The sequence below is a fragment of a genome, unplaced genomic scaffold (assembly GCF_019419815.1).
Source record: "Pyrus x bretschneideri cultivar Hongxiangsu unplaced genomic scaffold, Pyrus_bretschneideri_v1 Contig40, whole genome shotgun sequence".
NCBI classification, from domain to species: Eukaryota; Viridiplantae; Streptophyta; class Magnoliopsida; order Rosales; family Rosaceae; genus Pyrus; species Pyrus x bretschneideri.
Window position 1 is genome coordinate 3081844 of NW_025999724.1, and position 62223 is coordinate 3144066.

The 62223-nt window shown below is 35.1% G+C and overlaps 7 protein-coding genes and 1 pseudogene across 24 annotated transcripts; 5 read left to right on the plus strand and 3 right to left on the minus strand.

Annotated features, from left to right (window-relative positions):
* Positions 1–5544: 5544 nt before the first annotated feature.
* On the plus strand, positions 5545–7526 carry LOC125469186. Its single transcript, XM_048566252.1, has 3 exons — positions 5545–5932; positions 6742–6870; positions 7134–7526. The coding sequence occupies exons 1-3, from the start codon at positions 5603–5605 to the stop codon at positions 7311–7313; spliced, it is 639 nt and encodes a 212-aa protein (XP_048422209.1). The 5' UTR covers positions 5545–5602; the 3' UTR covers positions 7314–7526.
* LOC103957377 lies at positions 7402–9565 on the minus strand. Its single transcript, XM_009369537.3, has 8 exons — positions 9413–9565; positions 9230–9310; positions 8603–8859; positions 8408–8477; positions 8155–8234; positions 7949–8011; positions 7780–7856; positions 7402–7677 (listed from the first exon to the last, which is right to left on the minus strand). The coding sequence occupies exons 1-8, from the start codon at positions 9488–9490 to the stop codon at positions 7577–7579; spliced, it is 807 nt and encodes a 268-aa protein (XP_009367812.2). The 5' UTR covers positions 9491–9565; the 3' UTR covers positions 7402–7576.
* Positions 9566–13383: 3818 nt separating this feature from the next.
* LOC125469128 lies at positions 13384–15374 on the plus strand (annotated as a pseudogene).
* Positions 15375–15877: 503 nt separating this feature from the next.
* Positions 15878–20049, plus strand: LOC125469127 (origin of replication complex subunit 5-like). 2 transcript variants are annotated; one of them, XM_048566081.1, is made up of 5 exons: positions 15878–16118; positions 16716–17553; positions 17637–18050; positions 18516–18828; positions 18932–20049. In XM_048566081.1, the coding sequence occupies exons 2-5, from the start codon at positions 16718–16720 to the stop codon at positions 18977–18979; spliced, it is 1611 nt and encodes a 536-aa protein (XP_048422038.1). In that variant the 5' UTR covers positions 15878–16118; positions 16716–16717; the 3' UTR covers positions 18980–20049. The 2 variants fall into 2 exon arrangements, with proteins under 2 accessions (XP_048422038.1, XP_048422037.1); XM_048566080.1 differs by having other exon boundaries at positions 15879–16118; positions 16709–17553.
* Positions 20050–25683: 5634 nt separating this feature from the next.
* Positions 25684–28183, plus strand: LOC103957382 (cytochrome P450 86A8). The gene is given in 3 exon segments (XM_048565979.1): positions 25684–26964; positions 26966–27682; positions 27684–28183. Coding segments are annotated over 3 exon segments (1659 nt in total). The 5' UTR covers positions 25684–26334; the 3' UTR covers positions 27996–28183.
* A 1013-nt stretch (positions 28184–29196) lies between these two features.
* On the minus strand, positions 29197–35543 carry LOC103957416 (ascorbate transporter, chloroplastic). Its single transcript, XM_009369567.3, has 11 exons — positions 34507–35543; positions 32897–33489; positions 32472–32579; positions 32021–32176; positions 31386–31601; positions 30589–30804; positions 30238–30375; positions 30038–30139; positions 29907–29972; positions 29613–29697; positions 29197–29510 (listed from the first exon to the last, which is right to left on the minus strand). The coding sequence occupies exons 1-11, from the start codon at positions 34559–34561 to the stop codon at positions 29413–29415; spliced, it is 1833 nt and encodes a 610-aa protein (XP_009367842.1). The 5' UTR covers positions 34562–35543; the 3' UTR covers positions 29197–29412.
* Positions 35544–37564: 2021 nt separating this feature from the next.
* On the minus strand, positions 37565–44115 carry LOC103928656 (receptor-like protein EIX2). 15 transcript variants are annotated; one of them, XM_048566086.1, is made up of 7 exons: positions 41065–44115; positions 40037–40957; positions 39303–39400; positions 39150–39193; positions 38953–39034; positions 38698–38854; positions 37565–37898 (listed from the first exon to the last, which is right to left on the minus strand). In XM_048566086.1, exon 1 carries the CDS (start codon positions 43972–43974, stop codon positions 41077–41079), a length of 2898 nt encoding a protein of 965 aa, XP_048422043.1. In that variant the 5' UTR covers positions 43975–44115; the 3' UTR covers positions 37565–37898; positions 38698–38854; positions 38953–39034; positions 39150–39193; positions 39303–39400; positions 40037–40957; positions 41065–41076. The 15 variants fall into 15 exon arrangements, with proteins under 15 accessions (XP_048422043.1, XP_048422042.1, XP_048422050.1 ...); XM_048566085.1 differs by having other exon boundaries at positions 40033–40957; XM_048566093.1 differs by lacking the exon at positions 39303–39400 and having other exon boundaries at positions 38953–39029.
* Positions 44116–44824: 709 nt separating this feature from the next.
* LOC103957413 lies at positions 44825–59962 on the plus strand. 3 transcript variants are annotated; one of them, XM_048566100.1, is made up of 19 exons: positions 44825–44966; positions 45298–45312; positions 46021–46126; positions 46266–46356; positions 46991–47062; positions 47248–49410; positions 52593–52678; positions 53872–55153; positions 55761–56008; positions 56114–56189; positions 56477–56546; positions 57192–57314; positions 57435–57457; positions 57533–57648; positions 58294–58341; positions 58451–58509; positions 58880–58961; positions 59551–59579; positions 59744–59962. In XM_048566100.1, exon 6 carries the CDS (start codon positions 47993–47995, stop codon positions 49076–49078), a length of 1086 nt encoding a protein of 361 aa, XP_048422057.1. In that variant the 5' UTR covers positions 44825–44966; positions 45298–45312; positions 46021–46126; positions 46266–46356; positions 46991–47062; positions 47248–47992; the 3' UTR covers positions 49079–49410; positions 52593–52678; positions 53872–55153; positions 55761–56008; positions 56114–56189; positions 56477–56546; positions 57192–57314; positions 57435–57457; positions 57533–57648; positions 58294–58341; positions 58451–58509; positions 58880–58961; positions 59551–59579; positions 59744–59962. The 3 variants fall into 3 exon arrangements, with proteins under 3 accessions (XP_048422057.1, XP_048422056.1, XP_048422055.1); XM_048566099.1 differs by lacking the exons at positions 44825–44966; positions 45298–45312; positions 46021–46126; ... (13 more) ...; positions 59551–59579; positions 59744–59962 and adding exons at positions 49687–50913; positions 53232–53436; XM_048566098.1 differs by lacking the exons at positions 44825–44966; positions 45298–45312; positions 46021–46126; ... (13 more) ...; positions 59551–59579; positions 59744–59962 and adding an exon at positions 49687–50913 and having other exon boundaries at positions 52593–52747.
* The last annotated feature ends 2261 nt before the right edge of the window (positions 59963–62223 follow it).

A 62223-nucleotide genomic window follows, 5' to 3' on the forward strand; every position in this document is an offset into this window, starting at 1 on the left:
ATGAGTATTTATAGAAGGGTGGCCAGCCCTTAAGGTGGAGAATGGCCGACCATATATGGTGGTATTTGGAGAATAATTACAAGACATTATGTGAAATAATATCTTGCAATTAACATGACAATTATTCTAAATTAAATAGGAAGTTTGGGAGTTACCTTTTGAATACAATCAATAAGGGATTGATGATAAGTGATTAGAGGGATTTGAATAAAACCATTTTGATCATCTTAGACTCTTCTTTGATTAAGCCATTATTGTTCGTTGCATGCATGTGAGAATCCTGATGTGCCTCGAGGATAATTTTATTCTTTGACCCAAAAGTCCACGTGTCACCTCCATAATTTGTTTGATTATTTTTTGCTCCACAATATCGTGTGAAATACTAATTTAAAATTCATCCCAACTACTATCGTCAGAGAATATGCAGTAAAGGTATTTCGAATTGTTAATTCATTGTTAGAGATGGGCTTATAACCAATAGTTCATTATCTAATGGATTTTTTTCGTTCTAATACTCCATCCGAGAGCTATCAGTATTTATTTAAAGCTGTTCCTATCTAACGGAACGTTGTTAAATCAAATGACGAAGACATTGTTGAGAAAAAGATGGCTTTTCCCTGGATGGTGGTTCCTCTCGAATCTTTTTGTTTGGATAATTGAATATAAACGAGCGGGGAGGGATCCAAGTGTACAAATCATACGAGTAGAAGCAACCGTTCTTACAGTAATAAAAGAAGACAATACAAGTAAAATCCCAAGCTAACCTCCTTTTTCAATTGACCTATTCCCCTAAATTCAAGACAATCTCCGTCTTATTATTATAATTATAATTTTATTTTATTTTAATACAAACAATATTTATATTAAGGTAAATTGCTATTTGATTCTTCAATTTATCATCCTAATTGAAATTGACCTTTTAAATTAATTTTTTCATAAGTTAAGGACCTAAACGTTTGAAAAATAGCTAATTTATCCCATACTGTTAGACTCCATTCACACATCAAATTGAAGAACAAATTAGGTCTCGCTTGAAAGTTCTTTTAAATAACTGAAAGCGTTTTTAATGAAAATATTTTTAGATTAAATTCTTAGTAAAAATCAAGTAAATCCTGAAGCTCTTCTACAATAAACACATAACTAGCGCTTCTCAGTATGAAGCACTTCAAGTGCTTTTAAACTCAAAAACATTTTCTTTAAAAACGTTTTTCAGTTATTTTAAATATACTTCCAAATGAGCTTAATTTTTCCATCATTCATTCTTACATGCCACATAGGACAAACAATAAAAATAGAACACATGGACTAGGATAAATAAAAACTTGTGAACATAGAATCTGAATTACAAATGATTAAATATATCTTTACTAAAGTTAAATTAATTAAAGTATGGAATAACATTTTTAATTATAAAAAGGTTAAAAGAACAAAACAAAATCCTAATAATATGTTCGGCATTTTAACCAAAATGATCTCTAAGATTGATAATAATTCTTCCTTTTAGTCTCTGATACGAAAATCAATAAAAGTAGTTCCTGGTTTGTCCACCACAAATTATTTTTTGTCATTCGTAAAAAACTATCAATGTCCTCATTAAATGGAGGGATGGGTTCGATAAAAATACTTTTGAAAAGGTGATCACATAACGAGAATATTGATAAATTTTTTACGAAAATACCAAAATAATTTACGATGGATAAACTTAGAACCACTTTTATCAATTTTCATTGTCAAAAATCAAAGTGAGGAATTATATTAATCTCATAAACCATTTTAACTAAAAAACCTAACATATTCCCACCTGCAGTTACCCCCTCCTCCATCACCACCTCATCCTCTCTCTCATGTCCATGTCCAATTCCTTTGAACTCACTGGTGCAATCTGAGGTGGAGTGGAGAGGGTTCGTTCCCACCTGCAGCCACCTCCCGCCTCCCCTTCATCACCACCTCACTCCCTCTTTTTTTTCCCTCATGTCCATGTCCACTTCCTTTGAAGATGGCATTTTATTTTATTATAATTTTTGTTACAAATCGATTTAAAAAAAAAATTAATTTGTAATTCTTTTATCTACACGTGTCGTATTTTAATTGGTCACTTTAGTTGACATATTGACGTATTAACAACAAATTGGATAGAACTAACAGTAGGGAGTAAATCAATTGATTTACAAAAGTTCATGTTCTTAATTTACCAAAAAATAGTTCATGGAGTCAATCTCAACTAGGTGATAGTTTGGGAGGTCCAACGGCCTACAGTAAGAAGAAGGAGAAAATTTAAACTAGACATGCAATAGGTTGAAGAGAAAGACCTTATCTCCAATATAATCCCCTATTCACATATTTGCGTAATTTTGTAATATCCTAACTAACACAGATAATGTTGATGAGTTGTGACTTTTTGCTGCAAAATCCAAAGCAAAAAGTCTTTTTTATGAGTTTATTAGTACCCTAACTTGGATCAATTATTTTAAATTATGATTAAGACTTTGTTTGTTTAATTTTTTGAACAAATGATATTATTTACACTAAGGAAAATGAGGTGGACTTAGACTCACAATGGGTTAGCAATAATGTGATTCAAACTCACATTTAACGAGAATTGAATCTAAGACCTCTCACTTACAAGTGAAAAGAAATACCACTAGACCGTAGTACTAAGTGGCAAAACTTTGTTTTGTTGTATCTATAATTTGTTGAATCAATCTCCAAGATTCGTTCAGATTCTTATTTATAATGTATTAATAAGTAATGTAATTAATCAAGCTTGGTATTAAATAACAAAGTTGGCATATTTGTCGATTTGCTCTTTAAACTTGTATAGAGCTACTAATTTTCCCTTGAACTTTAATTTTAGCTAATTACCTCTTGAACTTTTATAATTAGCCAATTTCCACCTTAAACTTTAATTTTAGCCAATTACCCTTGAACTTTTATAAATAGTCAATTTCCCCCCTGACGCTAGATTTTAAAATTTTAATCCATTTTGATCATGGGACAACACATGACAATTGTATGGGGGTAAAAAGAATGTAAAATTGGATGGATGAGAATTGGATGAAAAATTTAAAATCCAACGCTAGGGGGGAGGAAATTGGCTATTTATAAAATTTTAGGGGATTAATCGGTTAAAGTTAAAGTTTAGGGAGAAAATTGGTTAATTATAAAAGTTCAAGGAGTAATTAGCTAAAATTAAATTTCAATGAAGAAATTAGCACCTCTATACAAGTTCAGGGAGCAAATCGACAAATACCTCTAACAAAGTTATGTCATTCTTGAGGAATTCGGATCCTCTTTGTGTGGATCCCAAGGATCTGTGAATCATGTTTATTCATCGTATATTGTGCAATCAATTTTCTTCATATACCGTTTGTATTCACTTTTAAATAATAAAATTTAAAATAATTTCTAGCTGCACGATGTATGATGGACAGACAAGATACACAGATTCTTGAGATTCTCACTAAGAGGATCCGGAGAGGATCCTTATTCACTCTAGGTGCCATGTCATTATCATTTCCGAAATTTTCAAACATGGAGAAATAATTTTGCTTATTTGGTGAATACTGTATGTGTTGATATGGCTGATTAGATAAGGCAATACTATTTCTTTTGACTTGCAAACCAACGCGTCAAGTATACGTATGCGATTAAAACGTAATAGTATTCACTCATGCACTTAATAATTATGAATCTAATTTTAGTTATGCGTTAGTATTTTTGAAAAGTACATTCATGTTGAAAATAAGAAAATGCATGATGTGGAAAGAGTTTTAGGACACTATTATCCGTATTATTATTTTCATAACATGTGCGTATTGCTATATAGTGAGATTTACAATATATGGGTGATTTTCACATTTATATTTTGAGAGAGATCTTACTCACAAACAAGTTCACTAATTTCACCAAGTTGATCAACAATGAGTTGAAAATGCATAGTGGCTTCATTAGCGACATAGGTATGAGAAAAGTGCGTATTAAGACAATCCCATAAAGTATGGGATGTAGCACAACCAACATTAAGATAAGTAAAGATTTGGATGTCATACTCATGAGATAGCTAATTACTAGCTTGTCGTTCAATTTTCTCCTCTCATGGCGTCGTCTTCTTCCTCCTCTCTTCCTAGACAAGCTGCGTTTTTTATTTTTTTTTTCTTTTTATTTTTATGGTTGGGACAAGAAGAGAAGGGAAGGGGGAGAAACTCTAGGACCTAAGAAAAAATCTAGACGAGTGATAATGTAGAATTATGACTCATTGTATTGTATTGATGTGTGAAAAAATATTACAATATATATAGGATTATACAATTGAAAATTATATTCCTATAATACATGCTACAATAACGAAAATGATGTGGATTAATTAAGTCTAATTTACCAATATATTTTATTTAATATGCCTTATTATTCTTTTAGGTTGTCATTGTCGACAACAACGCGATCAATATTCAAAGCATATAATCAGTTTTTAATTAAGGTTGATTATAGTTCTTATTGGTTTGAAACATTCAAACTATTAAAATATAATATAGTTTTGAACGAGAGTGCGAGAGGCACGATAACGATTCTTATTGAAAAATTTAATCCATATCACATGATGCACAATTAAATACATATTCATATAGGCCATGAAATTTATAAATCAAGACGTGCTCAATTATCAAATTTATTAAAAATTTCTAAGTACCTCATTATTTTGTTTGGATTGATCAGTTGACCCGATAAAAATGCCCACCTTACTTGAGTTGCGGGGAAGTGTGTGAGAGAAATGGATGAAGAAGGGTGGAGGGCGACGTGAGAAGAATAAATAAAAATTAAAAACTGAAAAATAAAATGTTTATCAAATGAGTCAGGATCAAAGTACAATTAGTGCGTGAATATAAGGTAATGGCATTCAACAACCATATTCAACACAAGGGTAGTCCAAAAATTTTAAAGATGTAAATTAGCGGCCTACTACTAATTTTTCAAAGAAAAAGTGTTTAGTGGTAATTTGAATGATGTAATTAACACATTTTCTGTTTATTTTAGAAGTTAATTTGCATTTTAAAAAAAATACTTTTAAGATGGTGTCCATCTTTTTTTTTTGGGTTCAATTTTAAAATGTTCATCAGTTCATGCTCTTTGATACATTTCCCCCCATAATATGCAAAAAGTTAAATTAAAAAAAAAATGAGTAACTTATTTTACATCATCAATTTGCATACAATTATAACCTCAAACAATATCTTTGAAAACATTTCAATTTTACACATTACTTGTTATTTCATTTCAATTTTATATATCATTATGAAATGTGTTCATTTCAATTTTATATATCCATTAAAAAATTGTTATTTTTTCGATATATGCCTATGTGGACGTCACGGTCACCGGTTGTACTATAAGTATGGCGTATGCTTACTATACACCTAAATATTTGTCATGTATCATTTCACTTAATTCTAATTTACTTTCACATTAAATATTACTTTTTCAATTAACCATTAAATAAAATAACGTAGGTGCCAAATAATTAGGTGTAACACGAGTAGACTTAGATGTGGTTAGCTGAAAATGCCCCCTTCTAAAGCCCTCTCCAATTCTTCGCTTCACACAAAGCATGGCAAACCTAACACCTCCAGTCCCCCTTCTCCTCGCCCTTCTCCTCCTCCTTATTCTGCCCTTCATCTTTTCCCCAAATGGCGTCCGGTTCGCCGAGGCGGGAAAGCGGAGAGTCCACATCACCGACGACCTGGACGACGTCGTCGACGATGAGGAGGACGACACCTGGAAAGAATGGGGCAAGAAAACGAAACCCTCTTCCGATTTCGGTCCGCCGCCCGATCTGTCGAAGATGGACATGCCGCAGATACAGGCGGAGATGATGAAACGGCAGACCGGGCCGGCTTTCGGGTTCGTGAAGCTCCGGATGGGCGAGAAGCGGACTCGGGTAATTCGAATTTGCTCTTCCATTTTGCTTTTTTATTCGTTTTTCAGCTGAATGCGAACTGGGTATGTGGATTTTTTATTGTTTGTTACTGGGTTTTGTCTTTGATCGAATAATTTTTACTTGGAACTTGAATCTGTTAATTTTACTGTAATAAGTAAGGTAAGTTTTTGAGCAAATGTTATCGATTCGGCATTTCAAATTTGAAGGGCACTGAGAAGTTCATTGAAAGTTTTGAATTGGATTTGGCGTGTGGGACTTTCTGTGAAATGCTTCTGAATTAGAATAGAATAGGGTGTCTGTGAAAGAATGTGGTCGAATGATGGAAATGGCGGCTCTTCAAGCACAGCTTTTTTTTTAAACAGATCGATGTTTGATCTGTGGGGATGGGGATTCAAACTCGGGTACAAGGGGCGGGGACACTACCCTGGCCAATTGGCGTAACCCTGTTTGCACAAGCACGCTATTTTTAACCTTTGGGACTAATAATGTGTGGAAAGTACTGATATTGCTGAACACTCCTGGATGCCATACGGAAATTTCGTGGATGGAGACATGAATTGGAGACCTGTTATATCTTTATATTTGTAGTTCTCGTTTCATTCTATATTTCGTACTAATCTCTATGTTGCAATACTATATAGCATAATTTGAAGTTGATCTAGTGGCTTCTAAGTAATAGAGATGACTTCATTTACATTTTCTTGTCAACTTTTGATGTTATTTAATTTTTTATGTGATTGAATGAGGGGTTTTTTTTTATAAGGCTTGAATGAATGGTAAATTTGATATGTGCTTCTCTCCCCTCCCAGGATACAGTGGCCGAGCTTGCTATGAAGTGGACTCAAGTTCTGAGGACCGGAGCAATTGAGGCAAGGTTCATGGGTGTTGATCTAAACACGATCATGTTCAACATGGAAAGAGGCCAAGACACAACAGAGGTACACTTTCCTCCCACGCTGGCTCTTTTTTTTTACTCCGGATAAAGAAGTATTAATTCCCTCGTGTCTGGCTGAAGAAATTGCTCTTAAGACGTCTTTAGTTTTTACGAATACTTTTCACAAAGAGAAAGGTTTGCATGCCTATTGTTGTTGATCATGAATTCGTTTGTTTGAATTATTGAGCTCATTATTGTGTGTCGCGAGCTTCTGCGTTCGTTTATTCTTAATATAGTTATATAATTTATTCTTTTCTCAATCTCTAGTTGAAGGAGTTTGCGTTGAAACAACCAGAGGCCTACGAGATAAAGATTGGCGATCAAGTGTTTCGAAGACCAGGTGATCCTCCTTTAGAGGAACTCGTTGAGAAGCTCCGGAATGAGAAAAAGAGAAAGGAGAGTGACAGTCCAACAGAGAGCAATATACATTTGAAAGAGGAATTGTAGTTTGTACCTGTAAGTTTTCTGACATGAAATATAATAACCCCTGTTGTAAATCCTTAGCAACCTCCACTCCTAATGATGTTGGAAAAGGTAACTGTAAACGAGCTTTGTTTCTCGGAATTCTGTTTTTATTTATGAATTTGTTGTATGAAACGTGACAACTTGCTCTGTTCAACTAGTTTAAATAGAGAAGATGCATACAAATTTCCGACTTAATAGTCTTAAGTCTCCAACCGAATAGGGAACAAGATTGGCATGAACAGAAGCTACTTCAATTTCTTACTGAATTCAGAAAGCTCGACGATCTGAATTCTGGGAATTGTAGCTGCTTCCTCCCTCTCTTTCTGTGTATTGTACCCCCAATTCCCTGATCGAATTAATCCCAAGTTAGCAACTGAAGCTCAGACGTGTTTATCTGTCAACGTTTGATAAGGCTCAAGGGAGAAGAGTAGAAACAGAGAAAGTTTACCTAGATACAAGTTCCAACCATCCAATTCAGGTTCTTTGATGACATTCTTTAGGGTTGCCAAACGATCTTCGACAAAGCTGGTCAATGTCAAGCGTTATTGATCTCGTTCACATAAACTCGGTTAGACCATGTATTATTATGCTAAATGTTAAGCAGAAAAGTATCTTACTGCAGTTTCAGCCCCTGATGTTCTGGTTTCTTTTGAATTTGCTTCAATACTTCTACCTTTGGACTGGAACACGAATTCAATACTTCATATAAGAGTAATCCATAGACATACATACGTAATTAAAGTTCTACATTACGGAAAGCAAACCATAAGCATTGGTTCCAAAATACGAAATACGGATTAACAATAACTTAATAGACACTAACCCACTTCCAAGACCAAATATCTTTTCAGGCGGTATCGTAACTCCTGCAAGTTCTCGCAGCAAAGCATCAGCGAATCGGCTCTGTCCAAACGAAGAAAGGGAAATAGAGGTAAGAGAATGACAAGGGTGAAAGTTAGAAACGCAGAAGTGTACTCTCCAAGTAGAAAATCTGCATAAACGCTCGTTTATTGTGTTCGGGAGAAAGAAAACCCGAAAGGTTCAGAAATAATTGATGCATGAGTAAGGGGTCACACCTGTTTTGTGGTGACTATGTATATGGTTGAGCTTGCAAATCTTAGAGCATCAGGAACACCTGGATATAATCTGCAATGAAGTTATCTCCTGCTCAGTTATGCATTGAACTCTCCCAGTGCCAACAAGTTTGAGAGAGACGGGAATTCTGCGAAATGTAAATCGATCAACAGTGAAATAGTCCGAAATTCGGGTACCTATTTGCACCAATCCAAGTTTTCAAGTCCTCGTCCATCCATTCATCCCTGACCTTCCCGAAAAGATGAATAAGCGCATCCCTTTCTTCGCCCCATTCTGCCATAATCACCGGCTTCAGTTCCGACCACTTGTCCAGTATCCCCTCCACCGTGAGCCCTTCCGCTACGGAGGACTTCCTTATAGAAGGTATCCTCATTTCCAGCAGCAACCTCACTAGTAGCAGGTTCTCATACCCAGTTTCCACCACAGGCCTCACCTGCCACACCATAAAATTCATTATACTCCTCCTTCAATCAAACAAATTTTAACGTTCTCTTGTCCGACAATCTACCATGTTGTTATCAGGGTGTGAATAACGAGCATAATTCTATGTTTGGTGTCCCGCAATCTAGCATGTTACGTTGCATTATTACCAAATGCGGGTTAATGTTTTCTTGTTCGACAGTCAAGCATGTTATGTTGTCAAACAGTCAACAATACCTAATGAACATACCGTAATTGTATTTAATCCACATGAACAACGTTCCGCTGTCCCACAATCTAGCATGTTACATTATCAGACCGTGAATTATGACTACACAGAAATGATTCTATGAAATTAGAATATGGGAATATGGAGGACTTACTATGTACATCTGCTCAAGAACCCAATCCTCCAAAGCTGAATCCACGCCGTTGAATAGAGTTGGCCATCTCACTTTAGCAGCCTACACATTTCATAACCACCATTCAAACAAATTAATCAAATTAATTAATTAAACATTTTTAAGCTTTTAAATAAATATAAATACAAAAACACAAATCATTACCTTCACAGCAGATTGGGAGCTCTCTCCGCAGCTATCACACAAAACTCCATCAAAATCCAGAGCGTATAAATCCCCCATCTCTCTCTCTCTCTCTCTCTCTCTCTCTCTCTCTCTCTCAGAGTCCCTGGTCTGAGTGGTTTCTTTTGTTTTTTAATCGACGGAGGACTTTAGGTAGCGGGCGATTATTCTCCTCCGCATCTTTTGGATGGATTTGATTGGGCTCAGCGGTTAGGCCTGCCACTATAGGCCCAACTAGATTGAAGCGTGACCGCCAGTGGTTGAGGACCCACTGCAAACGACATGTCGTCAAACTATGAAACGACAAGAGAAGGGTGGAGGTCGGGAGGTGTCACCACCACCGGGCAGTGGCTGACACCGCAATGATTACGTGGGAATTGGATCCTCTCCTGAGCACAAGCTTAAGAGCCTGCTGATCAGCACATGTGGATTGTTGAATTTTGATCCAATGATTACAATTATTATAATTTTAAAAGGAATCATCTGTTTGTAATCTTAAGATCAAAATCTAACGACTCACGTGCGTTGCCCAGGATACTCCTAAGCTTGTGCTTAGGAGAGGATTCAATTCCGAGAATGTGGGGACAGGCTCATCATACAACCCACTTAGATCATATGAAAAAGGGATAAACGAATTAGGAAAGCTATCAAGCCTATATCATTCATTTGCATCTTGACCCCACAAAGTTTGAGATTAGCTAAATATCTTTTTTTTTTTTTCAATATTTTAAGAGATCTTAAAATCAAATTTTCTCTTATTCGAAACAGATTCTTTTTGGATTTCTTCTATCAAGGTCACCAGATCAAGTGATCCAAGCCTTTTAAATTTCATCATACAACCCATTTGCTTTGACCCTTTAAAAGCTGTGATAAGTTTTTACCATTGAATAAAATTTAAAAAGTCCAAATTACTTGATCCAATAACTTGGTAGATCCGAATCTCTTTTCTTATTCTGCAGTTCAATATTACTTTTTGTGCGACATACGGTTTATGTGACTTCTAGTAAAGAAAATAATAATGTTTTTGGGATTGACAATTAACTGAAACACTATTAAAATATTGTTGCCGTCCAATTGACATGCACAATTTTGCAGCGTTCACATGTAAACATGTTTATTTGGACCATTCTGATAAACCTGAACAATTCTTTCCATGCATTTCTGCTCATAAACATTTTTTTTTAAACTATTTTTTTAAAAGCACGTGAAATAAACTTTAAAAGCACTTTTATGATTCAAAAGTATTTTTCACATTTCCTACCGAGTATTGATATGTAACTTTTTGTTTCGAATTTGTCAAATAACGTTCTTAATTTTTGTAAAATATTAGTAAATATTGTGAAATATATTTTTTTTGTTAAACAAAATTACTTTCATTAAAAAAATTAGTACAAGAAAGAGAGACCACACGGCTTCCCATAAACAAGATAAAGTAAAAAGCTCGAGTAAAATAAGAGTTATAATCCAAGATACAAAAAAAGATCCACACAAACAGATCCTTAAACTAGAAAAAACAAACAACAAAAACCTAATCTAAAATAGTATTGTAGACATCAAAATTTCGGTGAAATGAATGTTGACCAATAATTAAAATTTCAACGTTCACGTATCACATAAATTTTACATGTAGCGTGTGCCTCAACGAAAAATCAAAATAAATTGGAAAAGTCATCAAATATGACACGTGTCAATACCTGGCAGAAATGATTTATTTCATTTGATTATTTAAATCCAAAAATCAAGTTTTGGAATTCTATAAATAGGAGGCCAAAGGCATTCATTTTGAAAAGAAAAAGAAGAAAGGAAGGGAGAAGAAGGGAGAAGAAGGGAAAGGAAGGGGAAAGAAGAAAAGAAGGAAGGAAGAAAGAAAGAAGCCTTGAAACTCTAAAGCTCTCAAGCAAATCCCGAAGAATCAAGAAAGCACTTTTCGTTCATCGTTCATCATCCATCAACCTTCAAGATCAAGCCCCAACGCCCTTGAAGAACTTCCACCAACTCAAGATCAAGCCCCGACGGCCCCTTGAAGAAAGTGTTCATCGTTCATCATCCGTTCATCCTTCAAGATCAAGCCCCAACGCCCTTGAAGAACTTCCACCAACTCAAGATCAAGCCCCGACGGCCCCTTGAAGAAAGTGTTCATCGTTCATCATCCGTTCATCCTTCAAGATCAAGCCCCAACGCCCTTGAAGAACTTCCACCAACTCAAGATCAAGCCCCGACGGCCCTTGAAGAAAGTGTTCATCGCTCATCATCCGTTCATCCTAAGATCAAGCCCCAACGGCCCCTTTGGATCAACAACCTCAACAAATCCACACATTCGTTCATCCTTCAAGATTAAGCCCAGAAGCCCTTGAAGATCCGTTCATCCTAAGATCAAGCCACAACGGCCCCTTTGGATCAACAACCTCAACAAATCCACACATCCGTTCATCCTTCAAGATTAAGCCCAAAAGCCCTTGAAGATCCGTTCATCCATCAACCTTCAAGATCAAGCCCAACGCCCCTTGAAGATCCATTCATCAGCTGTGCATCCTTAGATCAAGCCCCGACGGCCCTTTGGATCAACAACTCATCCACAAACCCACACCCTACGAAGATAGAATCAGAGGACCAAATTACAAAGAGATTGTAACCCCAAAATCATTAATACAAAATATTATTTTGTACACGTATTCTTGTTGCTTGTTTCAGGAATTTCTCGTGTTTACAAGTATAAACCAAACTGACGTCACCACCACATCCTTAAAGAAAGGTAAAATATTTAATTGCATGTCCTAAATTTAGCTTTCAATTCAATACTTAATTTGATAGGAACATATCCAACATTAAATTGGATACTAAAATTTACATTGAAAAAATGGATATGATGAGTAAATTTCAGATGTAAATACCAAGACATGTGTGCAACGGATAAAATTTACGACAATAACGTCACTAAAGAAAACCAGGAAAACTGGCGTAACGCAGTAAAGTTCCTCGCTCTGCACGCACGCACGCAAACGCAAACCTTACCTGCTACAGCCGGTCAAGCGACGCGTCCAGTTTCATCTTTACCGCTACCGCCGGTTTCCTTCTTTATCTCCCTCTCTTTTATTCCTCCAGAAATCTCTGCCTATAAAAACCCCACCGCACTTCCCGAGACAGTTTTCAATCTCGAACCTTCGACCCCATCTTAACGTCGTCGTTTGGATCCCCCATCGGGAACCGCTTTACGCTTTTCTGTGAGTTCTTCGTATCGATATTAATTTGAATTTTTTTTTTTTTTGTTTCGGGGAATTATATCGTCCGATGATTGTTGTTTGTTTGCTCGTTTGTTGATCTGTACGCGTTTGATTAGGGTTGTGCTTGCTAGTTTTGATTGAACTGGCTCTTGTTTTGCTTTAATTTGACTTTTTGGATTATTTTTTTTTTTAATTTGTGTATTCAATAATTATCCACACGCAAATTGTTCTGTTTGCTTGTTTATGAATGAAGATTTTGATTAAGTTCTTGAGGACTTGTGATTAAGTATTCGATTATTAATCAATTTTCTGTTGGTGTTAATGTTTGTTAGGAATTTGAAAAAGAAATGTATTTCACTTTTGATATTGTTGTATTTGTCATTTGATATCCTCGATACGGGGTTTTGAATGCACATCGGAACTTTGTTTTGTGAATTACTATGTTCGTTTGAATTGTATCGGTAGGAATAAAAAAACATAATGTTTAGAGGCTGAAAGAGATTATGTATGAAGATTTTATTTTCATTCAATTCCCGTTGGTTCATTTTAGTTAATCATCGCATTCAAACGAAAGTTGCATTTTGTTGCATAAGTGTTTTGTGATCCGGAAGTTTTTGTGCTGTAACAAATCAGAATTGGATTAATTAGTATCTTGTTTTACTGAATTCTGATTGTTTTTTTTGGTTGGTTATTTTGTGTCTACTTGTGCCCTGTACATATGAAATAGGAAGCTTTAAGTCCTTTAAGATGGCAGATAATGAGGAGAGAGAGGAAAGCACTGTGCACGGTAAGCTGGCAGATAACGAGGAGGGGAGGAAAGTACTACTCGTGGGAATGGATGGGAAGTCGTACAACTTACAGCATCTACGTATGCTGCTGCTCCTGGTCCAGGAGGAATTGAGTTGAGCAATGAGGATCAGAGTGATACGTATGGTGAGCATGCTGAATCTTCTCGTGCTCTTTTCATGTCTGGTCACTTTGCTTTTCCACCCAGTCAGCATGAGAATTTGCCGTTGGAGTCTGATAGAAGCGAAATTCATAATGAACATTTGGACAGTGATGTCTTAGCTGAGATAGGTCGTGAAGAAGGAGGTAGGTCAAGTGGAAAGGAGGAAGAAACTTTGACTTTGGAAGGGTTGGATGTGCCAGATGAGTTTGCAGGAAAACAGTCTGTATATGATAAGGATAACATGCAATTGATTGGTGATACAGAGTTTGAAGAAGGTTTAATTTCGGCTCACAAGATCAGATTATAATTGATGCTGCTACATATCATTTTGACAGGTGAAACAGATCTTGGTGGCTTATCTCATTTTGGTGAGAGCCCCACTATTCCTGGACTCGAGGAACCATCAGAACAAGGTTTAGGTTTCTCTGAGGACATCAGTGCAATCCCCAAGGTCTGAGAAAGATGATAAACTTGATGTTTCTCGCCTGCCCTGTGGAGCTTGGTGGAAAAGAAGAGCTGCTTCCTTGTATTCTCATGCAAAAGAAGCAAATGCAGTTTGGTCTATTTTCGTAGCAGCAGCTGTGATGGGGCTTGTGTTACTTGGGCAGCGGTGGCAAAATGAAAGGTGGCTGGCTCTACAGCAAAAATGGCTATTGAGCGTCAACGATCAGGTCTGTTGATTTCCATTGTTTTCTCTTATGATTATGTTTCCATTTAACTATTTACTTTTTCTTTCCCTGGGCAAGGAATTGATAACCCATGTTTGTTGGTTTTTCTTTTTGGCCTGATCTTGCATTATGTCATAAATTTCATGGTGTAAGCATTTATGCAATTTAGAGATGTATGCTTTGAAAAGTGTTAAAAGTAGTTGATTCTGTTGATATTTTGCCTTCTCTCTTTTCTTTGTGCAAGATTCACCGTGATGTCTATACATTATTCAGTTAGTTCCTTATTCCTGATGTAATCTGCATGGTGTTACGATTTGTCTCCTAGTTGAGTAGAGAATCAGGTTATGGCTTTTAATTATATTTTAAAATTTGATACCAATTCTTTATCCAAAGATTAATTACATTGGAAACACCACTTTTCCCAATCTGATGACCTTACCATGAACTCACATCATGGTACGGATGATAAGTAGCTTGTTGTTAACCTATAATAGCGTGCACTGACATGCAAGGCAAATGTGCACTCTTAGAATCCTAAGATTTGAACATGTGATAAGTTGCTTATATGATTGAGTTTGCTTCTATCAAGACGAAAGTCTAGTTCGATGATACTGACGTTATGTTATCATATTGACAGAAAACAGGAAGGATGATTGGTCCCATATCCCGTCTTAAAGGCGTTATAGTGAGCAGCCACCGCCGAGGATCCTTTATCGGGAGCAGCTCCTCAAGCGAGGCTTAAGATGATGACGAAAAATACCACAGGAGGGGTGAAGAGAGAAGTGATGGAGTTGGAGATGCAGACGAGGGTTACATATTAGTTTGTTTTCGATGTGGTTGATGTATATTCCTTTTATGGATAGTGTTACTTGTCTACATGCTAAAAGTCTGATATCACCGTCGTATGATCGTTTTCGATCACCATGAAGTTGCCGCTGTACAGAGCTCTTACTTGTTACGATTTCTATGATTACGTTTTTTTGTGCTGTTGCTGGAGTTATGCTTGTGATTGTTGTGAAGATAGAAGTACATTTTGTTGAATTTCCAGAATTTGTGAACTGGAATACGGACTGAATTTTATCATGGTAAAGCTCAATTTGTACTCATTGCTATGCCTATTTCAAGATGCAATTCAATTAGTAAAAATAACCGATCCGGTCGGCACCTGTCTAGTTTTGATGATTTGACGGATTAGTTTGGATAAATTTTGTGTACGGTGTTTTAACATTGCAGTCGTTTATTCTTGTATCATTTAGTGTTATATGGTATTGATGAAATTTTTCATATGTAATTTTTGTTTAGGAAAAAAGTATTTGCACCATTTATTTCCTTTATGCATGCTCTTTTTATTTTTCTTTATTGATTATCATTTGATTGTTTCAATTTAAAACAAAAAATAAATAGTTGATTTCGTACGGAGGTTTGAAAAAAAAGATGGAAAAAAATCGAAGAACACCTCCAAACATTGTACTAGGCCTATCACAACTCAAAATACTCGATTGCATCGTTACGATGACGTTTTGTACTAATAAAACAAATAATTATTCTTTGTTTTATTCACATGTCTTTATTTATTTGATATGAAACGTCCCGCGACACTGTGTACCATGCCATAAAATTGCTCTCAATCACAATTTCTATGGTACTTTTATCTTACGGTGGACCTTCACACTCACACTCCAGTTAATTGGCGGGAAGATAGATTCCCGCGCTTTTATTCTCTCTTTTATCTCAACAACCTTGTTAGGGTTTCGATTCAAGTCAGATAACACTCTCGCGAAAACACAACCGCCACTCCTCCGCGTTTCTATCATCGTTCTGGCGGACTTGCCGGTGAGCTTTTCGATCAGGTAATCCTCAACCGCCGACTTACTCTTTAATTTCTAATTTGTATTGCCATACTTTTTCTCTTTCGTCCCCAAAAACTCAATTTCGTGAGGGTAATTTATTAATTTGGTAATTGTTTTTGGGGGGTTTGCTTCAAAATTTGACTAGGGAGTGTTTGGATAGTAAGTGATGATTTTATGATGTTGGGTATTGTAATACATTGATTTATTTTGCCCAAGTAATCGGCTTTTCTGGTTCTTTAACCGCTATACGATTGCAGATAAGTGGATTTAGGCTCCACTAAGTTTTTATAGGTGTATGCGAAAGTTTCGAGGAGATTGAGATAGACTGTTCATGGAGGGGGGCTATGTTGTTTTGAATTTTTATTTTTATGTTTTATGTTTATTTCCTTGATTTGTTTTGTTTGTTGTAAGTTTCTGTGTGCAACTTCCTTGCAAACTTGTGTTTGAAAGGCTGATTTCCTTTGAAGTTCGGCACTTCATTTTGCATCCACTATTTTCGTGTTGGTTTGCGGTGTGATTACTAAGCTATTTGTTGTCGACGTTGTCTACTAAAATTCTCTGTCTTTAATCTTGATGTTTATTTTGGCTAGAATTCAGACATGGGTAAAGAGGAAAGTCCGAAAACCACAAGGAGAACAACCAGATCCTCCGCTTTAGCTACCCCTTCAAAGAAGGTAGTTGAAGAAACTAAAGCAAGTAGTTCACACCCGCCAACTCTCAGTGACCTTGTGTTGGGTGAAGAAGGAGAATCCTTTAGTGCCGATGATCTTTTGTCTAGTTTTCCTGGGAGACGTAATCAAATATTGGAGCTTCTGCGCCTTCTGGGTCCACAGAACTCTCCCATGTTTCCTGTCTTTGTGTATGGAGGCACTTCTACCGGGAAAACCAGTATTGTTGTAGAGACATTTAGGCATCTTAAGCGCCCTTTAGTTTATTCAAGCTGCCTTACCTGTTATAATCCTCGAATCTTGTTCGAATCCGTTCTGAACCAACTATTTCTTCACCGAAAGAATGCAGCAAATGGTTATTCTAGTGCAAAGCGCTGTGAAAGCCCATCTGATTTTGTTAATTTTCTTCGCGATGCCTTGGTCAGCATTCTGGGTAATACTAAGGGAAACTCAGGGAAAGTAACCTCCAAAAGGTCAGGAAAGTCTAACGGAAATATGATCTACTTGGTCTTTGACAATTTGGAACGTCTTCGAGGATGGGATAAAGGTTCCACTATATTACCTTTACTATTTAATCTCTATGACATTTTGAAAATGCCTGAGGTCGGTCTTATCTTTATCAGCAGTGCCTCACCAGATACATATTACTCAAATATGGGCTATGTGGAACCTATCCCTCTATATCTTCCTGATTATACACAAGATGATCTGCAGAAAATCTTCATGAGAAACCAGGCGAACAAAAAGCTTTACTCCTCTTTTCTCAGGTACGAAATTAGTTGTTTTTCTTCTTTCTACTCGTCTTTTGCCTTTTGGTTTCTACTGATGGACGCTTTTTCTTCTTGGTTAGTGTTGTGCTAAGGCCCTTCTGTAGAATTACCAGACGGGTGGATGAGCTATCTTCTGTCTTTTCACCATTATTCACAAAATATTGTGAACCCATCACTGATCTGAATGTTGTTCCCAATAAAGAGACGAACCAAAGGCTGTACAATTTTTTTCGTCCCCATATTGCTCCTGCACTGAATGAGACATTTAAGGTTTCGTCGCAGCAATCCCCCGAAGTTGAAGTTAAGGAGAGAAAAGGGAAGGGGGGCACAAGGAAATCCAGAGATTTTGAAGTTGAAGAATTAGATTTCCATATGCCTACTTCCGCCAAATATCTTCTTATTGCAGCATTCCTTGCTTCAAGAAACCCAGCTACCCTTGATTCATCCCTGTTTGATTCTACAGGAGGTTCTAATAGTCGAAAACGAAAGAGGAAGTAAGTCTTTCAAGAATAATTCTTGCATTTACTGTAGTTTATACTCTATATAGGTTTAGTTGATTAACATCAGCGACACTGGTACAAATTTTAATTTTGTTTTTTATGCTATCATTAAAGTTAATACTGCTGTAATCTTTTCAATACAAGGTCTGACATTCCCAAATCCTGTAGAAAACTAAGCTAAAATATAAGTGTGTTCTTAAGCATGTAGCCACCTGCTTCCATTTTACCTTAGCCTAACCATAGTAACAAGGGATACTTTGAGTTTTTTTCGATATGTTGTGCAGAACAACATCTAGATAAAATTTCGGACATCTTTTTACTGCACTTATTCAGTGGAGGAAACCAAAATTTCTGCAACTTGCAGATCAACTATCTTTGCATCTATTGTTTTGGCATTTTGCAATGCAGCAGTTGTAAACACTGAATTCTTCTGAATAATGCTTCTTGATTGATGGTTAGGCTTTCGGACAAGTCAATGGAACAGAAGGAAACTGCAGAACAGGAATTGCTTTTGAATCCTGGATCATTCCCAATGGAAAGGTTATTAGCCATATTTCAGTGCATTACATCTGTAGGAGAAGGTCCTCTTGATGAGGAGGGACAAGAAGATGGTGGGTTAGGCATTCAAGATGGGAATGGCGGGCTCATGTCTGATGTTCTCTTACAACTGTCCAGTCTCTGCAGTGCTAATTTTATTGTCACTGGTGGAAGCTGCCCGCTGGAGGGCTCAACTCGATATCGATCGACAGTGAGTGAAGATATGGCTCTTAAGGTAACCTAACATTTCCCAAATTGAAATTATACCAAAATTTTATGTTGTAAGGTTAATAATTCTTTTGAAATTACATAACATCTTGTTTATATTTGGATTACAGGTAGCAAGGAGTATTAAGTTTCCTCTCTCAAAGTATATATACAGATGATCTGCTTTCAGGTGAGGTATCTGTGATACGGTTGCCAATTTATTCTCGAGGATGAAGCAACTTACCTGGTTTTCAACTATGTTACCCTCCTACTGTGTTGAATCATTGAACTCTCCAAATTCTTTAATCCTCATCTTTGTTGAGCAACGTGAAATGACTGGTATTGAGTGGATATACCGATTGTCGTGGTCTTTCTGACAGCTGGGATAGCACCATTGAACATAAGTTTCAGACAGTATCTTGGTGCCAAGTTTCTGCAGGATTGCCATCTAACAATTGTAGTAAACCACCTATCCGTGTTACATCCTAGTAAGTTGCAGGGCTTGGAAATATCGTTTCCTTATACAATGTCGATCGCAATTCTGGAATTGTTTTCCTATTTTTGTTTCCTTCTGCTAAATTTCAACGTAGTTGATTCTTCCATTAAGGTTTGGTCAGATGTAAGTGCTGTTTGAAGAGAAGGGCAGCAACATTCTCGGCCGGTGCTAAGCTTTAGCCTCACAATGTGATACATCATTCTAAACCTATTGCACGCTCCGAATCCAAATCAAAAGAGGAAGAAGAATAAGAGTTATGGCCCTGCAGAGGGAATTTTATATCACATTCACATAGGCTCTGCATTTCACAAAAAAAATGGTAAGAGAATTTCTCACAGCTGCAGAGGGAATTTGATATCACATTCATAGGACAGTGGATCAATAGGTCACAATTCCATCTTAAATGCAATTTTGAGCGGTGACGAGTTGATGATGCTATATATGTTGCTGTATAACCTTATCTGAGCCCATGAGTGATTGAAACGGTAGGAAGAAGGATAATGCTTGTGTCCTCTATGGGGACCAAGTCCCTCCACTTTTGTAACCTTATCGTCCGAACACCATGATCGGAACCATTCATTTTTTTTATCTTGATCTAATGATTATACATGCAAAAAAATATTCATTTTGGAGAGCCATTCATATGCATAAAAAACAGATGATTCAGAATAAGGATGATATTTGTGACTAAAATCGTTAATTGATTTAACTTGTATGAATGACTAAACTATCATGAAATTAAATGATTTTTTTTTACAAATATGATCATTAGATAATGAGAAAAACAATGAACCATTATGCTTATGATGTTCAAAGAATAAATATTCATTAATCGTAAGTGGCGGGCGAGTAAATCCTTTTAAAGGAAACACATGCATTATCCTAGAAGGAATTAGTATTCAGAACGTTGACTTGACTCTAGTATTTTGGGGTCCCCAAGGCCTTATTTCTCGTTTGGTCCAGCAGGGGAGGTGGATCAATGTATCATATTTGTTGGTCAACAATGCGTTGGATTGGTCCAGCATGGGAGGTGGATCAATGTATAATACTTGTTGGTCATCAATGCACAGTTGGATGTTTCAATGGCAGTGGAGATTTTAACTTGTGATATTTTTTAATATAAAAAAGAGAAGTATCATCAGAACGTTCAGAAAAAAATCTTGCTTCAAGTGGGTTTTGAATACTTGCTTAAGAACTACAAGAGTTGTGGCCAAAATTTTAACCACTAGCTAGAGTTTGGTATTATTTACACTCAAAATTAAAAGATCAACATAAAGCCGTATGGTCCACTTTTCGTCATCTCGTGATATAAAGCTAAATTATCTACAAAAGAATTTAAGTGGTTCATCTTAAAAATGGGCTACGCCCACTGCATTGATATGATATATATATATATATATATATATATATATATATATATATATATATATATATATAAGTGCTCTTCTACCAATTGGCTCGAGCGGTAGGAAAGTACTTTAGGTTTTGCGCTCGTCTTTTTTTGCTGGTAGACAATCCAGGACTATGAGTAGTCGATAATGGCGGTCGTCTTTTGTCATGGTGGGGTTTTGTCATCTAAATTCTCTGGGCTGGCTTGCAGGCCCATCTCGTTAAGCCCAACAACTATATAATATTTTAAAGGGTATAAAAGGATCATGTGTTAAGCTGACAACACTGGATCATTACCAATACACATTATCTTATTATTTAATTAGAGAATAACTTAAGTTCAAATTTCACGGACGATGTATCATTATCAACAAACGATCTTCGTTTTATTGGAGAAGACCTAAGTTCAAATTTTATGGACAATGATTAATAAAAAAAAAAACTCAACCAGAGATCATGCTTTGCAAGCCACCCGACCTACATGATGTTGTACCTAAATTTTCTTGTTTTGTTCAACTACTTAATTCTAGATCATTAGGAGCCAAAATCTGTATCTAAACAAATGGGGGAAGCATAGGCTTTTCTAGAGGAACGTCTCGATCAAAACCATTCACCCGAAAATTTCCTGTTATCGTGTAATTAAACCGTTTGGATTTCTATAACAAAATGGATGGTCATTAGTTCCACAAATTAAAGCTTTGTATTGATGTGGATGGATTTTGGACGAGGGAGATGATCAGTCTTTGAATAGTTTTATATTTTGATAAATACATTATGATTATTTTGATATTATTGCAACTCAAAACCTAGTTGCATGTAATGCTTTGCTCTTTTGAGGAAGTGCCTAAAAGAAGGCTGGTTTTCCCTTTTAAGTTTCATTGTTTCAATACCAAAGTTCTCTGTTTTCCTTTATTAGCATGATGAATGTGATAATATGATACCATCTCTTACCTATAGGGAGAAAAAACGAAAACAAAAATAGGTGAAATTAGTTTGATTTGGTTGGGTTTTTGCCCGTCTTTATTCCAAACTAATCCTAAGTTGTTCAGTGCGACATTAGGTTGACATGCTATAGGTTTTGACCTACTTACGTACAAATAGGTGAAATTGGTTTGGTTGGCTAGTTTGAGTAGAGTTTGACCGATTCTTTACCCATTCTTTCTCCAAACTAGTCTTAAGTTGTTCACTAGGAGTCATTATTTTACATAGAGAATTTAACATTCCTGCAAATTGATGAAATTGATTTGATTTGGCTAGTTTGAACAAATTAATTTACTTGGTTTTTACCCATCATTACTCCAAACTAGTCCTAATTAAGTTGTTCATTATGTACTTACCCAACCGACGATAATGTAAGCTCTTCACAACATAAGGGGTCAATGGGTTAATGCTATACATGTAAAGAATGTGAAGGGATGTGTTAATGTTGGTAGTGCATCTGTGCATGCATGCACCGTTTTGTGTAATTTGTGGATAAACTGTCGGTCAGAAAAAACATTATCCCCATGATTTTTCTCATGCAATGTGCACCATGAGGTGACCAGGAAAACCGCAGCATGTAATTTGAGCACAAACTGTCGGTGTCCATAAACTTTCGAATTACATGCAAATATATATTAAAAAATATCTAAAAAGTAAAAATAAATGTGTGAAGTGAGGCCATCCACTTTCATTTATTTTATACATTTGGGCGTTAATTATATAATCCATTAAAAATGAGTAATACTACACTTATTATCTTTTTGTACAATATCTCTAATAGAGATAAGGTCCGCCAACACATGTGAGTTTTATCTCTATTAGAGAGATGCTACAAATAATGATACAAATAAATGGTAAGAGTAACATTTTTTTTTTTAAATTTATCAAAAAAAGTCGTGTAAAGTAAGAAAGCAGAATATCTAACCAGTGCAATGTGATAAGTTTTACACGAAATGATTCGGCATGAATTTTAATTAGGTCTAATTGTCATTTACATGGAGCTTGAAAATCCCATGGCTTGCTAAAACGAATAATTAAAGAATTATGCAGTATCAAGTACAAATGATTTGATTTTAACATATTACAAAATTCTTTCTTTTCTTAAACAATTTTGTGTTTTATGCACTTTCTCCTAGAACAATTTTTGTTTAAATTCTTTTTTATTTTATTTTAATTGACTCACTGTGATATGACAATTAAAATACAAAAATTAACACTTATATCTCTTTCTCCTAATTCACTAAGTTCGGGGATCCAGGCCATTAAAATTTGATTAAACGGCTAAAGTTATTATAACTTTTAAAATGAACCCCTGATTTTAGCTATTGATTCAAATTTTAATGATTCGAATCTCCAGATTTTGTGGATTAGAAGAAAAAGATCTGAAAAGGATTCCTTTCCCTTGTATACGTAGTTTTGAGAGGATTGTTTTGTGCAAAACTATTCATTATATTAAAGGCATATTGAAAAAAGAAATGAATGACAACTTCCTTAACTATTTTTGAAAGAAGAAATGGATGACACGTATAGGCCTTGTTTGTTCAAGGTGATTGGATTTGGTAGAACTATTCACTCTATATATTGAAGACATTTTGAAGGAAAAAATGGATTATAGCTTCCTTAATTATTTTGTCCAAGTTAAAGGTTACCATGAAGAAATGGATGATAACTTCCTGAATTATTATTTTTCTTCATGAGTAACCTTCATCTTGAACAAAAAGAAATTGTCATTCATTTATTTCTTCAAAATACCTTTAATATAGTGAATAGTCATATCCAAATCATTCTAAAAAAAAACGAAGCCATATTCTTCAATATTTCAATTTATGGTTTACAAGTCAAACTAGTTGCTAGCTAGCTTTGCATGCGAATTGCGATTAATAATTCTCGGACGAGGAAAGCTAGCACAAATATGGCAGTTCTGGGAAATTGAGATGATCAATGGAGGTTATATATAATGCTTGTGTTCTCTTGATCATTGGAGAACCTATGATTATCGATTAACGAACATTCAAGGTATGAATGTAATAATAAGAACTGTTCATTCACTTTATTATCATTTAAATATATTATATCTGCAAAAATTCATTCTAGATATCATTTAGCCTTCCATATGTATCAAGCCAACCAACTTTTTATTTTTATTTTTTTATTGTTTTTATAACAAATAGCATCCTCATGATGAACTGTCTATAGATGAACGACTAAAATATCTCTAAATTAATTAATTATTATTATTATTTTTTTTTTTTTTTTTGCAGAAATCATCTTTAAGTGATGATGATAAAAAAAATAATTCTAATTATAAAATTTGTTCGTTACAAATTCATTATCCTATATATAATTCTAACCCATTTTAGTAGTGTATACTCAAAATACAATGTGCAACCTAGCTAATAAATAAGTGAAGCTTTATCAGAATTGCACATGATGAGATTAAATTTGATGACACTGTTCGACATGGTGCTTAGCCAAGCACACCTAAATGGTGGAATGGTTCCCAAAAAAAAAAAAAAAAAAATGGTTAGGCACACTCTCACAAGCCCATTTCATGATCACATGAATGGTGGTCTAACGTGAGGCTGGCTTAATCACACTCACATGTACAATCGGATAAGTCCGCAGAGTAATGTTTTCTTCACATTCACATATACAATCGGATAAGTTCGCAGAGTAATGTTTTTTTTGTCAGACTTCCGTTTTTAAAGTAGAAAGCCGCTTCTATATAAGTTCAATAAGTAATGTTTTCTTACTGGATTTGTGTTGCTTGACACGCGTGCGCGCATATATATATATATATATATGTATATGACAGATTCAAGTAAGAATCAACCTGATCAACTATCCATCTTATTCATAGTCGGATAACAGATGCATGATCTCATACATTCTCGGTCACAATACACATCTTATATATGTTTGATAAGAGAACGTTGTACCAAATTTGTAAACTTATTTCATTGCAATTTATGATAGGAATGTCAACCCTTATTGCTGCACAAGAGCACAACACAAAGCTTGCCAGGTTTCATATGCATCCTGATATATGATGAACTGCCAGAGTCTGCCCAAATGTGCAAAAATTGAGGTCTGCATTCAGGTGACCTAAATATATTGTATAAGGGTTTTGACTTTCTTCCTTCATGTTATAGATACAGAGAGAGGCACAGTTTTTTTATCGTTCATTGATTATACAGCATTGAAAGTGAGAGGGTCAAACCTGTGAGTGAAGAATCCCACAATATTGTTTTTACTACCATCCCTACTCTCTACTGCTCTAGGAGGGGGCTCTGCAGAATCTGAGAGGATAAAGATAAAGCTAGATAAGCAAAAAAGAGTCTCACAAGCAAAAACCAAGCAAAAAACAAAGAGAAGTTGGGGGATTACCCAACCCTAACCAAAAAGACCCACATGAAGAACCCTATTTTCCTCATTTAAGTTCAAGACTTGTAATATAATTAACTTTATTATAAGACTGGAAAGCCTAAATTAGGAGAAATTCTGTTGTAACCGGGTGATTAATATATGTCATGTGAGGATAGAGATACTTATGTAAAGATATGTTCCTAGTTATAGTGTACGCAAGAATCCGCTGAGTTAGGGTGACTCATTTTCAACCCACTATTGACCCATTTAAAACACCATTGGTGACTTAGTATAATCGACAGACACGATCAGTGTGCTTCTTTGTATTTGGTTCAAATTTTGTTTCTTTTTCTTTTGACAATTTTTATGCAATGAAAATGTAATAGTGAGTGGTATGAAAGATGAACGATTGTCTTTGGGTGACGGTGACTTTTTTTTCTTTGCAATATAATTACCATTGTTTGTTTTTGTTCTTGGTCTCTCCCCTCTTATGTTATATAGTTCCTCAACTAATCCCATTAAATTTTCCTCTTCATTCAATGCTCTTGAATTAAATCTCATCTTCCATTTCCAGTAAAATTAGGTGTGGAAGTGTGTGTGCTTCCTTGTGTGTGCATGAGGGAGAGAGAGAGAGAGAGAGAGAGAGAGAGAATTGCATCTTAATTTGCTAGAGCCACTGGTTTTCTAGAGAGGGAAAGAGAGGTTTTGAGCTAGCTAGCTCTAAAAAAGTTCAACGACCTCTGAAAACATTTATGGCGCTTTTGCTGTGCTGTGTAGCTTAATTTTTAGTGAGATAAAATACAGTGAGCAATGTCAAGGACCAGTCTGTCCTCAATAAATTGCTTACCTATAAATCTCTCTCTATAACTCTCAATTTTGTACAACACACCTCCACCTCCACCTCCATATCTTCTGCTTCCTCTCTCTCTCTACTTCTTCTCTACTTCCTCACCAAATCACCACCTTATTATAATCTTCATCAATCAATGTTATTATTCCTCTCTACCCATTTTTTAATTAGATCCATCAAACCTCGAAGTCCCCTCCTTTTCTCAATCAAATCCCTCAAACATTTCATATCCATCAAAATCCCTACCTGGGTTTTGCTCTAAGGTACGTTTTACAGTAGCTTCTTCCACTTCTTCACAATAATTCATACCAAGAAAGCAACTTTCCCGGAAAAGAAACATTCTCTCGGGAATATATTTTGGAGGAAAACAGGTTTTTGATCGTTCAGTGATTGAGTGCGGTTTTTGCATTGCTGTTTTTTTGGGTTTGGTTTACGTGGCAAACAAGTAAAATATGGAGATTGCGACGGCGTTGCTGGTTTTGACAGCGATCACGGCTTACCTCATTTGGTTAACCTTCATCTCACGGTCGCTGAAGGGTCCACGTGTCTGGGCGTTACTGGGTAGTCTCCCGGGGCTCATCGAAAACTCGGACCGGTTGCACGACTGGATCTACGACAACCTTCGCGCCTGCGGCGGCACGTACCAAACCTGCATCTGCGCCATCCCCTTCCTCGCCAAAAAGCAAGGCCTCGTGACCGTCACGTGCGACCCGAAGAATCTGGAGCACATACTCAAGACCCGGTTCGACAACTACCCCAAGGGCCCCACCTGGCAATCAGTGTTTCACGAGCTGTTGGGTGAGGGCATCTTCAACTCGGATGGCGACACGTGGCTGTTTCAGAGGAAGACGGCCGCACTTGAATTCACCACCAGGACGCTGCGCCAAGCCATGGCTCGGTGGGTCAGCCGAGCCATCAAGCTCAGGTTCTGCCCGATTCTCAAGTCGGCTGAGCTTCGAGCTGAGCCGGTTGATCTCCAAGACCTGTTACTTCGGCTCACTTTCGATAACATATGCGGTTTGGCTTTTGGGAAGGACCCGGAGACTTGCGCCCCGGGTTTTCCTGACAATGGCTTTGCCACAGGCCTTCGACCGAGCCACCGAAGCCTCACTGCAGAGGTTTATCCTGCCAGAGGTGTTGTGGAAGGTGAAAAAATGGCTTGGGCTTGGAATGGAAGTCACATTGAGCCGAAGCCTTGTGCATATTGAGGAGTATTTATCCGATGTGATTGCATCCCGTAAGCTCGAGTTGCTGAGTCAGCAAAAAGATGGGAACCCACACGATGATATGTTGTCAAGGTTCATGAAGAAAAAAGAGAACTACTCGGACACTTTTCTCCAACACGTGGCGCTCAATTTCATCCTAGCTGGACGCGACACGTCATCCGCCGCGCTGAGCTGGTTTTTTTGGTTGATCACTCTTAACCCAATAATTGAAGAGAAAATCCTGCACGAAATTTGCACTGTTCTGATCGAGACACGTGGCGATGATGTGGCAAGTTGGTTGGAGGAGCCATTGGAATTTGAGGAAATTGACCGATTGATATACCTCAAGGCAGCATTGTCCGAGAGCCTTAGGTTGTACCCTTCCGTACCCGAGGACTCGAAGCATGTGGTGTGCGACGACGTTTTGCCGGATGGCACATTTGTCCCCGCCGGATCATCGGTGACATACTCCATATACGCAACAGGGCGGATGAAATCGACGTGGGGAGACGATTGTCTAGAGTTTCGCCCGGAGAGGTGGCTATCTCCCGATGGTAAGAAGTTCATAATGCATGACTCAAATAAATTTGTGGCAGTTCAACGCCGGTCCAAGAATATGTCTAGGGAAGGACTTGGCTTACTTGCAAATGAAGTCAGTAACCGCGTCGGTTTTGCTCCGTCACCGTCTCACAGTGGTGCCGGGCCACAAGGTGGAGCAAAAGATGTCGTTAACGTTGTTCATGAAGTATGGACTCATGGTGAATGTGCACAAAAGGGAGCTGGGGGCAATTTTATCAAGCATTAAAAAGGAGATGACGACGGAGGGACAATTGCAAGGGGAAGAGCAAGAGTGTGTGGCCGTTGAATGTAACGGCGACGGTGGTGGAGCGGTGGTTGGGGTGGCTTAAGAAGTTTAATTTTTTGGGTGGTGCATTTTTGGAGTGGTGGAACCTATGAGAAATGAACGGGAGCATCTAGCTTTCCCTTGTAAGCAAAAAGCTTTGCAAATTTTTATTTCCATTCAATATTCTTTATGTCGATCTTGTTTGTTCAGATTTTATAAATTGCTTTTATCAAATTATTATCTTTTACTCAATTTGATTTTCTGCTTCTTGAATTATATATGATCTATGAAGATGTGAGTAAGACTAATTAGTCAGGATAATCTACTCGCTTTAAATCCAGTAAGTTAGAGTAGCTCAGAGTCACTTAGTTAAGAAAAAATTTATTTGATTAACCATTTGATCTTATGGCAAATTTTTGATACATGCATTATTATGTATAATCAACCGTTTAGGTAAATGTTATTTATTCTAACCGCTTGAGTTACAAGCACTAAGCCTTGAGCTTATGGTAATTATGGCAATTAAAAAGAGGGATAAGGTGAATAAAAACTGAACAATGCTTGGCTACTTAAGGATGAGTAAGAACTCATACTCAAAACTCTTTATGTTCGAATTACAGAGGTTTATACTTATGATCAGAACCTTTTATATTATAAATCACTCCATAAAGATAATTTCTACAAACAATAAATTAAAACTAAAGTTGTTTAGTCCATCTATTGTTGCAAATACATAGACGATTTGTAATACTTTTACCAATTCCGTTTATCTGTCTTTATATAGTTTAATGACTAAATGACCTTAATTTAATTGAGTTTTTTGCAAAGACGATATAAAATGATTTATAATATAAACAAATATGATATAAGCATAAAGTTCTCTAGATCAGCAACGGATAATTTTGTGTAAGAATTCCTAATCATTCTTTTGAGCAGCCAAGCATTATTCATAAAAAATTCTATGCAAGTTATAAGGGTGGGGTCTATTCTTATCTATAATCCAATGTAACTGGTTCTTATATTCCATCAACTTGAATGTAGCTGACGGATGGAAATGCCTGGCCCTCCTTACATTGCATAACAGAATGTCTACCAGCTCCATAAAAAAAGGCCTACATATGTTTCTTGTTCTTTCTTCTTCCGATTAATCTGTGAACTATAATTAGAAAAGAAATTAACGGCTAAACAAAATTCCGATCAGCGATTTATTCGGTGATGTGAGCAGCATTGCTGTTGCCTGTGAATCGAACTGCGGAGAAGTTCAGTAAGAAAGAACTCAGGTGGATGACATACTATTACCATTGTATGGGCAAAAGAATAAGGTTCACGGGGGTCTCAAGCCCACCCAGAAGGTGCCTCAGAGGTTGTTACAAAAACAACGATGGCGGTATTTAAAAACCTAGTTCGCTTAGCCGGATTTTCCCTTGTGACGCGTTTCTTCCATCTTGTCATAGTTCCGTTCCTCCTGTTCTTGCATTTCTCTAGTCGAGGATTTTCTCTCCAGTTGAAAACAAGTTCCAGATTAATGTGCCAATGATGTACAATACAACAGAGACCTTGAATACATCATCCCAAGAACCTGCAGAATAGAAGTTCAAGTGCTCAATACAAAACTGGAAACTGGAACTTGAGCGGAAAAAGCGTATTCAGAAAAGAGGTTGAGGGAAGCATTTGATTGTACCTCGTTGGAGTATGTACCCTGTTGCAGCTGTACCGAAAACACCAGCAAGAACTCCTGCTGTGTTTGAGAGTCCCAGCAATACTCCCTGTAATTGTATTTATAAGTTTGATTGTACAGGATTCAGACAATTTGATTACTTGTTTAAATCTTTGGTATGGGATTGAAAGCACAAAGAACATTGTTAATTTAATAGATCAAAAATTGATCACAAAAAGTTGTTCACACAAAATTCCAAGGTAGAGAAAATGCGTCAAGTAGCCATAGATTTTATAACTTTATAAGATAGCAACTCACAGCATAGCGAGGTCCAATGTCTTGGTGGTTGGAGTAGAGACCGGATTGTGAGAATGCATCAGATCCCTGTCAATAAGAAAGAACGCGTGAACAGATAATCCTAGGAGTAATACTTACCAACTAGTTTTTACCTGACTGCATGCCATGCATAGTACTGCCATTGCGGGTGTCTTGACACGGCTCAGCAGTGTAAGGGAAAAGGCTGGTCCCAGAAACCCAATTGATTGCATGATCTGCAATGAAGAACGGATTTGTGGATATCTTAAGAAACGCAAAACAGGGGAGCCGGCACCTGAACCACTTTTAATACTTCAAGAAGTTTAGTCCTTACCTTGCGAACTGTCGTTACAGAAAAACCTTTGGTGACAAGTGTATCTGCAATCCAGCCTCCTATATTTGCAAAAACAGCCATCGTCAACCATGGCAAGACACAGAGGAGCCCGGATTCAGTGAGGTTGAATTTCAGAACCTGTAGTATGTAAAAGGAATTTAGTGACTCAACAATTTATTGATAGGATTGAAATTTAATCTGCTTCTGGGTCAAAATTGTTGATTTGCATGCGGTTAGGTTTTGTGTGAGACATTACTTTATTTTCTGCATTGAAAGATTGCATGGATCTATTATCTTTTCCTATACATGTGAGTGCCCGTATGCTCAATTTTGGAGGAATCAATTCCGTACCTGATTGTAGTATGTAGGCATCCATGTCAATAGAATAAAGGTTCCCCAATTGTGGCAAAAGTGGCAGACTATAAGAGCCCAAACAGGTGTTTTTGATAATATTAGCTTCCAAGGAATGACCTTAACAGGCTCCTTAGATGTGTTTCCAGTTCCACCCATGATAAGTTCTTTTTCCTCTGCGCTAAGCTCTGGATCTTCTTTTGGTGTGCTATATGCCTAACGATACAACAATAAAGATGGTCTGGAGTTAACTTTAATGGATCAACATCAAAATGCAGCTCAAATCAGTTCATTCGTATATTTCATACATGTCATGTCTAATTCCGAGTATATTTTCATGGTATAAGGAGAAGATCACCAGTTAAGTACGACGAATGGGCATGAGAAACAGTTAGTGTAAATCATTTCATATTTCAAAAGACAAGTGACCTTAATAACAATAATTCTGTACACTTACACTTTTAAAAATGAAGATTCAGTACGACAGTTCATTCACACAATCCCGAAAATGAAAGGAAAAAAGTTGTCGCCCCAAGAAATCAAAGCAAGTCTATCCAACAAATTTTCGTCAAATACCATTGTGAGTCAAAGAATACATTAAACACTACAATTGCATATCACATCAAACTTTCCTTTCTAAATGAAAGCATTACTGGATATTGCACAGCTCAAACAAGAACATATTAACGGTCCGGAGATAGGATAATATTTATTTTTCTTTTGAAATAGTCTATCTTAAATCAAGAGTAGACAAGGTAATTCAAGTATTTCAAATGTTGAAGGAAGCAAGAACATACTTTATTCAGCCATAATGCCAACCAGATACTACCAAGAGAGCCAAATGAGTAAAACACAGACGGCCATTTGAACTTCTGGATTAGAATCGGAGAAACGGCCAACCCAGTGACAGAACCAAGGTACATGCCAGTATATACTAGTGAAAGTGCTCTGCTTCTCTCAGACACTGGAATCCACTTAGAGAGTATATTATTCATAGCAGGCATAGCGACACCCTGTGAAACGAACAAGGAATATCTGTTCAGCAATGATAACCCTTACTTGAATTACCAAGAGAAAAATCCTATTTCAGAAAGGAAGCTGAGATACAATTAAATATCAAATGAGAAAAAATTTAAATAATTATACATAAAACCTGAAAGAAAACTTCTGCGTGCTAAACTACAAAAGTGAAATGGGACAATTGGTGTCCAAATTAACTTGTCATACAAATAAAAGTCCCTCATTCTTTTACAAGTTTTAAGGGGTAATCATTTTAGGTTATTTATTTTACTCCTGTTTTGTTTCTTAAGCTGAATGATTTGTTCAAAGCCAATTTCTAAAGGAAAAGTAAGTGTCAAGCGCCAACTAATACAATGCAGAATCGGGGTAAAATAGGATTAGAGATCCAAAGCAAAGCACTAGAAAGACGAACCTCACCAATCCCCATGAAAGCACGCATGATAAGCAAAAAAGGGAGGCTGATTTTTGCTGCAATAGGTGTCAAAATTGTCGCTACTGACCACCAGATCACTCCAAAACCCAATACACGCTTTCCACCAATTTTATCTGCCAAAATGCCTCCAAGAATCTATATACAAGAGCAATCATAAAATTAATACGATCTTACAGGAGAACTGAGAGTAGAAATCGTAGCTTCTAAGCGCATCTGTATGGGAAAAAGAGATAGCATATATCATATATGTATCTTGAACAACAAATATATGCTGTTCTTAATAAAACAGTATCCTCTAGACCATAAAAGGACACAACCATGATTAGATGCCCACTAATGTGCTTAGGAGATTAAGAATGAAGGTGTGCTTAGGAGATTAAAGTTAGTTTATTTTTGAGTAATGCACATACATTAGTATACTTAGTCAAACCTGAGTAAGCAGGTAACCCCAGAAAAAGGAGGACTGAATCAAGCCAACTGTTGCACTATTCCAGTTGAATTCCTGTGACATGGGAAGTATTGCAATGCTCATGTTGACCTACAATATAAAAATTTTACACTGTTAGCTGATTGAGAAGTATCACATTAAAAACCCAATACATTAAAAACATATTTTCGAGTTGTGCAATGCTTATGTTTAACGATGATGTAACATCAAGGTTACTATGATATAGGAAATACTTTTATCTTGAAGAGAATTGCCTTGGTAGCTTGAGACATCTTGTAACTAATTATACAAGAGTATCTGTTGTCAGGAAAGAGGCTATATATGTATGTATATATAAGTGTGTCTATATATCTTGAACCTTACAAACAACATATATGCACAATGATGCAAAACAGAAAAATACTCACACGATCCATGTTGCACAATAGGAATGCTGTAAAACAAAGGAGTACAATCACCCAGCGCTTGGGAATCTCCCACCAAGAAGGTACTTTACGAACATTTCTGGCTGCCAAAACAGCTTCACCTGACCCCTCTATTGATGTGAGTGAGTCCACCTCTGATTCTGTAATGTCATTCTCCTCCGACTTGTAATAAGCACAGGTCCTGTTAACCTTAGCATGTTCATACTTATGATATTTCCCGTAATCAAGCTTATCCAGCTTTCTTGATTGGATACAACTTCTAAAAGAGTGATTCGAAGAAAGATAGCTTTTACATCTTCCTCTAAGTATTTGTTTAGTAATGGTGCTCTGAGACCTTATACCAGATTGCAAAGACATTAGATAAGGGTTATTGCCTTCATCACGCACCCTACCTGTTGCCTTCAGAACGTTTGTATCTGAAGAATCAATTGCACGCTGATAAGGGCTGTACGAATATCCAGATATAGAACCACTAGCCCTGGGAGTACATAAAGTTGGGTAAACTGTTTTCCCCTGATAATACAGACGCTCTCCCTTCTGATGCACAATGGCGTGGTTTGTTTGACGTACCTTTCCTGCCAATATCAAAGAGTCATAAAGTAACAATGTAACCGCCTCTGAAACATCAAAATTTCAACAGTATCAGCAATCCTAAATTGTCTCATTATCTATTTGTAGTCTCCTGGTATATAATTTGTCCAAATTTTGTTGAGCCAAATTAAGCAAGTCCTTAATGAACTTAGCAAGACAAAATTATTCCCAAATTTGCTCAGTGGTTGAGTGAAAAAGGTAGTTCTTGCTTAGTGCTTACGTGCACATATTCATACATACATGCACACATAAATGTACATATCCATGTCTGTGTGAAAACAAGAAACCCATCTAAATTTATTGGCGGAAAAATTTACATGCACCGAAAACCGCAAATTGTATTGAATTGTTGAATTCAATAGTAGAATTCAATTAAAGAATAATACTTGCGTTCCCTCATGGGGAATGCATTTCCCACCTTTTGCATATAATTATCATAATCATAACCATTCAAATTCTTTATCTTCATTTGAAGATCATCCCTATAAAAAATTTATTCAAATCGGAGATTGTTTAGTTATCAATATATTTGGATGACTAGATGTTCTTCGATTCGAATGATTGTCTATAGGGATGATCTTCAAATAAAGCTTAAGAAGTTAAACGGTTCTGATTATAAAATTCATATGGTGAATATAGGTTATTCGAAAGAAGTGGGTTATGTGCATTCCCCCATTGGGGGAACACAAGTATTATCCTCAATTAAATTACTACATTCCCATCAAAATTCATCACAAAAATCAATAATTTGCTACTGAAAATCTATCAACATATCCAAATTATCCACATAGAATGTAAGGCGGAAGAAGCAACATGCAACTAGATTAAGTAGTTCACCTCACAAAATTGGAAAATTCAAAAAATAAAACAATCAAATTCAACCGCATGCATGCAATAATTCCACTGCAAACAAGCAAGAATTCACAAAATGCAACCAAAAATAAAAATACTGAAAAAAATATATATATATAGAACAAGTTAGAAAAGCCAAGCTACTATACCTGAACCGATAAAAGAACCGAAATTCCGGTTCGATATCAAACCTCCGATCGCCATTGAATTTATCTCCAACAAAAAAGAAGCTATAATCTCAGTGGATCGAACAAAATTCTTACTCCATTTCAGAACCCAGAGAGTCGAACAACCAGAAAGCTTAGAGGCAGTGACTGTGCGGGACGAATCGATGCGACGCCGTTTTGGAGCTCTCTCTGTGTGCCTCGTTGCTTCTCCGTCGTTTTCACTCTCTCCCAACGCTCGAGAGGATAACCAGAGGCTTTTTTCTCATACAAACATTTTATGCAAGATTTTTTCTGATTTTTATTTTTATTTTTTATTATTTAAACAAGCGGGAAAATTGGGTGGGCGTTGTACTCGAAGGAAGATCGGTCGACAGGCTGACACGTGTCGCATCATTCTCGTGAAGGGAAGAGGACAAAGTTATCCAAATACCCCTCCATGCAAGTTGGATATCCAGTGGATTTAGATGGGTGAAAGGATAATTAGAGGGAACGAGTATGGGTATTTTTGAGAATGGGGTTAAAAAATCTGGGTCCTCAAGAACAACGGAGCAATGGCCACTCACGATTATGCATAATTTATACTTTCGTTATTTATTTGTTGTGTTTATTTTTGTTTAAATTTTCTGGCCTAGTAATTTAGCCGACGTGGAATATTCGTATACGTACCCTAAGGAATACGTTGAAAGAGGGGATGGTAAACGTCAGTTTTATTAGGCCTAATGTCAAATAGATCAAATTTTGTATATCAAATGCGTGGACGCTAATGATTTGATTACTATTTTAGTGTTAATTTTCTTTTGGTCCAACAATAGTTTTGTTAAATTAGCTACCAAAAGAGTTTGAATCAACATCATTATGTAAGGACTCAACACATTTCCACCACTGTGGTAAATAGCCTCTTGCTGCTTAAGTGTTAATTAACGTGTTTATTTTTTATTGGTAACAGATCGTTTGGTTTACGAACTTAATTTAAAAATTGGGTAAAGTACAAAAAACTACCTCAACTATTGATGTCACGACATTTTCATACCTCATCTTTTAAAATTGACAATGTCATACTTCATTTTTAGAATTTGGTCCAATGTTATACCTTCCGTTACTTGGCCGTTTACTTTTCAGTTAAATGCTGATGTGGCCGTTTACGTTTCAGTTAAATGCTGACGTGACTTGATTCGGAGTCCACTTTCTATTAAAAATCATTAAAATATTATTAAAAACTAAAAAAAATTATTTAATATTATTTAAATATTAAAATAATAATAAAAAGTAAAATAATTATAAAAAAAAAAACCATCAGTTCGTCCCTCCCTCCCCCTCCTCCCTCTCTTCTCCCCATCTTCATTTTCTTCCCCCCACCTACAAACCCAAAAAAAAAAAAAAAAAAATTTTGAAAACCCAACAACCCCCCCTGCGGAAGAACAAGAAGGAGAAGGAGGAGGAGGAGGAAGAAGAAGAAGAAGAGGGAAAAAAAAAAATCCCCCCCCCCCCCCCGGGCGGTCAGCGCGGAAGAAGAAGAAGGGAGAAGGAGAAGGAGGAAGAAGAAGAAGAGGAAGAAAAAAAAAAATTTGAAAACCCATCAACACCCCCCTGCGGAAGAAGAAGGAGAAGAAGGAAGAAGAAGAAGAAGAGGAAAAAAAGGAGGAAGAAAAAAAAAAATTTGAAAACCAATAACTCCTCTGCGGAGGAGGAAGAAGAAGAAGGAAGGAAAAAAAAAAATTTTGAAAACCCATCAAACCCCAAATCTAACACTCTCATCCATTCTCCACATCCTCTTCTGCACCCATCCTCCACCTTCTCTGCGCACCTATCTTCCCGCCGACAGGGTCTGGGGTTTTTTTTTTGGGTTGCAGGAGGGAGAAGAGTGTGGGTGTGGGTGTGGGGGAAACTGAGTGTCGGTGTGGGAGAAGACAAATTGGATTTTTTTTTTTTTGTTGGGATTTGCAGGTGGGGGAAGAAGATGAAGATGGGGAGAGGAGGGAGGAGGGAGGAGGGAGGAGGGAGGAGGGAGGAGGGAGGAGGGGGGAGGGGAGGGACGAAATGAAGGTTTTTTTTTTTTTTACTCTACTTTTTATTATTATTTTAATATTTAAAAATATTAAATAATTGTTTTTAGTTTTTAATAATTTTTTAATAGACAGTAGGTTTCGAATCAAGCCACGTCAGCACTTAACAGAAAAATTGACGGAAGTATGACATTGTCACAAATTGTAAGATACGGTATGATATTGTCAATTTTAAAAATGAGGTATGAAACTGTCGTGATCATAATAGTTGAGATAGTTTTTTGTACTTTACCCTTAAAAATTTGGTTAGCTTTACCTGTCTTATTAATGCAATACCCCCGAATAAAAGATCTAGTTAGTTGAAAAGAGATGAGTCTTTCATGCTCTTGAAAAACCAAGGAGAAAAGAAGAGATTTATGCAACTTTGAATAATTTGATTATGTACACGAAAATAGAGTTTACAAGTAGTTTAAAATTACAGGATATAAATATTTTTTTTTCTCAAAAGCGAGTCAGAGTAGTCACGTAACTCAATGTAACAGTAAAATGGATAAAAATTAATTGCAGCTAGTGCATTTTTATTACAATCGATCCTACAATAAAATGTGCGTTGGCCACTATTGAAATGTACAAGTTCTTAAATTTTCATGTAAAAAAAGTCATGGGTTCAGTTTCGAAATAAGTTAAAATACAATTAAGTACGAATCGAACTTCAGTAATAGGTTAAAAAATATGTTTAATTTTCATGTATTGAAATAAGTTTGTTATATGTTCAGTTAATTTTTGAAACAGATAATTAAAAAATTTAACAGTGTTAAGTCTTAGTTAAGTTGGAGGACACGTGTTGAAAAAGTATCAAGAAAACACATGAAGGAGACACATAGTTGGGGATAGCAGATTTGATTTGTCGACTTAGATTTAGTACGTTAATTTGATTTGATTCGTTGACTCTAATTTAGTTACCAACTAGTAAATTTTACCCGCACGTTGTTGCGGGAACGAAAACATAACTATAGATTATACTTTTAACATATAAATAACCAAAGACTAAGATAAACATTAAGAAGAAAATGGAGCAAAATTTTTACAGAGCTGTAACTCACAGAAAAAACATTGTCAAATGCCTTGTCATATGCAATAAAACAAATAACTCATCCTTAACACAGAAGATCAAATGTTTGTAAACTAATTTTACTAAAAAATAATCAATTACCTTTTCACCAACCAATGTACAATGTAAGCTTGTATGTTTATCGTCCATGCCTGGATACTTTGGTTTCCATATTCTACCCAAATGCACTTTAATTTTGACAACCTTTTTATATGCCACCAATTGGTCAAGTGGAGTTGGACCTTCGTCTTCTATTTAATCTATACAAACGAAATACAAATTTTGTAACCACACCATAATATCCATTTTTATCTATACTATAAATAGATAGAGAAACAATACAATAATGCTTTAACCAATTAGTGGCCAAGTGGCCATCTACTTTCGTCCAAATAGAAAAAGGCGACAAAAAAAAAAAAACAAATAGAAAGGCTAGAGCCTTTCGGTGCATATAATGATGCCTCTACCTTATTTTGGGGAAAGTAAAGGCTACTTTATTTTTTTAATTGTTTTGCAATTTGAAGTATGTTAATTAGCTGTAACACTTTATAATTAAAAATTGAAAATTGATGACTCATAAGCTAAACTAATTCATGACTGCATCCGAGGAAACAATGATAATAAGCTATCGCTAGTTTTATCTCAAACACTACACTAAATTTAAGCGCCATAATAATATAGTTAGCACCACAATAATATACCCAGAAAACAAAAATCACAAAAAAGGATCAATTGGGAGCTCAATTAACAGAAAATGAAAAAAAGGAAGAGTATTAGAGATAAGGAAGAGTGTTAGAGATTCACGATTCAGAATTTTGGAAGAGTGTAGACAAAGCATTTAAAATTTATTGAAATACAATGTGAATTTGGTGTACTTATAAAGAATGTAATGACTGACAGAACTATAAACATAATCAGAATTTTGGAAAGGAAATTATCAAATAGCCAAAATTAAGTCTGCAAATGGTGTACTACGCAAAAGATGAAAGCTTTACCAAATACCCAAAAGTTAAAAAACAAACACACAGGGAAAAAAAAAGAAGAAGAAGGTGAAAATACCTTTTATAAGATCTTGAGCTCCTCACACGCGTTCCACTTCATCTTCTTGATGGCATAGAAATCTCCATTAATGAAACCTTTATACACAGACCCTTTAATCAAGCTACTCTCTCTGAAACCATCTGTGGCCTCTCCCAACTTTTCAATCCCAAACACCCTGTACTTGTCCAAGCAATCCATTATAAATTGTCATAACAAAACATCGATTCCACGAAAAATTAAAAAATTCCTACTTTTAAACAGAACAATCCTCACCCACAGCTTCAAAGGTGTTTTGTAAACCTCTCAGCACATCTTTCCAAATTGGATTCCTCACCTCCATCCTCTGCTACCTAACCTGAGCAATCCATGTTATATATATATAAATAAGGAATTTTAAAATATTATAGCAGAAAATCAATTACATACAACTTTTCTTTAAACACTCTTTAAATGAAGAAAAGAAAACTAACCTCTTGTAGAAGTGATGAGAAGGAATGAAAAACCAAAACACCACCTGTTCAAAAATACAAAAATGAAAAATCAAAATGAAGAACAAAAAAGACAGCAATCTTCACAACTATGTGCAAAATAGCGAATTTGTGTTATCATCATACTATCCTCACCATTATCAGTATCACTACCACCTGCAATTCCTTGCTCGCCGATTTCAAATCACTCTAATTCTCATCCCATTTAACGGGTTTTGAATTGTTACTAACTTCTACAATTCTCAAATCACAAAATTCCAATAAGGGCATATGCCGAAACACCAAAAAAATCCATACAGAGATCATTTAAGGATTGACATACAAAAAAAATCCATAATTCAAACTTTAAAATGCAGAACAGACAAAGAAAACCCAAAGTTAATCATGGCCATTTTTCTTCTTTTAAATTCCGGACAAAAATCAAACCACAGATAATCAGAACAACCAAACCCAAAAATTTGCCAAAAAAAAAACCTGAACAACAATAAAATTAATTAGTCTAAACCTTAAACAGCAGCCATATCCCTTCCTCAACAATTTTTAAATTTTAATTAAAACACAAAAAATATTATAAAAAGGTTAAAGATAAATAATATAACCGTAGCCATATCCATTCCTCGACAATCTTTCAATTTTAGTTAAAACGCAAAAATTATTAAAAACAAACGCTTAAAGATAAGTTATATTCCTGATCCAGAAAGCGTTTGCAAACTCCCACAACAAACCCCTAAAATTGGAAGATATAGGTTTGCGGCAGCCAAAAACGAAATCAGACAAAAGATCCACATGCAAATCAGCAAAAAAAATAAAGAGAACACTTAGCAAGAATCGAATTTTACAACAACCAATTGAAAATTTTTCTTACCTACCAAAGCAGCCAAACCGTTGCGATTCCTCCGCGGAAAACAGCGGAAAAAAAACAGTCCAACCACCCTTCTAAACGATCGGATCGCGATGAAAACAGCGAGACACACAGAAACACAGACAAACACAAAGAGGGACGGAAAAGCAGAGAGAAGAAAAGAAGAGGAAAGAGAGAAATGAAAAGAGAGACGGAAAAGCAGACAGAAGAAAAGCAGAGAGAAGAAAAGAAGAGGAAAGAGAGAAATGAAAAGAGAGACGGAAAAGCAGAGAGAAGAAAAGAAGAGGAAAGAGAGAAATGAAAGATGCTTCAGCATCTTTCCTAGATAAGCTGATATCCACGCACGCGCAGCACGTATCATGAAGGGCAAAATGGATAATTTACTGCACAATCCCACCAAAACCGAAGAACCATGAAGAAAATGAGGGACGAAACCGGTAGGGAACTGTTAATGAACAGTTCTTTTTCACCGGCTTTTAGTATATATAGAATGTTAGTTATTTAGTTAAGTGGGTAAACACATGTCAGGTAGTTAGAGAAGATGTACATAAAGGAGACACTAAAACGGTTAATGTTAGTTATTTAGTTAAGTGAGTGAACATATGATGAGTAATTAAAGAAGACATAAAGGAGGCACTAAAAAGGCGGCTAGTACAAATCAAACTTCAATAATCTTTCCTTTTTTTCTTAGTACAATAGTCTCTCTCATTTTTTTTTAATACAAACAATACAATACAACACAATACAAATACAAATACAAATACAAATACAAATACAAATACAATACAAACAATAATAAAGGCCTAGCTCCATACTCCAAAAGGCACCCCTACAGAATATTAGCGCACAAATGATGCATGCATGGCAACTTTGACTGATGACGGGAAGCAGTTGGTAATTTCCTCGATCAGAAGATATCAGGAGCTACCTAAGAGATAAAAGTAAACAAGCGGCGGTAATTAAGTTTGATAACAAAATTACTACTCATATATGTGCGTGTGTACGTGTATCTGTGAGATGAAGATCGGTACGTACCTCGTAGTAAAATTACCGCGCGCTTGTCGTTTGAGATGGTTTGAGCATCCACCGTTGCCTGATCAAGGCAATCCTCACATAAAACCAGTCATCTAAAACATTTAAGAAGTTGATGTACGCGTATCTCCATGACCTGATGAATATCAAACTGCCACAAACTCCCCAAAATCCAGCAAAAAATCCAAGCCCCGCACATATGTAAAATCCCTTGCTTATAAGCTCATCCTTCTCTTCTTCTTTTCTCATCCCAATGTTCTGATCTGGATGATCTGTTTTTTCTGGAATACACGGCTTTTGAAGTGGAGGTCCACACAACTGAGGGTTTCCAGCATAAGTAGAGGGATCAAAGCTTTGGAGCTGAGTTCCAATGGGAATTTCGCCAAACAAGTTGTTGTATGACAAGTCCAAGACACCAAGGCGATCTATTCGAGAAAGGCTTGTCGGAATTCTTCCATCTAACTGGTTTCTTGACAAATCAAGGGCATCCAATGACTGCAACTTTCCAATGTCTGGAGTTATGTGACCTGTTAATCGTTTTCTCGATAGGTTTAAAGAAACCAATCCAACTAAATGACTGATTTCTTTTGGTATCTCCCCGATTAATCTGTTGCTTGAGAAATCAATTCTCTTCATAAGCCCCAAAGTGTTTCTGTATACTTGCATGCTTCCCTTCCATATGAAGGCCGCATCATCCTCATACTCATCTGAAATCTCGGGCGCCTCGTAATAATGTGTGATCTTCATATTTGGATTTCCTTTCTGAGCTAGAGTAGTCAAATTATTGAGGCACTTGGGTATACCTCCCGAGATGTTGTTCATAGAGAAATCCAAAATCTGAATGCGTGATAGACGACATAACTGTGATGGCATGCTTCCATTGAAATGATTAGATGAAAGCATTAGGATAATCAAATCCTGAAAACTAACTCCTAACCATTTTGGTATAGGTCCTGATAATGTATTATTTCCAAGATCAATAACTCTTAAACCTGTGCAGTTCTTCAAGGATGAAGGCAATTCTCCCAAAAACCTGTTGCTTCTTAACTTCAGCGTTTCCATCCGAAATAAGGAGCCTATTGTGGCAGGAATTTTCCCAGAAAGCGCATTGTAACTCAAATCGAGCATGACCAGATTGTCCAAATATGTCAAGAAATCTGGAAGTTGTCCATAGAGATTGTTACTTGAGAGATTAAGAAAGGTTAAACTTGTTGCGGTCGGTGCACGCAACCAAGTAATCGGCCCGGAAAAATTATTATTTGAGAGATCGAGGAATGACGCTTGTGATAGAAATGAGGGGATTGGACCTTCCAATTTGTTGGAACTCAAATGTAATTGAGGGGAATATGCAAACTCCAATGTCAAATTTGCAAGTATTGTTCCTCCAATTTGATTGTGTGAGAGATTCATGAAGGCCAAATTAGGAGACATTCCTCGCCAAAACCAACTTGGAAGGATATCGAAAATTCCAGCATTTGAAATATCAAGTCTAGAATAAAAGTTCTGAGTTTGAAGCCATTGTGGAAAATTTGGACCTACCTTGCAAGAACCTAGTATTATATAATCCAATTGGAAAGGAGGAATCCAATCCGAATGGAAGTTTAAAACTAGAGAGTTAAAGGACAAATCCAAATATTTCAATCTGGCAAGTCGTGAGAAATGGCTTTCGGAAATCACCCCTTCCAAATGATTCATACTAAGGTCGATACTCTCGAGCTTAGACATTTTCCCAATAGTTTCAGGAATTATTCCACTTATTTGATTGCCAGAGAGATCTAAATCTTTCAACGACAAAAACTTTATAAGATTACGAAATGGCCCGACAAGGTGATTGTAAGAGAGGTCCAGAAACTTTAATGAGTTTTGAGCGCATGCAGACATTAATATTTGAACCAACTGGGAAAATTGTCCACTCAGTCTGTTGTTCCTGAGGATCAACGATTGCAAACTGCATAACCTAGCAAAAGAATGCTGATTCCATCCTTCAATTTGGTTAAAAGAGAGATCAAGATAGGAAAGCGAGGTCATGTTTCCAACAACACCAGGAATTGGACCAGTTAAATTGTTGCCAATGAGGTCAAGATAAACAAGGCTTGTACTATAGGTTGACAACCATACGAATATCGAAGAAGATGTGAGACGGTTCAAACTGAAATCAGCATGAGCAAGATATTTAGAAGAATTTATGGTAAAGAGAGTGGAAGGCATTGGAGGAGAATGAAGAGAACAATCCCTTAATGAAAAGTCCCTTAGCTTAGGGAGCTTATTAATTGCTTCGAGCCAGTCATAAGTGTTATTGAGATTGTTGTAACTCAAATCCAAATGGGTTAATGAAGAAAGACGAGGGAGCCAAGAATTGAGATTTTGCACAACATTAGTAGCAAAGTGGTTGTAGGCAAGATTGAGTTGTAGCAAGTGTGAAAGGTTTCCAAGCTGACTTGGAATTCGACCACCAAAAGAAGCGTCAGAGAGATCGAGGTATCTTAAATTGGATAGGGAACCAATGAAATCTGGAATTTGGCTCCCATTGAAGTCAATTCCATAGAGGCTCAAATATTTCAAATGCTGCAACTCAATCAGTTTAGGGCTTATCGTCTTACCTTGCAAATCATATAGTAGAAGATCAAGTTTGATAACATGATCACCTTTGGTTTGGTTGCTGCAGAAAACTCCTTCCCATGTGCAACAATCAGGAGATCCCCAAGAAGTGAGTTGGTTGTATTGATCCACGAGGCCTTGTTTGAAAGCAAGGAGTGCTTCCCTTTCCCTCTCTATGCACCTCACCGCCACACCAGAAGCATCACCGTGGCCAAGTGCTACTCCTGAAGAAACTTTATTATCGAATCCAAGGGATAGAGAAGGGGTGAAATGTTGTAACGAAATTAGCACCGCAATCAAAGCATAAAAGTGCATCTTAATATTCAAATCAACGTAAAGGCGATTGAATAATCGAGAAGCAGCACAACTATTTGGGGTTTGTTAATGGAATGTAATATCGAAAAAGATGGGAGCACAATGAAGGTGCAAGTGTATATGGATGTCTGAGTACTTCACAAACAAGCTTGCATCGAATATATATATATACACAATTAGTTGAAGCAAATTATATTTACTAAAACCCAGTTGGTTTCTGGCACTGTTCAGCAATAGTGTTCGGACGGATCTGCCCCTGGCTTCTTTGCTTTCTTCCGTTTCTCTCCCTTGCTTCGTGGGTTGGAGAGACCCCTATTGTTATCCTTCTTTTCTTCGGGATTCTTTCACTCTTTGGCCACGTGTTGATCATCCTGAGTATCTTTTTTTTCCATTCTGACTCCCTCTTCTATTTTACTTTTTGTGTAACCATCCGGCTCTCTCTTCGATTCCAGCATTTTATTCTTACCTAATCCACACTGACAGCAATGGTACATGCCTTTCCATCAAAAAAAAATTAAAAAACCTTACCCCATCACATCTTGCAGCAATGATGCATGGTTTGCCACCAAAAAATAATTAAAAAACCTTACCCCATCACATCTCGCAGCAATGATGCATGGCTTGCCACCAAAAAATAATTAAAAAACCTTACCCCATCACATCTCGCAGCAATGATGCATGACTTGCCACCAAAATATAATTAAAAAAAACAAAAAACTGGAACATGTTTGCCTCTCTTCAATTGCATCTCTCCAAATCTCCTTCAGTTTCCAGTTGCTTTCCTTTTCTCAACCTTTGGTTTCCGATCTTCTCATCTTTCTCATTTTTCTCTGCCAAATCATCTGTGCAAATTTCTTGCGTTTAAAACCCTTGGGAAAAATAAATAGTTGTTGCATCCTCCGTTTAAAATCCCTGGGTTAGTACTGATTTTGTTGGTTTTTGGATTTTATCAGGGTGGATTTGTTACCTCCAAGGTCCACCTCTGGTTGCTGGTGAGTTTTTTTAACCTTTAAAGTATTGCTGTTTTAATTTTTATTTTTGTAGTTTTCCATGTTCAAGTGGGATTTTTGTATGAATTTTTTTTTCCTTCTAATTCTGGGTGTTTTCTTTATATCGTTAGATCTGATGTCTGGGTGTATGATTTGTTTGTGTTTTTCGTTTCAGAACACGATGCTCTATGTTTTTTGGAATTTAGTTTTTGTAGTTTTTGGTGTTTTGTTTATATCCTTGGAACTGTCGTTTGGTTGTATGATTTGCATCTCTTTTTTTGTTTCATGACAATTTGCTCTTTGTTTTTTGGGGCTTCTATGTGCAACTTCGAAGCCGTTTATGCTCAAGGTAAATAATTTCAGTTTTTTCCTTTTATAGCATTTTCTGCAACAAATTTTTTATTTTTTTTTAAATATTGTGAAGTTGTGTTTTCTATAGTGTGAAAGTCGAATATGTGAGAATTATAGATATATAGATATATATATATATATATATATATATATTAGATTTTGTTGTCTTTTGGGGTTGTATTCTGGAGCTTGCAAGCCATTTTTGGGTCAGGTATATAATTTATCTCTTTGATGTTAAATTTATTTTTTATTTGGGTTTTTTGATTGTTTGTGGTTCAATTTTTCCCTGAAAATTTAAAAAGAGAGGAATGGTCATGATTAATTTTTCTGTCTTGAATGTCAAATTATCAGTGTATAGATGCAAAAAATGATTTCAGTGTGTGTAGGCAAGATAAAATTTCTATGTCAAATGGTGAAGTATCACGACTTGGTTTCCAGTTTTAATGTTCTTTTTGTTGTTTTTAGGTCTTTTTGCTTTCCTATTTTTGAGTGAGTTATTTGTGATCATTTTGCATTTATCAAAATTAAATTAGGGGAAATTGGTCTCTGTGTTGTGCCAGATCTTTACAGATTACATTTGGCTTAGTTTTGTGGATTTCATTTGGTTTGTGTAGCTATTTTTTGCCTGATTTTTTCTTAATCTTATATGGTTGGGTTGTAAATTGTGGCTTTCCAGTATTTTTATTTTGTGGTCTTTAACTAATAGACAATTTGCTCTGAGGTAAAAGGAAAAGAAAGTCAAGTATACGAATGAGTCAGAAAGTAAGGTGTGACTATTTTGAAGTACCTGTGACACTACTGTTATATTTTGGGTACGTTTTCTATCCTTCTATTTTTTTCCAGTTTGGGGATGCACTGATAATTGTTGGATTAAAAATAGATTTCTGTTTTTTAGGAAGAAGTAAAATTTTCTAGGAAAGTTAAGACTTTTTGTTTGATTTTCTTCTGCAGCCATAAAATCTGTAACTAATTTCCAAGTATACAAGAAGGTTGCTGGGTTGAGTTCGGTTACACAAATAACACCGCAGTATACCATACAAAGGTTTTTTTCTTTCCTTTTGCCTCTTTTTTGGGATATTGGTTACAAAATCTGTTTTGAGTATAGGTGTGAAATTTACACTAGGGGTTAGTAAGTTAATTAGTTAATTTCATTCTCAATGTGCACAAATGTTGTTCCTGCATTAATTAATTCTCTTTGTATCGAAATTGAATAAATCTAATCCTCCTTCATAACCACTCATTCTACTAAGATATGCAATGCAAATATTTGCTATCTCCTGCCTGTATTTGATTTTAATTGTTAAAGTCAGTAATCAATTCTATTTGGATTTTTTGGTAGCGTAAGTACATCCGCGCTCATCTCTAATCTTGCAAACACAGTGCATCTGTCACATTGGTAAACTATGATATTCTTTGTTTTAATAATTAACTCAACTTTTGTTTTCCTAGAAACTACTACCGTTCACTTGGAGATATTAAATAAACACCAAAAAAAAAAAAAAAACAAACGAAAGGAAAACATGTACCCAGCCACCCCCAACTTTCAGTTATTTAATAATCTTAAACAGTCAACTGTGCACTATCATCATATATTACAATAGATAGTTCATGTGAACAAATAAGTGTTTATTTGTTTTGATGAGTTTTCTGATGATGTGTTTTTTTTTTTTTAACAGGATTTGAAAAATCTAGAGTATTTTGGATTTAAAGCTATTTGTTCTCACCTTCCAAGGCGCTTTGTCCTCAAGGTAACTTATTTAAAGTTCTGAAATTATTTATTAAAACTTTAACAATGCAGTTTTCTTTTGCATTTTGTTAAATTGAAATGAAACTCTTCTGACATGTCATTAATTTGTGTGATCTTTATTGTTTTTATATATATATCTTATATTTTTATTGATTTTTTTCATTCTTTTTTTAATCTGTTGTGCAGTTGTTTGTTTGTTTCCATCATGTCTGAAAAATGTACAAATGATGCTATAAAACGAAACAAAAGCGTTGGTGACAGTGAATCTAATACATTGGTTGACGATGGTCATCAGCGAAAAAGAATGTGTAGAGCGAGTTATATGCATAATTCTGAAGATGTTATTATGTCTGCAACTGACACATTTATTTGCAAATATTCATCAGTTGAATATCAATGTTCCTCCAGTACATCTTCTACTAACCACTGTGTGATTGAGCCTGTTAACGATGATGAAATGTTGGATATCATCCCGCTTGAAAAAGCCATGTACACCTCTGATAAAAAAGGGAAAAACGTTGTGAGTTTGTTCAACAATGTTGAAAACAGAATTCAAAAAATCGTAGATGCTGATAATTGTTGTCCAATGAAGAAGGGTCAGGCATTTTTCCAAAAAAATGAAATGGTATGTTTTGAATTTTTTGCAATAATTGTTTTCTTTAGGCTTGGTTTTAGGATTAAGTTACTTCCATATAGTGATTATATTTTTTTATATATGTTTTTTTTGTAGGGGTTGTGAAAGATTATATGGATTTGGGTGATAAAAGTTATAAATGCGTGTATTGCGGTGCATATTTTTGGTTAAAAGAGTCTCTTAAACAAAGCTGGACAAAAAATCAACCAATTTTCACTCTCTGTTGTCAACAAGGAAAAATTAAATTTTCAAGTCCAAAGCCAACACCATCTTTTTTAGATTCATTGCTTGATCCAAATGGAAGTCAAAAAAAGTTTATCATTTCGAGAAAATATTAGAGCTTACAACTCTATGTTTTCATTTACTTTAATGGGAGCAAAAGTTGATCACTCAATTAATGATGGATCAAGTCCTTACATTTTTAAAATTAGTGGTCAAGTTTGTCATTTGATGGGTTCTCTTTTACCTGTTGATAATGAGTCTCCAAAATTTGCTCAGTTATATGTTTATGATACATATAATGAAATACAGAATCGTCTTAGAGCTTTTGATTGTGATGGAACAAATAAAAAACTTGATTCAAAAATTGTGGAAAACTTGATTAAAATGTTTGATGAATCAAATGAGTTGGTCAAACTTTTTCGAACAGCAAGAGACAAATATGAAACTGATAGTCTGACCAATTTAAAACTTACGTTGCTAGGGAGACAACCAAATGATAGCAAGCAATATGATCAACCAACAAGTGATGACATAGGTGGTTTAATAGTTGGTGATATAGGTTTATCTAATTCTAATAGAGATATTATTGTAGATTGTAAAAGTGAAGGATTAAAGCGTGTTACAAAATTGAATCCAAAATTTATGGCTCTTCAGTATCCTATTCTTTTTCCATATGGTGAAGATGGGTATAGACCAGATTTAAAATGGAATGAAAATTATAACGGTCCAAAAACAAAGAGACAAAGAATACCTATGAGAGCTTATATAGCTTACCAGATTCAAGAAAGAGATCCATACTTAACTACACTGTTAAAAGGTGGTAGACTTTTTCAACAATATTTGGTAGATTCCTTTGCAACACTTGAAGAAGATAGGCTGGATTATATTAGACAAAATCAGAAAAATTTAAGAAGTGAAATTTACAAAGGAATTTATGATGCAATGTCAAGAGGTGACAATGATGCAAACAATTTAGGCAAAAAAATTGTGTTACCTGCTTCGTACACAGGAAGTCCTAGATATATGATTAATAATTATCAAGATGCTGTGGCTATTTGTAGAGAATATGGTCATCCTGATTTGTTCATAACGTTTACATGCAATGTAAAGTGGCCAGAAATCATAAGAGAATTTGAAAAAAAAACCAGGATACAAGCCTGAGGATAGGCCTGATATAATTTCTAGAATATTTAAAATGAAACTTGATGATATGCTCGATTTCATTAAATCTGGAAAGCCCTTTGGACAGGTTGAGGCAAGTAAGTTTCTTAAAACTTATTTTTTCCCTTATCTGAATTTTTTTTCCTTTTTTTTGCTTCATCAGGCTAACCCTTTTTTTTTTTTTTTTTTTGTTTCAATTATTTTTGGAAACAGATGTTTGTACAATTGAATTTCCCTTTTTTTTGCTTCATCAGGCTAACCCTTTTTTTTTTTTTTTTTGTTTCAATTATTTTTGGAAACAGATGTTTGTACAATTGAATTTCAAAAAAGAGGTTTGCCTCATTCTCATATGTTAATCTGGTTGAAATCGGATTTTAAATGTTATATGGCATCAGATATAGATTCAATTATTTATGCTGAATTACCAGACAAATTTGTCAATCCTCAGCTTTATGAAATTGTTAACCAATTTATGATTCATGGGCCATGTGGACATATTAATCAAAATTCTCCTTGCATGCGAGAAAATAAGTGTTCCAAAAACTTTCCTAAGCCATATAAAAATAACACAATTTTTGAAGACAATGGTTTTCCTGTTTATAGGCGTCGTGATGATGATACAAAATATGTGATAAAAAATGGAATCAAAATTGATAACGGTTTTGTGGTTCCTTATAACGGTGAATTACTTTTAAGATATAATGCACACATAAACGTTGAATCCTGCTGTCAATCAATGCTTATAAAATATTTGTTCAAATATGTAAATAAAGGTTCAGATAGAGCACGGTTAGTCATTCAACAAGATCCAAATGATGAAATATTAACGTATCTAAACTGTCGATACATATCACTTTATGAAGCTGTTTGGAGATTGTTCCAATATTCTATACATCATATGGAACCTTCTGTGGAACGATTACCGGTGCATTTACCATTAGAACAAAATATTGCTTTCAGTGGGGATCAATCAATCCGTTCAATTCTTAAACAAAATGCTTCTGACCATACAATGTTAACAAGTTGGTTTGAAATTAACAAAATTTATAACGAAGCACGCGCACTTACTTATGCACAAATTCCTTCAAAATTTTTATATGATACGAGGAAAAAAATTTGGAAACCAAGAAAACAAAAAGGTTCAATAGGTAGAATAGCATATGTGCATCCTGCATCTGGTGAATTATATTACTTGCGAATGCTTTTGAATTTGAAAAAAGGTGCATTAAGCTTTGATGATATAAGAACTGTTAATGGTATTATACATCCTTCATATCATGCTGCCTGTCAATCATTGGAATTATTAGGAGATGATAAAGAATGGATTGAGGCTTTATCAAGTGCTGTAAATGTTGCTTCTTCTCCTCAATTGAGACAATTATTTGTTACAATACTTTTGTTCTGCGATGTGGGAAATCCTCAAATTCTTTTTGATACTCATTGGCAAAACATGTATGATGACATTTTGTACAATTTGCGAAAAACTTTTGCAATTCCTGATATGATCATACCACAGGATGAATTAAAAAATTCTGTATTGTTTGAGTTAGAATTACTTTTTAATAATGCATCAAGTTCTTTGGCCAAATATCATTTACCAATGCCTGATGCAAAAAAAATGTTAGAAATTAAAAATAAACTTTTAAGAGAAGAATTAAATTATGATTGTGAAGAATTGTCAAAAAAACACACACTTTTAAAATCGCAACTTAATCAAGGTCAAAAACTTATTTATAATTCTGTTATAGATGCTGTAGACAAGAAAAAAGGTGGACTATTTTTTGTTTATGGTCATGGAGGCACTGGAAAAACTTTCTTATGGGATGCTATTATAAGTAAGTTTAGATCTGAGAGAAAAATTGTTTTAGCTATGGCATCATCAGGAATAGCTTCGTTGTTATTACCAGCTGGTAGAACAACACATTCCAGATTTAAAATACCCCTGGTCCTTACTGATTCTTCAATTTGTGCAATAAAAAAGAAAACTCACCTTGCTACATTAATCGAAAAAACGGATCTAATTATATGGGATGAAGCACCTATGAATCACAAACATTGTTTTGAAGCATTAGATAAATCTCTTTCTGACATTATGTCCCACTTAAATGGATTACAAAATAATATTCCTTTTGGTGGTAAAACTCTTTTATTAGGGGGTGACTTTCGCCAAATATTACCTGTTATACCTGGAGGAAGCAAAGAAGATATAATAAATGCTTCTTTGAATAGTTCTTATTTGTGGTTACATTTTAAAATTTTTTATTTAACAGAAAACATGAGATTATCAAAAAATGGATTAAGCATTGATGAAAAGAAAAAAATCAGTGATTTCGCAAATTGGATTTTACAAATAGGTGATGGAAAAATTGGTGAAAATAGTTCAGATGATAAAGACACATTTTTGATTCAAATACCTAAAGATTTGATAGTTCATTCTTTTGGAAATCCAATTTTATCAATTTTTTTAGCAACTTATCCCAATTTTGAAAATTCTTTTGAAAATTTTGCCTATTTGAGAGAACGTGCTATTATAACACCTCGAAACACAACTGTTACAGATATAAATAATTATATAATAGATTTGTTACCTGGAGAACAACATGTGTTTCTAAGCTATGATTCTTTGTGTTCTTCAAATGGAAATATTGAAAATTTGGAAACATTATATCCTGTTGAATTTTTGAATAAATTAGATTTCAATGGTTTACCTATACATAACCTAATTTTGAAGATAGGAATGCCAATTATGCTATTACGTAATTTAAATCAGTCTTTAGGTTTGTGTAATGGAACCAGATTAATTGTGACTCAATTATTTAGCAGAATTGTAGAGGCTAAAATACTTACTGGAAACAATATTGGTCACAAAGTATTCATTCCGAGAATCACTCTTACAGCAACAGAGAATAAGTGGCCTTTTATTTTTAAAAGACGTCAATTCCCAATTAGACCGTGTTTTGCAATGACTATTAATAAGAGCCAAGGGCAATCTTTGAAACAAGTTGATTTATATCTTCCAGAACCTGTTTTCACCCATGGACAATTATATGTAGCATTATCTAGAGTTACATCAAAAGAAGGTCTCAAAATTTTGATTCCAGATGGAGAAAATATTGCAAACAACTATACTGCAAACATAGTTTTTAAAGATGTCTTGCAAAATTTGTGATCAAATTATTTATTTAAGTGAGATGTATATAAATGCTTATATTTTTTATGCAACATGATTAAAGTAGCTGTATATTAACATTGGTGAACAAAAACAAAAATAAAAAAAAATATGAGAAACCAAGCCATTGTTCCAGTTTAAACTTTTCATCAGTATAAAATACCTTAGTAACGGAGACTAGATATTGCTCAATGCATTCTATCTTAATTTAGCATTTTTCTCCATTCGGAATTCAAACTTTTATCATCTATAATTTCTTTTGTTTCATTGTATCCTTTCTTTTGCATTTTTCACCTTTGAAGTAAAATGTCAAATCTTTGTTTCTATTTTTTTGCAAATCTGCAGGTTGCGACAAGTTTTTTTGTTAAATTTGGAGCCTGCTCATATGCTACCTCTTCAGATTATTGATAAAACAGTCACATTGAGCTTAGGTATGTTTACAACAACTATGTGTAATTTTCGATTCTTACTTTGTGTTTATTTGAAATAAGCCTTGCCAAGTTGGTTTTATCTGTTGTGTTTATGATGGTTCAAATAAATTGGTTTTCCATGTGAGTAATTTTTTTTTTCCTCAATTGTACATGTTTGAAACATAATCTGATACAGGTTGAGTTGTTGTTGTTGTTTCGCGTTTCGAATTCGTATTTGTGGTTGCTTTACATCTTAATCGTTGTTTAACAAAGGAAACTTCAGTTGTTGTGATTGGTGTATATAATTGTTTCAGATTTTAATCGTTTTTTAAAAAGACAAACTCAGTCTGCTTTCCACTTATTTTTTTTCCAGTTGTCTTCATTATTGGTTTCAATCAATGATGCGCAACAAAATAACTTTGGATTTTATTTGCGCCCTCCCTCCATCTTCGGAGGAGGGGCAAATTTCTTCAAGCCTTGATTTCATAGCGTTTTGTCTAAACATATAAATTCCGTTTTAAGTGTTTTATCCTAATGTATTTTACGATCCTTACTGCAAAACCTTGATAATCAGACTCTACTTTAATCTCCAATGTCAAAATTCGGATCAGTCTTGAAGAGCTTTGTGCATATACCCCTTTCAAGGTACAATGTTTACCGATTTCAAGTTTTTGATTTTCCTGTGAATTTAAATGGGTTTACAATTTTATTATTAATTTACTGAGGTTGGGCGATCATTTTGGCTTCTAGATTAGTTTAAACATTTTTTTTGTCTTTGTTTTTTGCTTTGTGTACTTATAGTTAGATTGAAGTGTTCTTTTCAATTTAAGATTTAATTGAAATGATCTAAAATGCTTTTACCCAATTATTTTGGGATTTCATTTAACAGTATTATACCTTTTTAGTTTTCATTTATACAAATAACGAACAAATGGTAACGATTGGAAGGCAGATGAGTGCACAACTGAGAGCAAGATTGAAAAAGAAGAAGTAAAATTCAGTTGAATCCTTAATGCACTCCTAAAGAACACATTGAGAAGTTTAAAGTATATGTTTTCTACCCAACTATAACAAAAAAATTGCATCTTTTTAATACTTATCGACTCTTGAAGCAGCACAATTTTCTCTATACAACTACTACAACAACCATTAACTATGCTACGTTACATTTCCCAATGTTCGCAACTAAATTAGATTACACAACCTTGGTGCAGGTATACCACAGACTCCATCAGTCTCCACAAAGGTTATGTTTCTTTTTCTTATTATACTCTCTAACCCACTAATATTATGATACAGTACCTTTTCTTGCTCATGCATAAAAAATAAAAATATAAACAAAAAAACCAGCTCAAAAAACTAATTTCTATTCATCTTCTTCGTTGTATGGTTAAGCTTACAGAAAACCTCTTATAGGTATCGTCTAAATCCTCAATCACAATACAACGATTTAATGGTATGCTTTCCTAATATTCTTTCTTGCTGAGTTTTCATTTAAATTCAATATTTACTAACCTTTCTCTTTAGGGGAATTGGCTACTACCAATGTATATACCGACTGTCTTCTTTTTACCTAATCTGAATACAAGCCTTATTCCTTGCTTGACCATTGATAACTTGAGTTGTACATATGTATAAAGTATATCTTCAATCAGAGTACCTGCATTTATACTTATATATGTCCAGCTTAAACCTTTCATTGGACAAACAACCGGTTAACCATGTGTTCACAATAGGTCAAAAGAAGAAAGTGATTGTGTATAAATAGGTAGCACCAATTCCTCTGAAGAGAAAAGATGGAAGTGATGATTGAACTAAAATACATCAACAAACTGTCTCTGTATTGCAAAGAGATACCAAATTAGATATATCTGATCCATCTTTTTACACATCATTTCACTTTTCAACATGTTTGATTTAATTCTGCCATTTGCACCAAAATACCTAAACAATGAGACCAAATTTTCAAGTCAAAAAAATTGTATGTGTCATATTTTTCCTTTTCTATTCCTTCACTTTTATACAGACTTTCATTTGAATACCATCATTTTCACAAGCCCTTATACACATTTGATTCAAACTTCATCATTCTTTACATATTTGTCTATATTATACTCACATTTTTGTAATCCCGCAGCAACGCGCGGGCCCTACTTCTAGTTATATATACTAAAACTCAGTTGAAGATAACTGTTCATCAATACTGATTTGACCGAAATGCCCCTCTTTTGATCACCATAGCCCGTTGTTTTTTGTATTAAAACAGTGAAATTACGTGTTTACCCCCGTTGTCCACCTGTCGATCATCGTGAAGGTTAGCTGAATTGGGTCTGCTTCGAAACAAACTCCACTTTTGCTTCCATTTCGTCTTCTCTCTCAGAAACATTACCCTCTCTCTCTCTCTCTCTCTCCCCCCTTCCCTCTCTTGCTGCGTTGCGATCCTCACACCACAATCTCATCCTTACAGATTCGTCCTCTTCGTCTCGATCCCGAACTGTAAGTCTCCTCTCTCTGCTCGCTCTTTCGCTCTCTTCTCTAACCCTAATTTCCTCCCTCCGATCATCATTCCGTTCAATTTCCCAGATCCCTAATTGTTTTTATCATTTATATAAAAATGGATTAAATTTTCGATTTTTCTTTTCAAATTAGTTTGTTTGGTTGATTCGTCCGTGGCTATAGCTGTCTGATTGATGTCCATTTGCATCGTTCCTTCTGTTGCATGTCAACGATTCCGATTAGGTGTTTAATTGTGTATTTTTCTGTAATTTGATGATTATTGTGTGTGTGTTTGTATTAATGTTTTTCAAATTTTGTGTTTTATTTTTTTTTTGTTGTAATTGGTACTGGATTTTGATCTGCTTTGCTTTGGATTCCGATCTGATTTGAGTTTTGGGGACTGATTTGAATTTTGAGTTTGTTAATGTAAAAATGGCGCCTCAAAGATTATTTTGGTCTTTCGTGCATACTGATTTTTTATTTCTATTAATTTTGGTTGTGTGATTAGTGATTTTTGTTCTTAATTTTACTAAAAATTTTGAGTTTTTCTTTTTGTTGTTTCTATGGTTTTTTGTTCTGCATATTTCAATTACTCTCTCTCTTGCAGCGGAACCACCGCGACCACTAGGGGCCACTGCCGCGTGAAATTATGGGCTTCAATCGTTTTCTAAAACCTTTTGTACTCATGGTAAGTTATTCTAGGTTTTATTCTATATTCAGATCATCCCCAATTTCGAAAGTTTAGGATATTGGTTTGTTTCCGTGTTGCATGTTTAACATTCTTCTGTGTGATGCTGAGTTGAGGCTTTACGAACTGGAATCGTTGAGGGTAGGCTTGAATTTGGCCAAATTTTGGTAAGAACCGTTAAAATCTAATCCTAATTTTCTATAAAATTCCCTGTATATTTATTATTTGTTTCCAACAGTAGGTAATCAGGAGTTTTATTTGGCCAAATTCAGAGCCGAAGAGTTTTTCAACATTAAGATTTAGATACCCGAGGTTGGTTGAAGGATTTTGCCTCTGAACTCAATTCAGGTACACAAATCTGAAAGCTTATTGAGAATTGTTGTAATTTGCTTTTCGTTGTAGCGTTACTTTCTTAAACTGATTAGAGCTAAAGATTGCTAATTCCATAGCATTCAGTGCATATGCTTATTAATGTCTGTTTGTTATATTAGAGGCATATGGTGATTTAGTTGCACCCTGCACATGTGCAGCTGAAGGCTGACCCCAAATTGTTCCCCCTGAAATGATGTTGTGCTTATTTGTAAATTTTGTTGCTCATCTGCAATTCACCTTTTGTCTCTTGATATCTTTTACAGGTGCAAAACACCATAGAGTATTTAAACATCATCGGGGCCTTGGATGAGAATGAGAATCTGACTGTTTTCGGTGGGGAGAGATTTATTATTCTTTTAATATTTCAATTATGCATTGGGATGCTTGCAACTCTTTGTAATGGTTGAGTGTTTAAATTTGAAAATCATTAGCCTAATGCAGTTTTAATCACTTGACAGTTTAAATGCAGGTTGTTATATAGAGTTTAGGATTTAGGTTTTCCAGTTCAATCAAAGCTAATTGGACAGAATCATGAATTAATTAAATGTGGTGTCTTCCTTTTTCCCTCTGTTTCTTTTGTTGTTGGGTGAAAGTGAGCATGGGTTTATGATAACCTATTTAAAAGGAAAGCTGGAGAGAGAGAGAGGGTACTAAAGTAGGTGCATATAGGGAGTCAAGGCATACTGATAGAGAAAAATGCACAGATTGGAATGGTAAAAATGAAAAAAAATGAAAAGAAAGTGAACCCAATAGAATATAGAAAATGAAGTGTTCATCCAGTGGAATAACCCATATGTGGTGTTATTTTTTATCGTTCATTTGTGTTCTATTGGGATTGTATTTTGCTAGAATTTCATAGAATTTGATTTGGCTGCGTAACTGACTGGCTTAAAATTTTGTGAGATTAAATATTTCTTGAATTTGATCATTAGATTTCCCTTTCTTTTTTTTTTCTTTTTTTCTTTTTTTTTTTGGAAGTTGACGTGCTTTCCCACTCATCGCCAAAACAAACCCGTGCTTCCTCCCTCTTCGTCTTCTCCTCCAGCAATTTGCGCCCTTAGTTCTCAATATGATTCACAGTAAAAACCCAGAAACTTAGAGGTACGAAAATTTCAATTTTTTTTTTGTGTTTTTGATTTATTTTCAATGTTAATTTCTGATTAAATTATTATTTGTCATAAACCCACTTAGAATCTGATATGGGTTTTTCTTGGATTCCAGAGTAAAAACGTTGAAACTTAAAGGTATGAAATTTTTTATAATTTTCTGGTGCACCTGTGATTAAATAGAACCTAATTTGATTTTACCCTCAAGTGCAGATCTTACCCCGCAGTGCTCAATCTAGAGAATTGGTACTCATAATCAATAAGATTCATACGGCTTATTGGTATCAATTTTGGTTGCAGCAATGCTATTCTTGCTGAAGACCTGCCATGTAAGTGATTTAGTTTTTGCTTTTCGAATTTCTACTTTTCATGCATAATTATGAATATGTGATTTAGTTTTTCACAACATAATGTTACACTAGCGGCTGCTGTAGAAGAGTTAATTTCTGGTACACAGATGATTATAGTGTTGTTCCTATTATGCATAAGGTCGTGGTTATAATATTGTGAGATTTTGGGTCTGCATAAATCCAGTAGTGGTTTTGATAATCAAAAAGTAATCTCTCAACTTATCGCTTAAAGATTTGAATCTGTAAAGTGGTTCCACAAAACCTGTAAAGTGGTTCCACAAAACCTGTAAAGTGGTTCCACAAAACCTGCACAGTGGTTCCACAAAACCTGCATGTTATTTACTACATTATCCGCCTTATTTTCATTTTAAAAAAGAATATTTTTTTTATATATGAATTAATAATAAATAAAGAACTGAGAATAGAAATTTAGGAAAGAACAACGAGTGTAAATCTACAATCTATATTATTAATTGTATGCAAAAATTGATTAAAAATACCAAATCAATAACTCACAACTAAGAATGTGAGTAAATCTTGGTATAAGTGTTATACAAATGTTGTTTTATAACAACTGTATGTAAGTTTATTCTACTTGAGATTATAACATGAAAAACTCCACAGAATAAGACTGCAGCACCTGCAGCTCCACCATCATTTCTGAAAAATTAGGTAAAAAATCTCCTCTGCAATTTTTTTTTTATTTTTTTTTTATTTAACAATGAACCAATGCACACAAAAAAGTTTAGCATGCTCTGATTTTTGTCTCTTGATAGCACAGATTTACTAAGTCAATTACCTGCTTTGCAACAGCTTCTTTCTTGCCTTCTTGATTGCCAGGTACGGATGCACGCATTATAATTATGTTTTTGTAGTTTAATTATCCTATTTGAAATTTCTATCAAAACATTCATTTTTCCTGCGTTTTCAAGTTGAATAGTTTAGTTTTTGGAGTGAACATAATTTCATGTACAAGTCACTTGCTTTTCATTTTTCAGTTTCTGTTCTGTTAATGTCAGATGCTTCAAGAAGCACTTCTATGTATTTTTAAGGGAGCATTTGGACCTTGATAGAAACTTCAAACATGTTTTAAGTAAAAACGTTTCTAGCAAAAGCGCATGAAAGTATAAGTGCTTCTTATAGAACAGCTTTCAAATGACTAATAAGCCCTTTGTTTCATTGCAATTGAAGATTTGGTTTTGGATTTCAGGTCAAGCTCTCTGAGTACATTGGGAATAAGTGTGTGATTCTCTTTTTTTACGCATTTGACGTCACATTTGTTTGTCCTATAGGTAAGTATGTTTTCGTAATCAGCATTTCTGCGTTGTACATGTTTTGTGTAAATGGGTTTTACATACATAGGCACAAAGCTTATAACACATTTAGTCCATTATTCTAACAGTTATATACAATACTGATAATCTATTTCACATTCCCACGGCAACGTGCAAGTTATCTATGTATACGAATTCGATAAGCAATGTCCATTATCTAAAATTTGGGACTGATCATAAAAAAGGGTTGTTACTTTTTATAATAGGAACATAGAGGAACAAAAACCAACTTTCATTTTCCAGCGACTGACTCCAACTTTGTTGTTTTGTTCTCAATTTTAATCTTCTATCTACTTGAATCTATTTTTTAAGCCTAATTACTTCATGCACTTATCATGTTTAAGTATGCTAAATCCTTTATATTTAACATTTTGTGTCTTGAATATCAAGATAGAGAGACTTTTCTCTGAAAACACCGTATGTCCATTAACCACACATATGTTCAGTTATCTCATTGTTATCATCCATAGTTCAAACCACACATAATATAAAATTTGACAAACTTTACATGTTTGGTTAATAATGCCTAATGTTTTCGCCAATGCAGGACCTGGTAAGCCAACAGTTTTCAACTGTGTAAGTCATTTTTCTGACTTTCCGTTGGTCCTTTTATTGTTCAGATCTTTAGCAAGAGGATCATGTTAGTCCTTTTATTGTTCTGATCTTTAGCAAGAGGATCCTTTTAATAAATCCAACCGGCATTTGTTCACATTAACTTCTATTTTTCCAATTTCTAACAGATAAATGAAAACAGCTCCATATGAGAAGAAAGGAGGAACAAACTGAAGAAACAAACTCATTTGATTAAGGAAGTTCAACTCTACTCATTGTTTCTTATTTTAGATAGGGTTGTGATTGGATTTCCACACATATACAAGTAGTACGGCTTATCATGTATATTTAAAACTTGCGACATATTTTATACAGTTTTAAAACCCGCAGCATCGCGCGGGCACTCATGCTAGTTGTAACTAAAACAGTGACATAGAAAAAGCAAGTTAAGATGGCCAACCAACCCACAATATGTGCTTGACTTGGCTCAATGGAAGTGGCCAGGCCATTGACTAGACTTTACTAGTTGAATTGTTGACGCAAAATTAAATGATTTTTTGCCTTGATTTGGTTGAGTTTTGATTTTAATTGTATTTAATCTTGCAAATGCTGCAATCCACAAGGAGGCATATGCCCAATTGCCCATCCAACAAGACTATGCATACTGGTTTTATGTAAGTAGGAAAAAGGAAAAGAAAGTTCATGGTTTTTAGTTTTTTGTTCTTTTGATATATGTTCGGAATTTGAATCAGAATGAACTAACATTATCATAGACTAAAGAAAAGATAGATAGTGAATGGTGTTAGGCATTATTGCATGTATTTCAAACTATAGAGTGTCTGATACTTTATATTGCTTGGAAAAACTAGAGTAATAACTTTACAAAGACCAAAGATCAACACGCTACAAAGACTATATATATCTAGCAATCATGACTTTGTATGGGGCATAGAAAATGAACAATTTATTGGGGGAGTCAACCAGTGAGTTCTCTATCATGACTTCATATGAGGGGCGTAGAAAATTAACAATTTATTCGGGGAGTAAACCACTGAGTTCTCTTAGTCTACCACCCGAGCTCAATCCAAAGATTACGATCCAAATTATGAGTTTGAAGCTATGGGAATTGCTTGCAAGACTCGCTAGGCATTTGGTATTTTTATCCCATCATCAATGATTTTTCCCTCCATTATCTCATCGGACATTTCTTTCCTATTTTACCCCTTTAACTTCAATGCCCATCAGTCATGTTCTTATCGTCGATCACTTAACCAAAATTACAACTCTTTCTGGGACTGAAAAGGGAAAATTGCAGTGAAGCAGAAGCTTGGTCAATCTCATCTGGGAACTATTGTGGGACAAATTTCATTATTTGTTTTAAGTCAAGTACAGTTCTAGTGAAACTATACTTGATGTTGTGATCATAATGCTTTACTTTGAGATAAATGTATGATGATAGTCCATTGTGAGATTTGATAAGCCTTAGCGATCTACAGCCTCACTTGTAATTATATATATTTTATTTAGACTCAATGAATGAGGAAATAACTTCTTCAACAAATACAATTTTCACATTATATCATGATGCTTGTTTGTTGTACAGATTTCTAGAGTGCTAATATCTAACTTAATTGATTTACAATTCTAATTCTTTTTTTTTCTTTTTTTCATTTAATAAAGGTATAAGTATAAGTATGGGATTCAGTATTGATTTAAAATCAAATGTTGAAGATTGTGACGAGGAAGTTGATGTATGTGTCGATGAAGATCTAATGCTCTAATACATAGAATGGATTCATTGCCACCATGACGTCTCGTTTCAGCAAAAGAATGATAAGTAATTTTTTTTCAACACATGTCATTCGTTTATGGATCAAGACATTGCGTGACATTTAACCCATTTCATATAAGTTGCGACTTTGTAAGTGATGTTTTACCTCAATGCTTAGACTTTGGTATCAACATCCACTATAGCTAGTTTCAAGATTCTGCCACCCTATTCTGTCATTCTGATATAGTTAAAAAAAATAAAAACACTATTTGAAAGGAACTAGTCAAATACTAAATACATTATACATCAACTACAAGAAGTAGATGAGGAGCTCAATTGGAAAATAAAAGTGAAACTTGACATGAGGGGTAAAATGGGAAAGAAAAGTCTAATGAGATAATGGAGGGAAGAGTCATTTGTGGTTTGAGCTCTCCATGTTGGTTTAATCAACAATTTCAAATTTTTCTTAAAGAGCGAGAACGTCAGGTACCTTGCGAGTCTTGCTAGGACCTCAATCGTACGTATTTCAATTGAAAAGGAGAATTCTAGTTGGAAGTAAAAAAACTATTCAGTTAAAAAGATATTTGGTTATACTTTCGACTTGCGAATGACGAGTTTAATTTTAATTTTTTTATAACAGAATTTGTAATAAATTGGGTGTCATTTTCTCTACTTCTTTTGCTGTTTTTTTTATAAAAACTTTCTTCATTCAGAATTAAGTAATTTAAACTCGGTTCATTTCCTTTCATTCAAGTGGCTGATGTAATATTTGTCACAGGATGAGCTCCCACTTGAATACATTTGATCCTCTTGGATATATAGATTTTGTCGTTGAAAAGCACTTTTCCTATAAAAAAAAAAAAACTCGACTGAGTAATCCTTTTTGAGTAATGCTAT

Coding starts and splice junctions, on each gene's coding strand:
- LOC125469186 (XM_048566252.1), top strand. CDS start 5,603: ATGGCAAACCTAACACCTCCAGTCCCCCTTCTCCTCGCCCTTCTCCTC. Junction 5,933..6,741: donor TGGGCGAGAAGCGGACTCGG/GTAATTCGAATT, acceptor CTCCCCTCCCAG/GATACAGTGGCCGAGCTTGC. Junction 6,871..7,133: donor GAGGCCAAGACACAACAGAG/GTACACTTTCCT, acceptor CTCAATCTCTAG/TTGAAGGAGTTTGCGTTGAA.
- LOC103957377 (XM_009369537.3), bottom strand. CDS start 9,490: ATGGGGGATTTATACGCTCTGGATTTTGATGGAGTTTTGTGTGATAGC. Junction 8,012..8,154: donor ATATTTGGTCTTGGAAGTGG/GTTAGTGTCTAT, acceptor TTCGTGTTCCAG/TCCAAAGGTAGAAGTATTGA. Junction 7,857..7,948: donor CATCAGGGGCTGAAACTGCA/GTAAGATACTTT, acceptor GACATTGACCAG/CTTTGTCGAAGATCGTTTGG.
- LOC125469127 (XM_048566081.1), top strand. CDS start 16,718: ATGGGTAAAGAGGAAAGTCCGAAAACCACAAGGAGAACAACCAGATCC. Junction 17,554..17,636: donor CTTTACTCCTCTTTTCTCAG/GTACGAAATTAG, acceptor CTTCTTGGTTAG/TGTTGTGCTAAGGCCCTTCT. Junction 18,829..18,931: donor GTGAAGATATGGCTCTTAAG/GTAACCTAACAT, acceptor TTTGGATTACAG/GTAGCAAGGAGTATTAAGTT.
- LOC103957416 (XM_009369567.3), bottom strand. CDS start 34,561: ATGGCGATCGGAGGTTTGATATCGAACCGGAATTTCGGTTCTTTTATC. Junction 33,490..34,506: donor CGGTTCTTTTATCGGTTCAG/GTATAGTAGCTT, acceptor TGATATTGGCAG/GAAAGGTACGTCAAACAAAC. Junction 30,805..31,385: donor TGGCATTATGGCTGAATAAA/GTATGTTCTTGC, acceptor TTGTATCGTTAG/GCATATAGCACACCAAAAGA.
- LOC103928656 (XM_048566093.1), bottom strand. CDS start 43,974: ATGCACTTTTATGCTTTGATTGCGGTGCTAATTTCGTTACAACATTTC.
- LOC103957413 (XM_048566099.1), top strand. CDS start 49,815: ATGCTTATAAAATATTTGTTCAAATATGTAAATAAAGGTTCAGATAGA. Junction 50,914..52,592: donor CTTATGGGATGCTATTATAA/GTAAGTTTAGAT, acceptor GCAAATCTGCAG/GTTGCGACAAGTTTTTTTGT.